The sequence below is a fragment of the Hordeum vulgare genome, chromosome 2H, assembly GCF_904849725.1.
Source record: "Hordeum vulgare subsp. vulgare chromosome 2H, MorexV3_pseudomolecules_assembly, whole genome shotgun sequence".
Lineage (NCBI taxonomy): Eukaryota > Viridiplantae > Streptophyta > Magnoliopsida > Poales > Poaceae > Hordeum > Hordeum vulgare.
Genome location: NC_058519.1, coordinates 142024692 through 142096780, shown reverse-complemented (window position 1 = coordinate 142096780; position 72089 = coordinate 142024692). Strand labels below are relative to the sequence as shown.

The 72089-nt window shown below is 45.3% G+C and overlaps 3 protein-coding genes across 3 annotated transcripts; all 3 read left to right on the top strand.

Moving 5' to 3' along the window:
• Positions 1 to 39974: 39974 nt before the first annotated feature.
• LOC123425579 (glucan endo-1,3-beta-glucosidase 4-like) lies at positions 39975 to 43159 on the top strand. Its single transcript, XM_045109269.1, has 6 exons — positions 39975 to 40264; positions 40450 to 40587; positions 40783 to 40890; positions 41158 to 42414; positions 42717 to 42744; positions 42830 to 43159. Exons 3-6 carry the CDS (start codon positions 40827 to 40829, stop codon positions 42957 to 42959), a joined length of 1479 nt encoding a protein of 492 aa, XP_044965204.1. The 5' UTR covers positions 39975 to 40264; positions 40450 to 40587; positions 40783 to 40826; the 3' UTR covers positions 42960 to 43159.
• A 17552-nt stretch (positions 43160 to 60711) lies between these two features.
• Positions 60712 to 63949, top strand: LOC123425581 (constitutive photomorphogenesis protein 10). Its single transcript, XM_045109272.1, has 5 exons — positions 60712 to 60907; positions 61028 to 61300; positions 61550 to 61623; positions 63445 to 63592; positions 63733 to 63949. Exons 2-5 carry the CDS (start codon positions 61030 to 61032, stop codon positions 63828 to 63830), a joined length of 591 nt encoding a protein of 196 aa, XP_044965207.1. The 5' UTR covers positions 60712 to 60907; positions 61028 to 61029; the 3' UTR covers positions 63831 to 63949.
• Positions 63950 to 64340: 391 nt separating this feature from the next.
• On the top strand, positions 64341 to 66374 carry LOC123425580 (involucrin-like). The gene has a single exon (XM_045109270.1). The coding sequence runs from the start codon at positions 64850 to 64852 to the stop codon at positions 66107 to 66109; it is 1260 nt and encodes a 419-aa protein (XP_044965205.1). The 5' UTR covers positions 64341 to 64849; the 3' UTR covers positions 66110 to 66374.
• The last annotated feature ends 5715 nt before the right edge of the window (positions 66375 to 72089 follow it).

The window sequence follows — 72089 nt, the reverse complement described above, 5'->3', positions numbered from 1 at the left end:
TTGAAAGTATTTTCAAATGGGAGTTAATCTAGTAGAGAAATCAATTGCAAGTTATTAGGGAACTAGAATTGATTTCATGATAACAAATAAAATAAAAATAAAAACTTGTTGAGAACCTACTGTTTAACTAACAGAAACTAAACATAAACTTTCTAAAATATAAAAGAAACTAATTTAAAAATGATTATACAAAAAGAAATAGTCATAATCCTAAAAAAAACTAAAACATAATCTGTTTTGGTAAAAACCCCAAGTAAAAATATTTAAAAAAAATGAAACTTAAACTACTAAAAGATATGATCACTAGGAAATAGCACCAAAAAGAATTAAATTAAAAGCTATTTTTAAACTCCCACAATAAGGAAAACAAGATTAAAACTAAATCTGTTCTAACTCAAATTTTGAAATTTCAAACATAGGAAAATAATATGTTTTCGGGAACTACAAGAAATTTTTGATCTAACGCAAAAAGAATCACCTAATTCGGAGTTATAGACTAATAGATATGAATTTTATAAGTTTGCTCTTTTTCTGAAAAAAACTGTGACGGGATTTTTTAGAAGCTCACCGTGGCTCGAAGGTTGGCCGTGGTTGGGAGGTTGGCCGGCGAGGTGGGGCTGCTCCGGCGAGGGGGAGGGCGATGGGGTGCTGCAGGTTGGTGTAGGGGGCAACGTGGAGTACCAGAGGAGGGCTCGGCATGGAGCCTGGGCGCTTGGGAAACTCGTGTAGAGCTCGGCGAGGCAGGGAAGTGGAGGGTGGTGGCGAGGTGGTTGCGGGCAGGGAGAGGTCGTGGTGAGGGGGAAAATGGAACGAGGAGGATCGGGGCTTTAAATAGAGGGGCTCGGGAGGCGTCGGGATGGAAGGGAGAGGGAGATCGGGAAGGTGAGGGTTCCTTCCTCCATTGATGGAAGGTTCTTGGAACGTGAGGAAGAGACAAAGGAAGAAGAAGATCGTGTGTTGGGCCAAAGTAGAAAACCTCTTAATGGGCCAGCAAGAGTTTCCAAATAAAAGAGATTTCTTTCCTATTTTCAAAAATCGGAAAGTAGATGATTAAAAAGGAAACCAAATAAATTCGGAATAAATAGTTTTTATATACTAAAATGATCAGAAAAATAAAATCTAAATGATGGACATTTTTACACGGCCAAAATAAAAACTTAAAAAAATGTTTTCCAGAAAATCCCCTAAATGTTTTATTTATTTTTGCAATAATTTTCAAATAAACCCTGGGGTTTTATGGTTCAAATACTTTGAATAAATGCCCTTGGTTTGGAGGGTCATGTTCCTCCACTCTTTCTTGCTTGGCAAGATAATAATTCGGGCACTCCGTGAGTGAAGCAGAACACGAATTTGCAAAACAACAATTGAAAGAAATTCAAATGCCACCTTCATTCAAAATCTTTAAAATTTGAAGAAGTCATGGCATCTTCTCTCATTGATTTTAAATGGATGAATTTGAATTCGTCGGAGAAGGGGAAAATCATTTTATTCCCTCTCATTCAAAAGTTTTTTTGAAAAGTTTCAAACACCACTCAAGTTTCAATCACTCAAACAAACAAACAATCATTCTAACAATTATATTAACAATCCAAAATTTGGGATGTTACATTCGGAAAATTGGGTAAGAGCCCCTATAAAATAGATATCAGCACACAAAAACTGTCACTGGGTGCACTGAGTTAGTAGGTTAGTCCAAAGATGTGTAAAATGATATGAAAGTGTAGCAAAACATATAACAGTGGCACCCAAAAGATCAAGGAACAAGCAAAAATTATAGATACGTTTCGGACGTATTAGTACCTACGAACGAAAATGATTAGGCCTGCATAATTGTATGTAATGGCTAGTCCGATCACACACGAGCTCATTTTGCACAACGTGTGTGACCGGAGAGACAATCCCCGATGGTTTTGGGGGATCATTTTGCACAACGTGCGTGACCAAAGAGACTATCCCCGGCGGATTTTGTGTTGTGTGGGAAGGACCCCCCCTATCGCCCACACTCACTAGGTGATGGTTTAAAATGCCATCGCAGGTAGGGGTTAAAAACCGTTATTATAGCACGTCGCTGCACCAGTGTTGGTGCATCCATTGTCGAGGACCCACTTAGTAGCTTTAGGTGGTTCTTCCTGTAGACGAACTAATACCACTTCCGAACTCATATACTTAAGAGTGAAGAATATGACTTATCAAATTCGTTAGTTTGAGGAATATCAATGAAGCAATATATATGCAGTATTGAGGACGATTGAAATGAGTTATTCATTTCATCATGAATATCTTGTGTCCTTTAAATCATTTCCTCCCGTCTCCATCAAATTCTTCAGACGTTCAAGTTCGTCTAGAGACCTGACCTGCATAATAGGTTAGTTCGTTTTCTTCACAACCCACATCTGGAGGGGTGGCAAAGAGTTCATCATTCTACAAGCATCATATGAGAATTTAACCATTGAAGCTAATGCACTTCGTTTCCCGGTAGGGGAGTTAGAGTACTCTAATGAATATGAAGAAAAGTTCTTTGAGGATTTGTGAACATAATGGTTTGAAGAATAATGCACATATTCACGACCCTTTGATTTTCCCTGCGAAACAGAAGCATTAGCACGAGAATGAGTAGAATTTTGACCATATGAGGGATTTGGTCCATGTGAGGACTTTGGTCCATATGAGGAATTTGATCTGGGGTTCCTTTTCTTCATTGGTGATGACATGAGGACATTCACTTAACACTTTCTAGACAGCTCTTGGGAACCCAGATTTTCCTCATAGGGAGACCATTCCTGCAGTTAGTTCCAACATATCTAGCAAATACTTCATCATTCTGATTTTTGAACACTTTATAGTTGTAGTCAAATGACTCATCATAGGAATATGAAGTTTCACAAGTAAAGCCAGATAAGATGGATGGACCTACACGAGGTCCTTTTGCATCACACATGAAGTTTTTGGGTACTTCTCCGTTTTCTAGTAGGATCCATCAAAATTTAACTTCGTTTCGAATGCAATGCCCTCTTTCCTAGGGTTCCTATTCCGAATCTTGTTTTTGAGCATATTGCAAAAGGTTTGATGCCCTTTGAGACTTTTGTACATGCATGTCACATACAATTCCTTCAACCCTGCATTTGTGGCAAGTTCGTTTCTTGGAGTCCTGTGATGAAGATTCTGATCTCTTCACACCATTTCTTGACGATTTTCCAAACCGACTTCTTTTGGAGAACTGCTGGAATTTCCTCACGAGCATTGCTAGCTCATGACCAAGTTCTTTAGGATCACCAAGATTATTGTCAGATTCTTCTTCTTGAAATGAGGAAATTTCCTTTGCCTTCAATGCACGAGACCTTCCATAGCTTGTCCCATAGAGATCTCTTTTCTTGGCTTGTTGGAATTCATGAGTATTGAGCCTCTCAAGAATATCGAAGGGATCTAGTGACTTGTAGTCTCCATGCTCTTGAATCATCAAAGGCAGTGTGTCAAATGAGGAATCAAGAGATCTCATCAGTTTCTTTACCACCTCATGGTTAGTGATGTCTGTGGCACCAAGCGCCTGAAGCTCATTAGAGATATTAGTGAGGCGATCGAAGGTTTGTTCAACATTTTCGTTGTTGCGTCTTTTGAAGCAGTTGAAGAGATTGCATAGAACATCAACCTGAGTCAAGTTGAGTTGAGACTCCTTCGTTGACTTTGGATAACCTGTCTCAGATGAGGTTCACAGATTCCAAAGCACTCACTCTGCCATACCGACCTTTGCTCAAATGACCACATATGTTATTCTTTGCTTGATACTCGAGTTGCTTGAATCTCTTCACAATAGCAGCATTGATAGTGGAAGTGACATAGGGAACACCATTTTCCACAACATACCAAAGATCGTTGTCAATTGCCTCTAGATGCATATGCATCGTGTTCTTCTAGTAGGGGTAGACCATCCCGTCGAAGGTAGGACAACCCACAGAGACCTTGATCATACTTACATGCAACATAATTAAAACTCCAGGTGGTTAAACCAAAATCACACACAACAAGGGAGTACCTTGCTATGATACCAACTGAAAGTGGATTATATCGACTAGAGGGGGTAAATATGCAATTTTTACAAATTCATCACTCGGGAATTACTAGTCGAGGAATTTGCTAAGTGAAAAAATACTAGCATCGGATAAGATACTCAAGTGCATGTGTGACATGGCAGTAGCTAAGTCATCATGATGAATTTGAAGCATACACAAAGTGCAAGTAGCATAAAACAGAGGATAAGCAGGTGAAGAACAAGGTGATTGAAGAATTTTGGTTGAGGAGATTGAGAAAGTCTTCAGTCAAATTCTTCAAACAGTAACGATCAATTTCATCAACACATAAATGAGGAAATGAAAGGGTTGAGGAAATAGAACCACTAGCTCGGTGAAGACAATGATTTGGTCTACCAATTCCAACTATTGTGACAGTCGTACGTCTGGTTTGGAGCAGCTTGGTATTTAAACCAAAGGACACATAGTCCCAGGACACACATTCCCAGGACACACAATTCTTACCATATTCTCCTTGAGCTAAGGTCACACAGGCCTCGCCCAATCACTCGTGGTAAGACTTCAAGGTAGACTTCCAAACCTTCACAAACTCGGTCACCCGGGGATCCACAATTTCCTCTTGAATGCTCTAGACCATGACGCCTAATTGTCTCGAAGATACACAATTTTCAAAGGTAAAAAGTGTCGATTTGACACAAGAATAATCTCTTCAATGATGCTCAATCACCTTAGGTATTGGGTATTGGGTTTTGGGTTTTTCCTCATTGATGATTTCCACTCAAAATCCTGGGGGATGGATTGCTCTCTAATGACACTTATCAATTTCTCTCCCAGAGCACCCAACTATCTAGTGGTTGTGGGGCGGCTATTCATAGCGAGGGTGCAACCCAACATGATATGACATAAATGCCCCTAATGGTATGACCGTTTTAGGGATAAGATCCTTTGGGACAGTTGGCACCAAGCACAACAACGGTCGGAATTCAAACTCACAAAGTCCTCATGGCTATGTGAAAGTGCGTTATATCGACTAGAGGGGGGTGAATAGGAGATTTTTAGAATTTCATCACTGAGGAAATTCCTTTTGAGGAAATTCCTCACTGATGACTAACTTACAGCGGAAACAGTAAAGGATCAGACGTGCAAATGATCACACCAGCAGTATTTCAGAGTGAAGAATGTGAAAACAGATTGCATAGTAAGCAGGCACGCAGAATACAGATGATGATTAACTATTGTGAAGAATTTGGGGTTGAGGAAATTCACAGAAAGTCTTCAACAAATTCTTCAAACAGTCACAGTGAAAGTCATCAACACATAATACAGAGAAAGTAAAGAGTTGAGGAATTAGAACCCGATTCTCAGAGAAGACAGTCGTTGATGACCCAGTTCCAACTGTTGTGACAGTTGTACATCTGGTTTGGAGCGGCTTGGTATTGAAACCAAAGGACACCCAGTCCCGGGACACACAGTCCCTACCGTATTCTCCTTGAGCTAAGGACACACAGTCCTCGCCCAACACTCGTGGTAAGTCTTCAGGGCAGACTTCCAAACCCTCACAAACTCGGTCACCCGGCGATCCACAATTGACTGCTGGATTGCTCTAGACCATGACGCCTAACCGTTTGGAGGATGCACAGTCCTCAAAGGTAAAAGGCTTCAGTCCCACACAGGAACACCTTCTTCAGTGATGCTCAATCACTAGGTTTGGTTTGTGGTTTCGGTGGGTGGTGTATTTCCTCACTGATGAATTACTCTCGAAGGCTCTGAGGAATTTGGGTTGCTCTTATGACAAGTGTCAGTTTCTAACGGAGCAGCCAACGAGCTAGTGGTTGTGGGGGTGGCTATTTATAGCCTGGGAGCATCTCGACATGATTTGACACTAATGCCCTTAAATAATATGACCGTTGGAGTGGATAAGACCAGTGACTTGGCGTGGTTATCAAAACGGTCGGGACCCTCAACTGTGAGAGTCCTCATGTCACTCATATTCCTCATTTGAGGCTTTTGGTAGGATTAGGCTTGGGTTGAGCATCATGAGGAAATCCATTCCATAGTGTTACTTTGACCCCCTTTAACAGTACGGTGTTCCTATTCATCACATGCGAAGAAAGTAAAACAGAAAACGTAAATCTTCACGCTTCAATTTCTTCAGAATGATTTTCTTCTGGAACCACCGGTCTTCTCAATATCAGTGTCTTCATGAGGAATACCAATTTCATCGCAGATTTCTCGCGATTCATTTCTTTAGCTTCAGACCAATTTCTTCAACTGAAGATATACATTTTTAGGGGTCGATATTCTTCAAATATCTCAAACTCCTCAATGACTTATAGATCCTGTGTACACTTATAAACACATTAGATACTTAACCTATAAGTCTTAAAACCACCAAAATCACTAAGGGGCACTAGATGCACTTACAATCTCCCCCTTTTTGGTGGTTGATGACAATTAGGTTAAGTCTTCAACAGGGATCAAAAATATGAAGTGTAAATACTCATTTGAGGAATTTGAAAACAAGATTCAGAGAGACTCCCCCTGAAGATGTGCATACCTTGAGGATTTTGCTTTTATAGCAGATGCACATTGATGATTTATATCATGGAGATCTCCCCCTGAGTCTTGTAAATCATGCATACATATAACATATCATATGAAGAAAATGAAGATGCATGATGGCAAATGGTATCTGACGAATTCCAGCATGCGTGCATTAAAACTTTGAGGAATAAGCATGCGAAGAAAAAGTTCAAAAGCGTCAGAGTACCATCGGGCTTAAGTTACAACTCATTACATAAAAACTTCAGAAGAACCAAGAGTTTGTAACTTAAATATAGTTCATAAGCCCCAAAAATATCCCGCTTGAAGACTAACTCTCGAGTTTCTCCCCCTTTGTCATCAAGTGACAAAAAGGGACAAACTGAGGACTAAAGCCCGTGAAGACTTCATTTCTTGGCGGTTGATGAAGAGCCGTGACGCTTCTTGGGGGTAGTCTTCTTCCTTGGGCCGGTTGCTGTGTCGAGTTGTTCCTCATCAGATTCAGCGGTGCGGAATGAAGAAAAGGAGCTGTCTTCAAGGTCTAGCACTGGAATGGGCCTGAACTTCCTCTTGGGAGGCCACCACCAGTCAAAGTCCTGCTCGAAGTTCATTTCTTCAAGCTCAGTCTGGGTCTTCAGATGTGCAAGTGTAGCCCAGGTGCGATCGAAAACCTCATGCAGATAGTGATGATTAATCTTCACAGAGTTCTGGGTTTCAGTGAGGGTTTTCACAATGGCACCAAACTGGCGTTTGACCCATTTGTGGTTGTGATCCACCTTCTGGTGAAGACTGAGGAGAAGCTCTCTGGTGGTTAGCACTCGAGGAGGAACAGGGCTTGCTGGACGAGTCTGAGTATCGTCCCATGAAGAATATTCTTCTGGCTCTTTGAACTGGCCATCAAGGGGCCTGCTGCCTTCTTCAATCATAGATTTTCCTTTTCCTTCGATGGGCTCGAAAGTCTTCTTGTTTACCCGGATAGGAGGCATATAACCCATGTGGTTTTGGAAATCAGCATGGGAGTTGATGCCTGTCCTTGTCCTGATGAATCTCATGATCCATGGCGCATAAATCTTGTGATCATAGGGGCACATGGCATTGTCAGCCAAAGTCCTCAAGAAGAAATCATGGATATTAATAGGAATACCGTGAATGATGTTGAAGAGGATATTCTTCATGAGGCCTACAACATCTTCTTCATCGTCATGGCCTTTGATTGGCGCAAGCACACTGCAGAGTATTCTGTAGACAGACTGTGGTGTGTACTTGAGCTCATGGACGAGGAATGTGGTTCTTGAGGGTTTTCCTGCAGCCAAAGGCTTCATGAGGACTTCCATCATTCCATTTGGCAGCTCACGCTCACCATAAAGCTTCACTGTCCCATCTGAGGGAATTGGTACGGGCAGTTCTCTGAGGAGTTCAGAAGCCGGAGCTTTGTAGTGAGTATTTTGGGACATCCAGTCGAACACCCAAGTGTTGATGTCATCAGCGTTGCCAGAGATGTGTAGAGTTGCATAGAACTGAAGAATAAGCTCACTATTCCAGTCTCATATGTCGGAGCACATAGGGAGCAAACCTGCATCGTGGAGTACACTGAGGACTGGTTCCAGGCAGGGTATTGCTTCAAGCTCAACATGAGGAATGTGCCTGTGCTGGAATATCTTGTTGTGGCCACAAAGCACTGAGGAATAGTAGTTCAAATGAGTTCTTGTCCAAAACTTCAGATGCCTCATTTGAGGCTTGTCATAAGGATTCTCTCCGATGAAATACATGCGTTCTTCAAAGAAATCTTCTTTCTGAAACTTTGGACGCTTGGAGAATGGTTGGTGCTGAACTGGCTTAAGATTCTGCTGAGGAATGGGAGGGGAGACAACCATGGCAGTCTCTGGGTTGAGCACAATGAATTCATTGTCTTGGGCGGGAACATTTTCTTCAGCATTTTCCTCAGGTTGAGGAATTTCATCAGCTGGTACTTCTTGCTCTGGCTGAGCTTCAGGCTGAGGAATTTCTGCTTCTTTCTCAGCTTGAGGAGTTGGGTCAGCCTGTTCAGAATGAGGAGTCTGCTCAGAATGTGCATTTTCCTCAGCTTGTTTTTCTTCAGCTGGCTTTGTGGCAGAAGCAGTTTCATCAGTTGCTGCAGCTGAAGCTTGAGTAGTCTCTGTCTCAGGAACAAGAGGTTGAGGACTGTCATCAATCTGGATTTCCTCATCAGTGTGTTCCTCAGAGGCGACATCCTTCATTTCCTCATCAGCCCTTGTAGTTGGGTCATCAATGACGACCATCTCATATGAAGGGGCGACATTAAGAGGCACTGGATCGAGAGGAGCAGTTTCTTCAGTTTCCTTGAGGCGCTTTGCCTTTATCTTTTCTACTGCTGAGGAGGCTTTTCTCTTCTTTGCTTCCTTTTCAGCAGCTCTTGTCTTCTTCGCATCTGATGCATACGGTATTATCTTCTTCACCTTTGAAGCTTTTGGTGAAGGTGTTCTTTCTGCATATTCTTCAGCTGGTAGTGAGGAACCAGCTAGAACAGAGTCATCAGCCTGCTTTGATGAAGCATCTGGATCAGGAGCAGTCTTATCAATGGTTGCAATTTTATCAGTTGCAGTCTCGGTGATGATTTCTTCAATGGCCGGTTCATCAGCACGGCGCTCTTGGTGTTCTTCCTCAGCTTGAGGAGTTTCCTCCTCATCAGGAGATGCATCTGCTGGCTGCTCAACCAGGGGCTGAGGAGTTGGTGCTGGTTGTGCGGTTCTCTTGTTGTAGTCATCAACAGCACTAGTGGCTAGCTTGATGAAATTGCGCTTGATGCTTTTGCGATCTGACAGTTTGTCACACTTGTCAGTCAAGACTTGTAGCTCTGCCTGGGTTGACACCAGTGCATCAGGAGTCAGCTTGAGGAGATTCTGCCTGAGGAATTTCTCCTTTTTGGCCTTTGCAACCTTTGCGTGCCTGGCCTGCTGTTCCTTCCACTTGGCTTCATTTATGAAGGTGGTCACCATGTGGCTGATGCCAGGAGGAAGTTTCAAATCATCAATGGGCGTGTTTGGGTCCTCATACCATATATTGATGTAGTCGAGGAGGACCTTGGGGTCCATGGCCAGAGGAATAGCACTGTCTGATGCTTGTGCTACCCGTTCCTACTTGTTCCTGATGATGGCTTGCAGGGTTTCATCATCATAATCATCACTTCCCTCTGATGCAGATGGGACTGCGATGATTTTGCTGGGGCTGGGCAGAGGTGCAGGTTGAGCAGTTGTCAAAGTCTTCACATGTGGTGTTGAAGACTTTGTCTCCGAGCTAGTTGCAGCTGGGAGTGAGGAGCTGGAGCCGGCGGTCGTAGGCTTCACGACATGCTTCTGTACTGGTTTTAGTTGAGGCTTTGGAGGTGGAGCTGAGGATTTTGGTGCAGAGGAGATTGGTGCTGAGGGTTTTGGCGCTGATGGTTTTGGTGTTGAAGGTTTTGGAACTGAGGGTTTTGGAGTTGAGGGTTTTGTGGCAAAAGCCTGAACAGACTTCTCTTAAGGCTTTGGAGCCCTTTGCTTTGTTGGCACAGACTGCTTGTGAGGAATTTCTGAGCCTGAGGTTTCTGCCGCTGAGGAATTAGCAGCACCGGAGGCAGCAGCTGAGGATTCATTGAATTTCCTCATTGCATCTTCAACTTGCTTCTTGAGCTTGGCCAGATGCCTTTCTTTCTCATCTGGGTAGTCATCAATTGTCAAAAGACTTGAGGGATGTGCTACTTGATGATCCTCAAGTGGGGCCCTTCTGCCAGGAGCCTTCAAAGCGAATTTGTTCGCATATTTTTGAGTCACAAACCTATACTCCTTCCATTCCTTCGCCCATCTACGTTCAATCTTCTGCAGCCTAATCTTTCTCTTGGACATTGTCTCAGGTTCTTCATTAGGCGTACAATAGTCCAAGTATATGTCCTCAGGAATATCAGCAGCTCTGTTCTGCTCCAGTTTCTTTCCTCCCTTCTGTTTTCTCTCTTCCTCCATTTTCTTGAGTCGAGGAATTTGCTGATGATTTTGAACTCTTGAGGATTCTGATGAGCCTTGAAGAGTTTCTTCCAGAAACGCTGCAAATGAGTTAATGTGATGAGAACCGAGAGATTCATCAGCTGACATGTGTGTACCTGTGAACAGAGTATAGTTGCGAAGAATTTGGAGAGGTCATATGCGTTCTCAGATTTGAAGAAAATGAAAAGGTTTGACGGTTTGAGGAATATAACCAGTGGTTGAGGAATTTGCCTAAGCATACTGTTCTTGGGTTCTAGAGTTGTACAGATCCGAAAATTCGCACAATTGAGGAATCTCGTGAAAATCTTAGATGCTTAGCTAGTTCATCAATGATTGCGGTGATAGGTAGTGTTTGAGGAATCATGTGCGCATCGTATCTTGAGGAAAAACAGATTTCACATAGAAGAGGTAAAATTTCAGATCTAATCTGCTGTAAAAATGGGATATATTTACCCTGGAAGGTGCGAACGAAGAACACAGAAAGTAGTGTTGGAGAGGCTCTTCGGTCGATTGTCCAATGCACCCTAACTTGGCGGCAGAGGACGTCTACGGCGGCGGCGGACGTAGATGGTCCGACTCCGGCGTGATCCTGGCGACGAAAAGGTCGAGGCAGTGAAGCTCTTCCTCACCGGCGACAAGACTACCAGCGGTGGCGCTAGGGTTCAGTGGAGTGTGCTGTGGCAGGAGAGCGATGAGGCGAAGAAGAGGATACCGAGGGGGATAAGGACATATTTATAGCCCGAAAGTTACTGTTTGGCGCGAAAGTTTCGGACCAAATAGCCCCTGCCTCTACGTCTCCGCAGGACACGTGTAGCTCCCGTACGATGCGGTGGAGATAGTGGAGATCGTGGTTATCCAATCGTGGGAAGTGGGGGTTCAGTTACTGTGCCTTTAAAGAAAACAATTTTTGAAGATTTGAGGATTTTCGTTACAAAATCATCAGCTGACAAGGATGCAGTGAGGATTTTGAACAAAGTTTCAAGTAGAACGCATATGAAGAATTGAATAGACTGGATAAGTATAGCATAGAGGGAAAGTAGGGTCCGATCACATTCACTTAGCAGAAACATCAACTTGAAGAAATAGCAATAAGTGAATGCTGTTGAGGACTAGAAATCTCAGTCTACCTAGGCAAATGAAAGTCATCAAGTGTTTTTGAAGATTTTGTAATAGATCATCACAATGAGGAACAACTGTTTTGAAGAAAAATGCATTGTGAGGAAATTGGTCATTTGAAGAAAATCAACTTGAGGAATTTCACATTGGGCGGTGGCGTTACCCACCATATAAGAATGTTGATTACAGACGCCGCGTACAATTGTCGTAGGGCCCTGAGAATCAATTTCTTCGTTAATTTCTTCACATTCAGAGTGACTTTCTTCATCAGTTGAAGAAAATCGTTTCATCATGTGTTGCACATTTAAGTCATCAACTTTGCATAAGTGTTAGGATGTGTGCATGTTTTTACAAAACATTTGAAGACTCTAAGATATTTAGCTCACACCGCAACTTGCAAAACCTTTTCTCATCCAAGGGCTTAGTGAAGATATCTGGCAGTTGATCATCAGTCTTCACATGGTCGATGAGGATATTGCCCTTGAGGACATGGTCCCGAAGAAAATGATGATGAATCTGGATGTGCTTGGTCTTCGAGTGATGTACTGGGTTGTATGCAATCTTGATAGCACTCTCATTGTGACAGTAGAGAGGCACATTCTTCATGTTGATGCCGTAGTCCTTGAGGGTTTGCTTCATCCATAGCAATTGAGCACAGCAAGAACTAGCAGCAATGTACTCAGCTTCGGCAGTGGAGAGTGATACGCAGTTCTGCTTCTTTGAGGACCAGCAAACTAGTGATCTTCCAAGGAAATGGCATGTGCCAGAAGTTGACTTGCGATCCACACGGTCACCAGCATAGTCTGAATCAGAATACCCTACCAGATGAAGATTGGAGCCCTTGGGATACCATAATCCTAGTGTTGGTGTGTGAGCTAAGTATCGAAGAATATGTTTCACAGCCTTATGGTGTGATTCCTTCGGTTTTGCTTGAAAACATGCACACATGCAAACACTAAGCATTATATCTGGCCTAGATGCACATAGATACAATAAAGAGCCAATCATAGAACGGTATACCTGCTGATCGAAATCTTTACCATTTTCATTAGTGCCCAGGTGGCCGTTGGTAGGCATTGGAGTCTTGGCACCTTTGCATTCGTGCATGTCGAATTTCCTCAGAACATCCTTGAGTTATTTCTCCTGTGATATGAAGATTCCATTGCTTTGTTGACGAATTTGAAGACCTAAGAAGAATTTCAGCTCCCCCATCATGGACATCTGATATTCTTCACTCATCATGTAGGCAAATTCATCACTGTATCTTTTGTCAGTAAAGCCAAATATGATATCATCAACATATATTTGACATACAAACAGCTCATTATCATAGGATTTTGTGAAAAGAGTTGGATCGAGTGAACCAGGTTTGAAGCCTTTCTTCATGAGGAATTCCTTCAATGTATCATACCATGTCCGAGGGGCTTGCTTGAGGCCATACAGAGCCTTTTTGAGTCTGAAGACTTTGTCTGGATTCTTTGGATCCTCAAAACCTGGGGGCTGAGCAACATATACTTCTTCCTCAAGCTTACCATTGAGGAATGCACTTTTCACATCCATTTGATATAAGGTGATGTTATGATGATTAGCATAAGCAAGTAGTATTCGAATAGCTTCAAGTCTAGCAACAGGTGCGAAAGTTTCATCGAAATCTATTCCTTCAACCTGAGTGTAGCCTTGAGCTACAAGTTGTGCCTTGTTCCTCACCACTTGACCGTCCTCATCTTGCTTGTTTCGGAAAATCCACTTGGTGCCGATGATGTTGTGCTTGCGAGGATCTGGTCGTTTGACGAGCTCCCATACGTCATTCAACTTGAATTGAAGAAGTTCGTCTTGCATGGCTTGGATCCACTCCAGTTCCAGAAAAGCCTCAGCTACTTTTGAGGGTTCTGTGATGGATACAAAGGAAAAATGCCCACAAAAGTTAACTAAGTGTGAAGCTTTTGAGCGAGTGAGAGGACCTAGTGCGTTGATGTCATTGAAGATTTTGTAAAGTTCTACTTCGTTTGCAATCCTCGGATGTGCTGGTTGAGGATTTTGTCTGGGCTGAGGAAGTGGTGTTGTTACAATTTCCTTAGGAGCATCTTCTTGGTTTTTATCAGCGATGGGGATCGTTTCTTCACCAATTTCCTTAGTAGGGACAATGTCTTCAGTAGTCTTAAGCTTTATCGCTTCCTCAGGAGACAGCTTATCTGGATCAGAAGGCAATTGCTCTCTTTGCGAGCCATTAGTTTCATCGAACCGCACATGTACAGTCTCAACAACTTTGTTGTGATAGTTGTTGAAGACTCTGTAGGTGTGCGAGTCCTTTCCATAACCGAGCATAAAACCTTCATGTGCCTTAGGTGCAAATTTTGAGCTATGGTGAGGATCTCTAATCCAGCATTTTGCACCGAAGACTTTGAAATAACTTACATTGGGTTTCTTGTCAGTGAGGAGTTCATATGAGGTTTTCTTGAGGAATTTGTGAAGATATACCCTGTTGATGATATGGCATGCACTGTTGATTGCTTCAAGCCAAAAGCGACGAGGAGTCTGATATTCTTCAAGCATAGTTCTTGCCATTTCAACCAGAGTCCTGTTCTTGCTTTCGACGACACCATTCTGCTGAGGAGTATAAGGAGCAGACAATTCGTGAGTAATACCAAGTTCATCAAGATAATCATCAAGACCAGTGTTTTTGAACTCGTTTCCATTATCACTCGTGATGTGTTTGATCTTGATGCCAAAGTTCGTCGAGGCCCTTGAAGAAAATCGTTTGAAGATTTCCTGCACTTCAGTTTTATACACTATGATATGCACCCAAGTATATCTGGAATAATCATCAACTATGACAAAGCCATATAAAGATGTTGCATTGGTTAGTGTGGCATAGTGAGTAGGTCCAAATAAATCCATATGAAGCAATTCGAATGGACGTGTAGTAGTCATGATGGTTTTAGAGGGATGCTTGGATCTGGTCATTTTCCTAGATTCACAAGCACCGCAGAGATGGTCCTTGAGGAATTTGACTGATTCGATGCCGATGACATGCTTCTTCTTTGCAAGCGTGTGCAAATTCCTCATGCCTGCATGACCTAGTCTTCGGTGCCACAGCCATCCTTCTGAGGTTTTTGCTAGTAAGCAAGTGGCTGGTTGAGGACCTGTAGAGAAATCAACAATGTACAAATCCCCTCTTCTTACACCTTCGAAGACTTTGGATCTGTCAGATTCCATGATGACTACACATCTATATCTACCAAAGATAACAATCATATCAAGATCACAAAGCATCGAGACTGACATGAGGTTAAAACCAAGGGATTCAACAAGCATCACTTTGTCCATATGCCTATCCTTGGAAATAGCTACTTTGCCAAGTCCCAATACCTTGCTTTTACCTTTGTCAGCATATGTGATTTGCTTCAGAGGTGATGGAGTTAGTGGCATGTTCATCAGTAGGCTTTTATCACCAGTCATGTGATGTGTGCAGCCACTATCGAGAACCCACTCAGTATTTTTGGGTTTGTCATCCTGCAAATGAATTAGTACAGCTTACCATCTCATATGCTTCAGATTTGAAGAATATGATACTAATTTCATCAGTTCAGCAATTTCATCATAACAGAAATGTAAGGACGTGTGAAATATTTCTATTTCATCAATCATTAGCTTGTGTCCTATCAAGCATTTCCTCAGGTCTCCAGCAAATTCTTCAGATGATGATTTTCATCTGGAGACCTGACCTGCAGAAGTGATTAGTTTGATTTCTTCACCACCCACATCTGAAGGGGTGGCAAAGCGTTCATCATCCTGCGAGCACCATATGAGAAAGGTGGCATTGAAGCTAATGCACTTCTCTTAACAGTTGGGGGGTTAAAGTACTCATATGAATATGCCTTGTAGTTTCCCTTGTAGTACTCATTGAAGCTAATGCACTTCTCTTAACAGTTGGGGGGTTTGAGGATTTATGAACATAATGATTTGAGGAGTAACGCTCATATTCATATCCCTTGTAGTTTCCCTGCATGTTAGACGCATAAGCACGGGTATGAGCATAGTTTAGACCAGTTGAGGATTTTGATCCTCTTGAAGACTTTGGTCCTCCTGAGGAATTTGATCTGGGGTTCAGATTCTTCAGAGGTGGTGTCATGAGGACATTCACCTGAAGATTTTCAAGACAACTTTTGGGAACCCAGATTTTCCTCAGAGGAGGGCCATTCCTCCAGTTAGTTCCAACATATCGAGCAAATACTTCACCAGATTGATTTTTGAACAGTTTATAGTTGGAATCAAATGACTCGTCCTAGGAATAGGATAATTCACATGAGAAGCCAGTTAGATTAGATGGATCAAAAGGAGGCCCAGTAGCAGCAACCCATGAGGTTTTGGGATACTGCTCAGGTTTCCAATAAGATCCATCAGCATTTAATTTCCTCTCAAAGGCAATTCCTTCTTTCCTCGGGTTCCTGTTCAAGATCTGCTTTTTGAGCACATCACAAAGGGTTTGGTGTCCTTTGAGGCTTTTGTACATGCCTGTCACGTACAATTCCTTCAACCCTGCATTTTCATCAGTAACATTTGTGTTTTCCTCAAGTGAGGAAATAGACACAACAGGTGCAGTTGAAGAATTTGTAGCATTTGATGATTCTGGTGAGGAATTAGCAGTTTCACGTTCAATGCATTTAAGACATGGAGGAATAAATTCAACTTGACTAGCGCTGATCTGTTGAGCTAGTAATGAATCATTTTCCATGCGAAGATCATCATGAGACATCCTCAGCTTCTCAAGATCAAGCTTCCTTTGAAGAAATTCGTAGGAAAGCTTCTCATGATCAGTGAGGAGTGTATCATAACGATCCTGAAGATTATCAAATCTAGACTGAAGATTTTTCATGTCATCAGCGAGGATTTGATTAAGATTCATTTCATCATTCAACAGATCATCACTTTTGTCTAGCAGTTTTTGAAGCTTTTCCAGAGCAGTTTGTTGTTTAGTGGCAATGATAGCAAGTTTACTGTAACTGGGTTTCTTATAATCATTATGTTCACAGTCACTTGAATGAGAGGAGGAGGCATTATTTGATACCATTGAACCTTTTGCCATGAAGCAATAGGTTGGAGCGATGTCATCAGCATAGTCATCAGTATGGATGGTGCAATCATTTTCTTCAAGATTGAAGATTGACTTGCTGACGAAAGTGGTTGCTAGTGCAAGACTAGCCTGTCCGGATTCTGAGTCTTCTCCAGAGCCTTCTTCTTCATCACATTCCTCTGATTCTGCCTCGGAGTCCATTTCCTTGACAATAAGTGCCCGAGCCTTTCTGAAGCTAGTCTTCTTGTGTGAAGAGGACTTTGAAGATGAGGATTTTGAAGATTTCTTCTTCTTCTTCGAGTCATCAGAACTGTCATCCTTGTATTTCTTCTTCTTTGATTCCTTTCCCCAGCGGGGACAATCAGCAATGTAATGACCTGATATCTTGCACTTGTGACAGGTCCGTTTCTTGTAGTCCTCAGATGCAGATTCTGATTTCCTCATGTCTCTTCTTGATGATTTACCAAACTGGCCTCGGCGTGTAAATCACTGGAATTTCCTCACAAGCATTGCAAGCTCCTGTCCAAATTCTTCAGGGTCACAACTGCTGTCATCTGTGTCTTCTTCTTCAGATGAGGAAATTGCTCTAGCCTTCGGTGCACGTGGTCTGGAATAGCTTTGTCCACATAGATCTCTCTTTTCTTCTAGCTGGAATTCATGAGTATTTAGCCTTTCAAGGATATCAGCTGGATCTAGCATCTTGTAGTCTGGTCTTTCTTGAATCATCAGAACTAGAGTGTCAAATGAAGAATCCAAGGATCTCAGCAGTTTCTTCACAACTTCGTGATCAGTGATGTCTCGAGCTCCCGGTGCTTGCAGTTCATTTGATATATCAGTGAGGCGATCAAAGGTGTCTTGGAAGCATTCATTGTCATGTCTCTTGAAGCGATTGAAGAGATTGCGAAGAATATCAACACGAGAGTCACGCTGGGTTGATACTCCTTCATTTACCTTGCACAGTCTCTCCCAGATCAGTGTTGCAGAGCCCAAAGCACTTACTCTTCCAAACTGGCCAGGGCTCAGATGGCCACAGATGATGTTCTTCGCTTGAGAATCAAGTTGCTTGAATTTCTTCACATCAGCTGCAGTGACACTGGCAGAAATGCTGGGGACGCCATTTTCCACAATATACCAGAGATCATTGTCAATAGCTTGTAGATGCATTTGCATTTTGTTCTTCCAGAAAGGGAAGTTCTTCCCTTCGTAGGTGGGACATGCAGCAGTCACCTTGAACATGCCTGCAGTCGACATAACTAAAACTCCAGGTGGTTAAACCAAAATCACACAGAACAAGGGAGTACCTTGCTCTGATACCAATTGAAAGTGCGTTATATCGACTAGAGGGGGGTGAATAGGAGATTTTTAGAATTTCATCACTGAGGAAATTCCTATTGAGGAAATTCCTCACTGATGACTAACTTACAGCAGAAACAGTAAAGGATCAGACGTGCAAATGTTCACACCAGCAGTATTTCAGAGTGAAGAATGTGAAAACAGATTGCACAGTAAGCAGGCACGCAGAATACAGATGATGATTAACTATTGTGAAGAATTTGGGGTTGAGGAAATTCAGAGACAGTCTTCAACAAATTCTTCAAACAGTCACAGTGAAAGTCATCAACACATAATACAGAGAAAGTAAAGAGTTGAGGAATTAGAACCCGATTCTCAGAGAAGACAGTCGTTGATGACCCAGTTCCAACTGTTGTGACAGTTGTACATCTGGTTTGGAGCGGCTTGGTATTGAAACCAAAGGACACCCAGTCCCGGGACACACGGTCCCTACCGTTTTCTCCTTGAGCTAAGGACACACAGTCCTCGCCCAACACTCGTGGTAAGTCTTCAGGGCAGACTTCCAAACCCTCACAAACTCGGTCACCCGGCGATCCACAATTGACTGCTGGATTGCTCTAGACCATGACGCCTAACCGTTTGGAGGATGCACAGTCCTCAAAGGTAAAAGGCTTCAGCCCCACACACGAACAACTTCTTCAGTGATGCTCAATCACTAGGTTTGGTTTGTGGTTTCGGTGGGTGGTGTATTTCCTCACTGATGAATTACTCTCGAAGGCTCTGAGGAATTTGGGTTGCTCTTATGACAAGTTTCAGTTTCTAATGGAGCAGCCAACCGGCTAGTGGTTGTGGGGGGTGGCTATTTATAGCCTGGGAGCATCCCGACATGATTTGACACTAATGCCCTTAAATAATATGACCGTTGGAGTGGATAAGACCAGTGACTTGGCGTGGTTATCGAAACGGTCGGGACCCTCAACTGTGAGAGTCCTCATGTCACTCATATTCCTCACTTGAGGCTTTTGGTAGGATTAGGCTTGGGTTGAGCATCATGAGGAAATCCATTCCATAGTGTTACTTTGACCCCCTTTAATAGTACGGTGTTCCTATTCATCACATGCGAAGAAAGTAAAACAGAAAACGTAAATCTTCACGCTTCAATTTCTTCAGAATGATTTTCTTCAGGAACCACCGGTCTTCTCAATATCAGTGTCTTCATGAGGAATATCAATTTCATCGCAGATTCCTCGCGATTCATTTCTTTAGCTTCAGACCAATTTCTTCAACTGAATATATACATTTTTAGGGGTCGATATTCTTCAAATATCTCAAACTCCTCAATGACTTATAGATCCTGTGTACACTTATAAACACATTAGATACTTAACCTATAAGTCTTAAAACCACCAAAATCACTAAGGGGCACTAGATGCACTTACACTATGATATTCCTCACAGTAGGCAATTCGCACTAGCGAAATCCTAACTCCTCAGTCAAGACAATTTCCTTAGAGACCAGAATAACGTCGTCTCTGTCACTAAAAAATTTGACTGAGCTGTAAGAGATTTCCAAAGGCTTCACTCGAAGGATTGGGTATGTGTAGGCTTTGATATGAGCATCACTTGGAAATTTTCCTTAGTATTACCTCGACCCCTTTAACAGGACGATGTTTCCTATGATTGAAAAATAGGAAAAGAAACTTCAAAAACAAAAGTCTTCATGCTTCATAGTCCTCGCATCAATATATTCAAGGTCACGCAAATTTCTTCATTTTCAAAGTCTTCAAAAAAAACATCAAAGTCCTAAATTGAAGACATTCATTTTTAAGGGTCGACATCCGTCTGATAACCAAACTCCTTAGGGACTTCTAGGACCTCTGTACACTCACAAACACATTAGTCACTTAACCTATAAGTCTTCAATACACCAAATTCACTAAGGGGAACTAGATGCACTTATAATGATCTGGTACTGCGACCACGAGAGCCTCCACAATTTTTGTATTACTATACACGTTTATCTAATTGTCTCTGCACTCTAGATTTTCCTACCTACAAACACTTTAAACGTCCATTGGTTCCTTTTGGTCGTAAACTTCAGAAGGAGGGAGATTCAGGTTCTTGATTCACTTTTCCACTCTATGATACACAAAGAAGTAAATAATGTGGTGAGAATTTTAACAACTTTGATTAGAACAAAGGATTTAACATCCTACCTAAGTATTAATCGTAAGAAACTTCTCATACCATGGATTTGCAGATACACGGGATGGAAGCACATCTGAGAGCATCGATGTGAATCAATGGACCACAAAGTACTACATGGGAAGACATTAACATGACCCAATGGACAGTAAAGCTTGTTACCGTGCCAAAAGCCGATGATACGTCACTCAACAATATTAGCTTTTTTGTTTTTCATTGTTAATACGTGAAATGCTGCTAAAAATAGAAAAATGTTGTAGTTCTTGTTGTGCATTGTACATGCTGAAGAACATCGAATTATTTACAGGAGAAGATATGATGCTGCAATATGACCAAGTACGTAGAGTAACATCTAAAGTTCCATCATTTTTAAGCTTACAAAACGATACTAACCTATCCTCACATGCATGACTACATGGAAAAATTCAGAAGAGAGCTACATGTTTTGTTTGTCGATTCACCCTACGACAAATTGAAATACATGAAAAAAGGTTCAAGATGTACCATGCTAGCCTATCGGATGTAGCTACGGATGAAGATGATGAAGATGCAAGCGTTTAGTCTAGTACTGGTTCATTCTTACATGTGGAGTGTACACTTGGATATGAAAGCAATAGAGTAGGGTGTGTGAAAGGATCGATATGGTTGGCTAGAGGGGGGGTGGATAGACAACGACCACTTTTTAATTAATCTTAACAACTTAAGGTAAACACTATACGGGTTCACAAATAATAAGACAATGAGGTGAACCCTATAGAAGCTAACAACGAGAGCTATTAAGACAAGTAAGATATAGTCACAAGCATAAGAAAATACAAAGTAAAGGGTAGAGATAACCACAAGTGGAACCGATGGAGACGAGGATGTGTTACCGAAGTTCCTTCCCTTTGACAGGAAGTACGTCTCCGTTGGAGCGGTGTGGAGGCACAATGCTCCCCAAAAAGCCACTAAGGCCACCGTATTCTCCTCACGCCCTCACACGATGCAAGGTACCGTGATTCCACTATAGGTGCCCTTGAAGGCGGCGACCGAACCTTTACAAACAAGGTTGGGGCAACTCCACACAAAGCTTGGAGGCTCCCAACTAAACCACGAAGCTTCACCACAATGGAATATGGCTTCGAGGTGACCTCAACCGTCTAGGATGCTCAAACACCCAAGAGTAACAAGATCCGCAAGGGATTGGTGGGGGAATCAACTTTTCTCTTGGTGGAAGTGTGGATCTAGGCCTTCTCAACCAATCCCTAAAGAATCAACAAGTTTGATTGGCTAGGGAGAGAGATCGGGCACTTTTGAGCTTGGGGAGCAACAATGGAGCTTAGAGAGGTAAGAGATAGGGTTCCTCAGCTAGAAGAACCCTTTATATAGTGGGGGGGAAAATCAGACCGTTTTCCCACTCTCTGCCCGAGCTCCAGCAGTACTACCGCTGAGCACGAGCGGTACTACCGCTGCCTGGCGGTACTACCGCTGGATGCAGCGGTACTACCGCTGGGCCTCCAGCAGTACTACCGCTGACACCAGCGGTACTACCGCTGGGCCTCCAGCGGTACTACCGCTGGCCCCTTGGTAGTGCAAAAACACTACTACCGCTGAGAAAGTCTTCGCAAAAGGGTCCGTCCACGAACTACCGCTAGGTAGGTGGAACAAAGCACCTGGAGCGGTACTACCGCTGACCAGGGGCGGTACTACCGCCAGCTAGCGGTACTACCGCTAGCAGTCCAGCGGTACTACCGCTGGAACCAGCGGTACTACCGCTGGGGACCATTTTGCACAGAGCTAAAGACAAATAGGCGAGGGCCGCTCCAAAGATAAGGAAAGGGAGAATGTGAAGTGTGCGTGTGTAAATATGGATTCCACCCAAACCTTTCCACTACGGATCCCCTCTTAATAGTACGGCTTTCCTATGACTCAAATAAAGAGAATCGTAGAGAGCGTCGTGCTTCCGTTCCATGAGAGAGGAGACGTGTCGTCTTGTGCCGTTGACGTGTGTTATCTGAAACCTTGACACACACGGTTAGTCCTGTACGGTACTGTCATCAATCACCAAAATTACTTAGGCATAAACTATGCCCCAACAATCTCCCCCTTTTTGGTGGATTGATGACAATACCGGATTTGCACAGAGAATAATATGAGAACAAAAAGATAGAGATATATGACAATACGGGGCATATGACTCACAGCATATGATGGGAATAAATCTCACATAAGAACATGTCTCACAGAAGATAGCAAACAAGAATCAAAGCAAGTTCGAAGCAAACCATACGAAATAAAGCAAAGCAATGCAAAGTTCGAAAATGAAAGCAAATCCTAGACTCTCTCCCCCTTTGGCACAAGACACCAAAAAGGGGCACACCTAATGCCACAGGTAACTACTCCTCGTCTTCAGGATCACCAGACTCGTCTGTCCCCTCCTGGTCGGTCTGCTCCTCCTCTTCCGCCTCATCGCCAGACCACTGGTACCCCTGAGCCTGCATCCTAGCCTCAGGAGTGATGTCATCCTCTGAGCCGATGGAGATGTCCACATCCAAGGTCCTGAGAACACGCTTATGCCTCTGGCGGCTCTGCTTCTGAGCCACGTGTGTTTGGTACTGACCCTTGGCCTGCATACAGAAAAGTGTCTTCATCTTGTCCTGCAGTTTGATAGCCCAAGATGGCATGGCAGACGAGCGGGACTGAGAGGCGGTTCCTCTGTCAGCAGCAGTCTCTGTATCAGTATCCATGTGCTGAGAGGATGTAGATGGGTTGGCCCACTTGTCCTTGACACGAAGCCTGATCGGGTCATGCACAATGTAATCAGACTGAGCATAGAGCAGCTCCTCCGGAAAAGCCTCTTGCCACTTATGGCTAATGTATGCGAACAGGTAAGGCTCGTAGATAGGAACCTTACGCATGATGATGCAGTTCCAGAGCTCTGTGAACATCACATCAGAGATATCCAGCTGAGCAGACTCCTGAGACATAGCCTCCTCACACAACAGCAGCATCTCAGCCAAGGAGCCTTGGACCTCGTCGAAGTTACCACTGCGAGGGAAGAGGGTGTTGCGAAAGATCCGGTGCATGATGTCCAGGTGCTTGGGAAGCACCCCCTTCCTCAGATAAAGTTTCTGCAGTCTGTCCTTTGCGGGGGGCCTATCGGTGGGGGCTGCAGCATGAGGACGCAGCCCAAGAGGAGTGTCAGCACCCTGGAAGTCAATGTGAAGGAATTGCATGAACTCCTGCCAGGTACCGGTCAGCTTCTTGGACCCAGTCATCCACACCATGGAACGCTCTGCATCAGGAGAGAAATGGACTGTGACATAAAACTGAGCAACTGCAGTGGGATCAAAATCCGTCTTGAAGGTGATGATGTCCTTGATGCCCAATTTGTCAACCAGAGAGATGGCATCACCAAAGTAGTCCATGTTCCGCTGAAGATGTGCCAGGTCAATCCACTGAACAGAGACATAGTTCTTCTTGAAATGAGCTATCACATCACGGTAGATCCTGCACTGGTCCTTTACCCATACATGGTCTACATCCTTGATCACTTCCCTCTCTTTGAGATAGGGGTTCTTGGTGCAAAACTGCAGAAAGTCATTGGGGGACATTGTTCGGATATTGACCTTCTTATCCCTGTGAGCGACCTTCTTGAAGGACTTCTTCTTTGGTGGCAGACCTGAGGTGGCAGACCCCTCGGGCGCCTCTTGGTTGCGGTATTGTTTAGACTGTGTGTCCCGTGGGGGGTTCGAACGGCGAGAAGAGTCACCTGTGACATAGAACACATGGCGAAAACAGAGGCGACAAGAAGAGTCAAGGCAATGAATCTTGAAAAACTCAAAACAAGTAAACACGCATTGCTAAGCAAAAAACACAGAAAAAAAATACATAGTGAGTGCTCATGGCGGTAGTACCGCCACCCCTGGCGGTAGTACCGCTGGGGCCTAGCGGTAGTACCGCTACCGCTACCCCTGGCGGTAGTACCGCTGGGGGTCATAGCGGTAGTACCGCTACCCCTGGCGGTAGTAACGCTGGGTGTTTGACTTTCAGATCTGACATGTAAAAATCGTTTCTCGAGGGCATGGGCTGAATATGAACACTAAGACTTACCCCCCAGCCCTACTGTCATGAGGAACACTTAGTAACAAGAAAAAAAAATGCATGCCTAGGCAAGAGAGAGCACATTTTAGATCTAATCCAAAAGTTCAAGTGCTAGATCTAAAACGAGTAAATCCTAGGGCATGGCAACCAACTCAACAAAAAACCATAGAACCTATACTCCCTCAAATATTTCCTTCATGCCATCCAAGAACTAGCCATAGGATCCAGAATATGAATCCAATCCCCAATGCTCCTAACCCTAGAACACGAACAACAACCAAATAGAAGAAGGGAGGAGCTTTACCGGGATTCATGGCTCTTGGAGGAGAAAGAAGAGATGAAGCAACCCTTCCACACCAACGGGGAGAAGGAGCTCCACGAAGTGAGATCCAATCGGGAAGTTTTCGGGCTAGGGGAGGGAGGAGCCGCGAGGAAGAAGAAACAGATGAGAAAAACGGGCTCCCCCTCCCTTTATATAGCCCAAGGGGTACGGGCCAGCGGTAGTACCGCTGGGGTGCAGCGGTAGTACCGCTGACCTGGCGGTAGTACCGCTCGGGTGCAGCGGTAGTACCGTTGGGGTCCTGGCGGTAGTACCGCTCCCCCTTCAAACCCTAGAAATTTTCTAGCCGGTCGTGTTAGATTTTGAATCCTGGCGGTAGTACCACCATACCTGGCGGTAGTACCGCTGGGGTCCTGGCGGTAGTACCGCTACCCCTGGCGGTAGTACCGCTGGGGTCCTGCCGGTAGTACCGCTACCCTGGCGGTAGTACCGTTGTACATGTTTCAACACGGCTAAGGAAAAAGGGTGAACTTGGGCACATGACAAGTGAGTAAAAAGAGATGGCATCCAAGAAAATGTACTGACTTGTCATTGTATATCCTCTCTTTTATACGCAAGAGAGGATGGAGGGGCGGTGGCCGAGGCCACCTATGTTTGAGACAATGGTATGACACTGCGAAGAATTATCCTTGGGTTCATGACCAATGCTCGTCTTTGAAGCACAAGTGCCATTTGACAATGGCTAAGTGAAAGACTAGATTGATTTACGCATAATGGGGGGAGTGAGAGTTCATTTGAGAGAACAACACTCCCCCTATGTCCATGCCTACATCTAGACCAAGATAGAATGCAAAGAGAGGTGCAACATGCCTAGTATCAATCCACATTACTTGAATCAATGATATTTAGCTCATGCCTTAACTCCCGGAACCTTGCTTCATCTAGAGGCTTAGTGAAAATATCTGCAAGTTGCTCTTCAGTGTGGATGAAGTGAACCTCAATATCACCTAGCTTGATATGTTCACGAATGAAGTGATGACGAATATCAATATGTTTGGTTTTGCTATGTTGCACTGGGTTGAGGGAAATCTTGATGGCGCTTTGATTGTCACATAGAAGAGGCACTTTGTCACAAGTGACACCATAATCCTTTAAAGTTTGCCACATCCATAGAAATTGTGCACAACAACTTGCAGCCGCCACATACTCAGCCTCAGTGGATGATAGGGAGACGCAGTTCTGCTTCTTTGAAGACCAACTTACCAAAGAGCGACCAAGGAATTGGCATCCTCCAGACGTTGACTTCCTCTCCACACAATCTCCAGCCCAATCTGAGTCTGAATAGCCAACTAGATTGAAGTTTGCTCCTTTGGGATACCAGAGGCCAAAGTTTGGGGTATGAGCCAAATATCGAAAGATTCGTTTGACAGCCATGTAATGACTTTCTTTTGGTGCGGATTGAAAGCGTGCACATATCCCTACACTCAACATAATATCCGGTCTAGATGCACGGAGGTAAAGGAGGGATCCAATCATGGAGCGGTATACCTTTTGATCCACTGCTTTACCATTGGGATCACTGTCAAGCTTGCATCTGGTTGGCATGGGGAACTTGACCGGTTTGACATCTTCGAGCTCGAACCGTCTGAGCATGTCTTGAGTGTACTTGGCTTGTTTGATGAATGTCCCTTCTAGACCTTGTTTAATCTCGAACCCGAGGAAGAACTTCAACTCTCCCATCATGGACATCTCAAACTTCTCAGTCATTAGTGCAGCAAATTCTTCATTCAATGAAATGTTAGGAGAGCCAAAGATAATATCATCAACATATAGTTGGCATATGAACAAATCCCCTTTAACCCTCTTAGTAAAAAGAGTGGGATCAATCTTCCCAATTTCAAACCCACGATCTTGTAACAACTCAGTAAGGTACTCATACCATGCGCGTGGGGCTTGTTTAAGGCCATAGAGTGCCTTATTGAGTTTGTACACATGATTGGGGAGCTTGGGATGTTCGAATCCTGGGGGTTGTTTGACATATACTAACTCATTCAAAGGACCATTAAGAATGCACTTTTCACATCCATTTGTTGTAATTTGAAGTTATGATGAGAAGCAAATGCAAGTAACATGCGAATAGATTCTAGATGAGCAACAGGGGCAAAGTTTCACCGTAGTCGATACCCTCGACTTGGGAGTAGCCTTGAGCCACCAATCTTGCCTTGTTTCGAATCACATTCTTGAATATCCATTTGGTCCCGATGACATTATGTTCCTCCGTTGGCTGAGGCACTAAATCCCAGACTTGGTTGCGCTCGAAGTTGTTAAGTTCTTCGTGCATGGCCATAAGCCAATCCTCATCATCGAGCGCTTCCTGTACCTGTTGAGGTTCACAATACGAGACAAACGCGTGATGCTCAAAATAATTCCAAAGCTGTTGACGGGTGGATACTCCCCTTTTTAAACTGCCAAGGACATTCTTCATAAGATGTGACTTGACTCTCAGCTTGTTCGCATTCTTGGTTGCTCGACGCTCCAAGAGTTCTTCATTAGATAACGGGGGAGCATCGACTTGTTTCTTTTGTTTGCCCTTGCGTCTTGAGCCGGTTGTTGGAGCTCCAGACGGGAATTGTGAGACAGTCTCCTGATCATCTTGTCCTTCGACTTGAGCAGGTTCACTAGTTTGATCTTGTATTAGTGGTTGCTCTTGATCTTGATCTTGTGCTTCTACTTGTTCTGGATCTCGGGGTTGCACTTGATATTGATCATGAGTAGGTTCGGGGTCTTGGGGTAGTGTTTGAATATCATGGGGCACATCACCATTGTTAGGAAATTGATCTTGACCGAGAGCTTGATCAACTTGTTGAGAGTCTTCTCTTTGTTCATCGGAAGCGTGTGGGGCTTGTGGGGGTGATGGCTCCACTTGAGTAGAGCATTGTCCTTCTCCTTCGGCCACAAGGGGTTCCTCAATGGGGAGTATTTGACCAATCCCCATTCTTCTTATGGCTTCGGGAGGAATTTCATCACCTATATCACAAAGACCACTTTGCTCCACTTGGGAGCCATTATTTTCGTCAAACTCTATGTTACACGTCTCCTCAATTAGTCCGGTGGACTTGTTGAGGACACGGTAAGCATGAGAGTTTGTAGCATAACCAACAAAGATACCCTCATGTGCTCTAGAATCAAATTTAGCTAACCGAGCTCCCTTTTTGAGAATGAAACACTTACAACCGAATACCCGGAAATACTTGAGATTGGGTTTGTTTCCAGTTAGAATCTCATACGGAGTCTTGTTCAAGCCTTTGCGGATGTAGAGCCGATTGGACGCACGACATGCTGTGTTGATGGCTTCTGCCCAGAAGTTGTATGGAGATTTGAATTCTGCCATCATTGTTCTTGCAGCGTCTATCAAGGTCCGGTTCTTCCTTTCTGCCACGCCGTTTTGCTGAGGGGATATGGTGCAGAATATTGGTGCTTTATTCCCTCATCACATAGAAACTCATCTAGGGTGTAGTTCTTGAACTCGGTGCCGTTGTCACTCCTAATCATCAAGATCTTTGCTTCATGTTGACGTTGGGCTTCATTAGCAAAGTTGATGACCGTTTGTTGAGTTTCACTCTTCCTTTTAAAGAAATATACCCAGGTATATCTTGAGTAGTCGTCAACAATCACTAAGCAATATTTTCTGCCTCCAAGACTATCAAATGTTGGAGGACCAAACAGATCCATATGGAGAAGTTCCAATGGCCTCTTAGTGTAGATAAGAGTCGTTGGACGATGAGCAGTTTCATGAATCTTTCCTTCAATGCAAGCACTGCAAACACGATCTTTAGCAAAGCTCACATTTGTTAGTCCACGAACATGGTCCCGTGTCAGAAGACTTTGCAAAGATCTCATATTGACATGAGCTAAACGGCGATGCCAAAGCCAGCCCACGTCAACTTTAGCCATTAAACATGTCGCAGTCTTAGTGGGTCGCTTTGAGAAATTCACCACATAGAGACCATTTTCGACATGTCCAACATAGGCTACTTTAAGAGTCTTGATCCTTAGGAGGACCACAGTGTCAATATTAAAGAATGTGGAAAAACCCATGATTGCAAGTTGACGAACCGAAAGTAAATTGTAGGCAAGTGACTCAACAAGCATGACCTTCTCAATAGATAAATCTTGAGAGACGACCACCTTACCAAATCCCAATACCTTTGACGAGGATGCATCGGCGAATTGGACATGGGTGGGCATAGATGGAGAATGATGCACATCCACCACTAAGTCCTTGCTTCCGGTCATATGATTTGTTGCTCCACTATCGAGCAACCATGACACCCCACCGGAAGCAAACTCCTGCAATAGATCAAGGCTTGGTTTTAGGTACCCATTTTTAATGGGTCCTTTCATGTTAGAGACAAGGGTCTTAGGAACCCAGATAGCCCATTCAATATCTTCATCGTAGGAACCAACAAATGTGGCATAAACATGCCCATCACTAGCACAACATAAAACATAAGAAGAGTTGAGTTTGACGGCTGTGTTAGTAGGAGCGGTTTTGCCCTTCTTGGGGTTCCCATAGTCCACCTTGTTCCTGTTCACCTTCTGAGTCCCCTCACCCTCTTTGACAAAGATGTCCATGAGGGTGAGCGATCGTTTGTTCTTGTTCTTCCTTTTACCTTTTGACTTGGAGGTAAGTCCAAGTCCTTCCTTTCCTACAACACCCTTTTGAGTGCTCAAGAGATCGTTCAGACTCTTCTCACCTTGTCTGCATGCCACAAGGCCCTTCTCAAGTTTCTCCTTTAACTTGGCATTTTCCTCCACAAGATGAACATGCTCACAACAGGGGTTAGTTGCACAAGTATTATCAATTAACACAAAGGGAGGAAAAGTAGAGATCTCCTTGGTAAGCTTTGCTTGGAGTTGATCATGAGACTCTTTTAGAGAGAAATGAACACCTTTCAAGGCTTTGTGAGCCTTGTCAAGTATGTCAAATTCTTCTTTGAGTCTGTCACGGCCAACCTCAAGAGCATACTTTTCAGATTTAAGCATGCGAGTAAGAACAACATCATGATCTAGTTTCTTTTGCATTTTAGCGCAGTCATCATTATATGACTCCTCGAGAGCCAAACGAAGAGTGTGCTCTTCTTCTAGAGCACTAGATAATTCGGCAATTTCATCGGCATAGTCACGACTATGTCCCTGAAGCTCGGAGATGGTCTCCTCATGAGACTCAATGAGGTCAGTGGCCTCACCCAGTTGTTCCAAGAGAGCAACAAAGTGCTTCTTGGGTTCTCCCTTAATAGTGCACAGAAACTTATCAAGATCATGCTCATTAAGTTCTCCAACATCACTATCTTCAACATAATTTAACAATGAAGGAGCAGAAGCAATGTTGGTCTTAATGATGGGAGTTACCTGATTGGTACCTTTTGCCATGAGGCACATGGTGATGTGGTTCTCATTGGGGGCGTTGAAGAGAGACACCTTCTGGGAAGAGGTAGTGGCAATAGCAACAGTCGCCGTTGCCACTGTATCATCATCATCATCATCATCGGAAGGATACTCCTCCAGGGCCACCATCCCTTTTGGGTGAGGTTTCTTCACGAAGTTGTTCTTGATAGGAAATGATTTGGTTTTGTCTTTGCGAATGAGCTTGCCTCCGTTGTCTTCCCTTTTCTCATATGGACATTCTGCCACGAAGTGACTCACGTTGCCACAGTTATAACATGTCCTTACTCGTTGTTTGGGTTTGAATCCACTCGAGTTGTTCTTGTTGAAGGTGGGTCTTGAGTTCCTTTTATTTCCCCAGAATTTCCTTGATGCAAGAGCCATGTGCTCATGATAGGCATACTTTGTATCTTCAGGGCAGCTCTCCTCTTCCTCATCTTCTTCTTCTTCTTCAAGCATTGCTCTTGCTTTCAACGCAAGGTTCGGTGAAGTTGTCTTTGATTGAACACGAGAAACTGCTTTGTCGGCTGTTTCGTTCTTGATTGACATTGCAATGAACTCATCCAACACTTCACTGGAAGACAAGGAGTGGAAGTCTGGCAGCTGACGAATGACAGATGACATGGCTTTATTGAAAGGCATGATGGCTTTGAGAAACTTGCGCTTGACCCATGTATCATCCACATCCTTACTCCCATGGTCCTTTAGTGCCACAGCAATAGCAGTCACCCTCCGATAGAGATCACGAGGGTCCTCTTCTTCCTTCATCACAAACTCATCGGCCTTATCAAGTATCACTTCATAGTTGGATCGTTGAATACTTGAGCTTCCCTTATACAACACCATAATATGCTCCCAACAATCCTTGGCCAATGTGAAGGGACATAAGTGGGGAAGATCTTCACGTGGCACAGCAGATTGGAGAATAAACAACGTAGAGTGATTATATTGATTGTCTGCATCTTCTCTTGGAGTGAGGTTGCTTGGGTCATGGGGATAATATCCTTGCTCGATAATTCTCCACAAGTTTGTTGAGCTGTGATTCAAATGAGACTTAATAGAAAATACCCACTTAGCAAAGTCACCTTTCACAAGTTTAGGAGGAGGACCAACAGGATTAAGACGAGGTGTGAGAACGGGTCCTCCATATGCCATGGGAGGTGGAACAGAAGCATATGTTCCAGTCCCATCCTTTTCGTGAGGTGAAGCAGGTCGCATACCTTTAGCCGCTTCCTTAGAGGAGTTGGCCTCCGAATCGGAAATGGTGGGTTTAACCACTAAAGCCGGTTCGGGTGAACTTTTAAGACCATCAATTAATTCTTTAAGCATGGTTTTGACTTCGCTCGTCAAGGACGTCTTGAGGGCTACCATAGCCATATTCAAGTCGTCCCTTGTGACCGAAGTCAAGTCCATGTCCTCGGGTTGCCCACGGTTAACTTCCTCTCCGCCTTCCATACTCTTCGGGTGGTTAAACCCTTAATAAAGAGACGTGGATCTGATCCCAATTGAAAGGATCGATATGGTTGGCTAGAGGGGGGGTGAATAGACAACGACCACTTTTTAATTAATCTTAACAAGTTAAGGTAAACACTATACGGGTTCACAAATAATAAGACAATGAGGTGAACCCTATAGAAGCTAACAACGAGAGCTATTAAGACAAGTAAGATATAGTCACAAGCATAAGAAAATACAAAGTAAAGGGTAGAGATAACCACAAGTGGAACCGATGGAGACGAGGATGTGTTACCGAAGTTCCTTCCCTTTGACAGGAAGTACGTCTCCGTTGGAGCGGTGTGGAGGCACAATGCTCCCCAAAAAGCCACTAAGGCCACCGTATTCTCCTCATGCCCTCACACGATGCAAGGTACCGTGATTCCACTATAGGTGCCCTTGAAGGCGGCGACCGAACCTTTACAAACAAGGTTGGGGCAACTCCACACAAAGCTTGGAGGCTCCCAACTAAACCACGAAGCTTCACCATAATGGAATATGGCTTCGAGGTGACCTCAACCGTCTAGGATGCTCAAACACCCAAGAGTAACAAGATCCGCAAGGGACTGGTGGGGGAATCAACTTTTCTCTTGGTGGAAGTGTGGATCTAGGCCTTCTCAACCAATCCCTAAAGAATCAACAAGTTTGATTGGCTAGGGAGAGAGATCGGGCACTTTTGAGCTTGGGGAGCAACAATGGAGCTTAGAGAGGTAAGAGATAGGGTTCCTCAGCAAGAAGAACCCTTTATATAGTGGGGGGGGGGAATCAGACCGTTTTCCCACTCTCTGCTCGAGCTCCAGCGGTACTACCGCTGAGCAGGAGCGGTACTACCGCTGCCTGGCGGTACTACCGCTGGATGCAGCGGTACTACCGCTGGGCCTCCAGCGGTACTACCGCTGGGCCTCCAGCGGTACAACCGCTGACACCAACGGTACTACCGCTGGGCCTCCAACGGTACTACCGCTAGCAGTCCAGCGGTACTACCGCTGGGGACCATTTTGCACAGAGCTAAAGACAAATAGGCGAGGGCCGCTCCAAAGATAAGGAAAGGGAGAATGTGAAGTGTGCGTGTGTAAAGATGGATTCCACCCAAACCTTTCCACTACGGATCCCCTCTTAATAGTACGGCTTTCCTATGACTCAAATAAAGAGAATCGTAGAGAGCGCCGTGCTTCCGTTCCATGAGAGAGGAGACGTGTCGTCTTGTGCCGTTGACGTGTGTTATCTGAAACCTTGACACACACGGTTAGTCCTGTACGGTACTGTCATCAATCACCAAAATTACTTAGGCATAAACTATGCCCCAACAGTGTGGTTGGATTTTAGTCCCGACGAAGGTTCCCTAGCCATGTTCTGTGTCCATTATGGATGACTCAAGTTATAAAACTTCAATAATATTGTTGGTTCCAATACTTTTGTTGAAATAAATTTGATCTCTATGGGATCTCATAGAAATCTATATTTTCTTTTTACAACCATATGGTAGTTAGAGTGTCTGGACAAGATGCAAACCAATTAAAGTGCATGACCAACCCTAGAAGAATAATGAATTACGATTTTTTTATTTTCTTAATTTTCGGTCACCAATTGCAAGTGGCATGCTAGATTGAGCCCTAACAAACCTCACAATAGAAGGTAAAATATTGCATGAGTCAACACTCAATCCCAGCTATGCGTGCGTTGAATTGAAGGGATCTCTGGGTCAGTAGGCACCTTCAGGAACACAACGGTTTGGCCATGGTACATCCATCCCGCCTGAGGGAATCACATAACATGTTGTATCATAGCCCTGCAAAACAAAGGAAAAATACTACTTGTACTCACTTTGTCACATGTATCCAGCTAACAAACATTGCACATAACTAAACATGGAAAAATAGAATGCAACATTTGTAAGAATCCAATGCTCGTTCCTCTCTCTCTCTCAGTTTTTGTGTGGAAGAGTCATCTCTCTTGAACAAGGCTAAAACATCATAATAAGAATTTTCACTAATCCTCAAATGGTGGATATCCCATGTGAATCTAATGTTTTTATAAAGCACATACCAAGTATGTCGACCCCAGTCCAACAATTGCACGTGAAGAAGCGAGCATCATAAATATTGAGCAACATAAGCTATGAATTATTTGTAGTGCATACAAAAATTAATACTATCATCTCTCCTGATCTCCAAATCCAACTTCTCACCTATCAGCCAAATTGATAGAATAAACCTTGAATTAAATGTATAAGTGTACATATGCCTCCGTCGAACATTCGTAGATCTTATCATGATGTGGATGAGGTCGCACGAATGGGGCTGGCCATCGAGGTCGACCGGTTTCATCCACTCCCTCATTACCCCGCCAACAGTAAGAACATGATCCAGGTAGATGCCCAACCACCTTGCCTTCGGAGGATACGCATGGCCAAATCAAGTTGCGACTATGGTAGAGAGGTGAGATAGAGGACACAAACAACCATGCGGGGAGTGGGAAAGAGGTAGCGACACCTCATGGCTATAGGCGCCCGCATCGAGGACTGGAAGGTGGGATGACACCGAATCTTTGTCGGGGGCCTCCGTGGGGAGGGAAATCAACGTCTTCTCATTCTCTTCGATGAAGAGGAGGTGGGAGAGCATGAGGGAATTAGGGTGGATGGAGGGAGGGCGCGCGACATGCGGCTTGATCCTGCCGGCAGAATGAAACCCTATCGCCGGCGAGGGTCCTTACCCTAGCGAAGACGCACTGACGAAACAAAGAGAAAAATCTTACCAAAAATAGCCCTGAAATTTGTACCGAGAATGTGACATCCTCAGCTTTTGCTACAATAATGCATGTAATTAAGCGACAGTGATCCCGCGCTAATGATGCCACGTCAGTGTGATTATTATCGTTGCTCTCGCGATTGTTAGTTGAAACCGAATTAAAATTCAAAACTTAAAATTTAAGTTGAACGAGAAAGGTTCTATGTTGTTAAAATAAAAACATCGGGGAGTTATAAAAATTCTCTAACGAATTATAAATGAGAATAGGGCACTTTTGAAATTATTAGTTAATCCCTATATATTTAAAAGAGAAGCTTTAGGTAAAATAAATAAAGGGAATAAAGAAAGTATTAAAAAAGTAAAAGAATATGAAAATAAAATAAAATAAATAATAATGATAATAATAATAAAAGCAAAGAACACCCCGTGGCCCAAGTGGGCCAAAACTGGCCGAGTCGGCCACCCCCATTCGGCCCACCCCGTGGGGTATAAAGCCCCCCACGGGGCAACCCTAATTCCCATCGTCGCCCCACTCCTCCCACTGACCGCCGCCACCCCGCACCCTCACCTCTCCCGCTCACCAACCCCACGGGAGCCCCCCACCTACCGCACCCTCTCTCTCGTCTCCCTCACCACCTACCGAGAGCCTCACCCTCCCGATCCCCACCGACACCCCACCTCCAGCGCCTGGCCCCCCTCCCCTCGATCCCCCACTGCGCTCGCCACCATCCTCCCGCAGCGCCCCTGGGACCGCCTCGCCCGACCTCCCTCCCATCACCTGTCGGCAGCCTCCCATCTGTTAGGGCATATTTCTCCTAAGTGGTTTTAGTGATTGATGACAATTGTTGTGCGGACTAATCTTGTGTCCTGAGCAAGTCGGAATATTCTCCTCTAGGCACAAGATGACTCGACGCCCCTCGGAGGATCTCGAAGACGAATTTTGTTCTACATTTCTCTTCCTAGTTTGAGTCATAGGAAAGTCTTCGTTCCAAGAGGGGGTCCGCGTCGGAAAGGTTTGGGTGGAATCTTCACGCACACACCTCATGCACCCACCCATATTTTAGCCTCAATGGAGCACCATTGTATTTTTCCTGCCTATGTGAAAAGGGGTAAGCGGTAGTACCGCTGGCACAGCGTAGTAAAATTTTACTACCGCTCCAGGAGCGGTACTACCATCCTAGGTGCGGTAGTAAACTTTTACTACCGCTCCAGGAGCGGTACTACTGCCCGAAGAACGGTAGTAGTTTTTTACTACCGCTCCAAGGGCGGTACTACCGCCCTTAGTGCGGTAGTATTATTTTACTACCGCACCGACGGACCTTTTCTCGCATACTTTCCTACGGAGGGGGTGGCGCGGTAGTACCCCCCCCCCCCGGTACTACCGTGGTTGGTAAGGAGCTGAGCGGTAGTACCGCTCCCTGGAGCGGTAGTACCGCTCGTGAATTTATGTGGCAGGTGGGTAACGGTTGGATCTGCCCCACCCAGTATATAAATGCATCTCCTTCTTCCTTGAGCTCACCTTTGACCTCTCTAAGCTCCATTGTTGCTCCACAAGCTCATTTTAGCCCGATCTCTCTCCCTAGCCAATCAATCTTGTTGATTTTCTAGGGATTGCTTGAGAAGGCCTTGATCCACACTTCCACCAAAGGATATTTGATTCCCCCTACTAATCCCTTGCGAATCTTGTTACTCTTTGGTGGTTGATTACCCTAGACGGTTGAAATGATCATCGCGACTGAAATGATGATCGTATTTTGGGCAGGTGGGTAACGGTTGGATCTGCCCCCAGAACAAGTTTGATGATCGTATTTTGGGTATTTCTAACTACACTGACTGAAATGATCATCGCGACAAGTTCAAGAACCTACGATGAAATTTTCTCTTGTTTATAATAAATAAGAAACAAGAAAAAAGAAGGCGCACTTGCACTGAATGGGTAAGAGCAACTCTAGCAGACCCCGCATCCGCCCCGACCCGCAAAATAACCGCCAAAATGCGGGTCGGGGCGGAAAAACTAGCCCGATCAGACCCCGCATCCCGCCCCGGCCCGCAAAAACATTTGGGGGCGCAGCAAATTCCCTACCCAACCTGGAAAAACGCGGATTTCCCCCTCGCGGCTGCGGTGCCCTGCATCACAGAGAAGCAGTTGGCGGGAGGGACATTTCAGCCCGCGCTATTTTCCCCCTCCTTCCGCCACTGCCCCGCCCTTGCTTCCGCCCGCCCACCGCCGGCGATTCCGGCCATATCTGCAGGCGAGTCGCTGCACCGCCCCTCCGGATCCGGCGAGAAGAGCCGTCCCCCGCCGCCGCTGCCGTCGTCACCGCCGGGGATCGACCACCGTCAAGCGCACCCCCTCGTCGCCGCCCGGGATCACCCGCCACCGGTTAGTCCCTTTTTGTGATTTTTGCGAGTTCTGCGAGAAGATGGAGTTGACCCCGTGCGAGAAGTTCTTACTATCCGATTCGTCCGATTCGGATGGCTCGGATGTTGAGACCATGCTTGTGAACTTTCGGCAGCAAACATTAGTCATGGCGCTTGCCGTGAAGGAGCATGAAGACGAGAACCAGAAGAGGAGGCAAGGATCGACTGTCGGGCGTTTGTGCATTCCTCGGAATTGCCATCTTGGGAACGAGATGTTGATGCAAGACTATTTCACGGAGAATCCTACATATCCTCCGCACCTCTTCCGGAGAAGGTACCGAATGCGCCGATCCCTCTTTGTGAAAGTTGTTCAAGCTTGCGAGGCAAATTGCCGGTATTTTACTCAAAGAAGGAATGTCGCGGGCTTAAAGGGATTTAGTGCATATCAAAAAATCTCTGCAGCTATGCGGGTGATTGCATATGGCGTTCCGGCTGACTATGCCGATGAGTATCTTCGCATTAGTGAAGATACCACAATTGAGTTTGTGCGTAGATTTGCGAAAGAGATCATCCGTGTCTTCGGTCCTGAGTATCTTCGGGCACCAAATGAAGATGACACAAAGAAATTGATGGCATCTAATGAGAGGAGAGGTTGGCCTGGCATGATAGGTAGCATTGGTTGTACGCATTGGAATTGGAAAAATTGCCCCAAGGCTTGACAAGGAATGTATTGTGGCAAGTCTCGTGATGCAACAATTGTGCTAGAGGCCGTAGCATTCGAGGGTTTATGGATTTGGCATTGTTTTTTTGGTATGCCGGGCACTCTCTATGATATCAATGTGTTGCAACGGTCTCATTTGTTTGCTAGGCTTGCTAGTGGTGATGCTTCTGCTTGCAACTACACTATCAATGGGCATGAATACACAAAGGGGTACTATATTGCAGATGGTATATACCCTCCCTGGTGCACATTTGTAAAGAGCATCAAAAAACCCAAAACAAAAAAACAATGTGAATTTGCAAAGGTGCAAGAGGCAGCCCGCAAAGACATTGAAAGAGCATTCGGTGTTTTGCAATCTAGGTTTGCCATTGTCCGTGGTCCTGCTCGTTTTTGGGATAAGAAAACCTTGAAGAACATCATGACATGTTGTGTTATCCTGCACAATATGATTCTTGAAGATCAAAGAGGATTGAACTTAGAATTCTTTTACGACAATGTGGGTAGCCGTGTTAAACCAGCTAGAGACTCAAACCGCATTAGAGCTTTTCTTCAGACATACAAGGAGATTGAAAATGTAGACACCCACTTTCAACTTCAGAAAGATCTCATTGAACACCATTGGCAAAGGGCTGGACAATGACTTATTTTTGTATTCATTTGTATTTGTATTCATGACAAGTTTTGTATTGCACTATTTAAGTTTGCTACGGTTATTTGAATAATTATTTGTAATGCGGATGATTATTGTATTATGTTTGATTCGAATAATTCGGTTTGTTTTCGATTGTTGAATTATGTTGTATTTGATATTTGCGGGCTGATGATATGCGGGATGTAGCGGTGCAAAGAGCAGACCCCGCAAAGCCGACCCGTAAAAAATATATTCCGTGAATATACTTTTTTACGGATCCGTTTGGGAGGTCTGCATCTGTACCAGCCCGGGTCAGCCCGTAAAAGCTGTTTTGCGCGAACTGCAAACGCGTTTTGTGGACCGGCGGAATGCGGGGTCTGCTAGAGTTGCTCTAAATCCATTCACAAAAGAAAAAATCACCTCATGTCACTCGTGGCGCCCTCTTCACATTGATGCCTACATCCTACATCTCTTTGTCCCTCTCCCTTGCCTCCGCTCGCGAGCATTGCCGAACGAAGCCCACACGGCATCGGTGGCAACGTGGCCTCTTCCTCCATCTCAGGTGGCATCGGGTACGACCATATCATCAAGGTTGAGATCGGCCTTCACCAGTAACCGTTGCAGAAGAACTAGTCACCATAAAAACCCTAAAAACAGTTTTGACTTCTTTTTTTTTTGAATGTTGACCGCTCTTGCCAAATTCGTTGATCAGGGGGAATAGAGTACATGAGCATGCCCCAAGCGGGGGAGGGAAAAGAAATAAGCCAAAAAAGAGGCAAACAAGAAAACTAAAACTGAGACATGAAACGAAACGAAAGCAATAAAACTGAGACACCAAACTTGCAGCCTGAGTTTTGAGGAAGAAGTTTTAAAGGAAACACTCATCATCTATCCCCAGACCATGTGTGCCAAGGCTGGGCCGCTGGGTAGCACCGCGATGGTGCCCCTTTGTCAGCCTGAGCAAGGATGACCAAGGGAGAGATCGATGGCCCAACTCTGGGTCGCCTAGGGGATCGGTCTGACGGCAACTAGGGTTTCACCAAGCTGTCCCCTTAAAAAGTGACGATGACGTCTATGAAGCATTTGGTTGATACGTGCATTGGCATCGACAAATCGTTCTACCTTGGTTTTTTCAATTCTACTGCTTATTTACCCTGCTAAATAAATTGAAAGCTGAAAATAAAAAACAAAAACACGAGTTTCAGGTTAAAACACCCCACCCGGAGCTGGAATTTAGAGAGCCCAGACACAGCGTTGTCACACGAGTGTGCCCACAGAAGGCTGGCCGTTATCCGCTCCTCTGGAACCTGCACACTGCCCAGTCATTCCACACCGCTTTCTTTTTCTTTTGAATTATATAATCCCACACACACAGCATCGGAAATTGCTTTTGGTGGCCGAGCTTCATGAAGACTTTTAAATTTGAAATTCAAATTTCATAAAAAATCATATATTTACATTTCAAAAAATTATGAAAAAAAATACAGGGATAAGTGAAGGCGTAACACACATGTGTGTAAATTTTCAGAAAAAATACATTGAATTGAGGGCTGTGCAAAAAAGACAAATCTGAGGCTTTTTTACACATGACACTATTCATCATTTCACGTCATGAATTTGTCTTTTTTATGCAGATCGTATTTTAAGGTATTTCATCCTAAATTTTTGCACACATACGCATAACATCCTTCTTTACTTTCAGATATTTTAAAAACAAAAAGTTTGAATTTTGAATTATTCAAAAAATTTGTCCTCCATGAAGGCCGAGCTCCAAACGTCCGCACTCCACACAGCACACCATTACCACGCCCCGGAGGTTAAAAAAGGGCTCTCTTTTTTTCCTCCCCCACCCTTCCTTTTTCCTTTTCTAAATCCCTCGTGCATCGCCTCCCAAGTTGGATCTACCACACGCAGCTCTTCAGTCAAACCCACATCGCCACTCTCAAGTATTACGAGCAGAGTAAAGTTAAACTCCCAAGACACAGAAGCCAGAGAGCCAACCAAGAACGGAGACAGCTTTCTCTCCACAGCAGGATACGCGCAGGCGCAGCTGCTCGCATTCTCTGTGTGTCAGTGCAGAGCTCCCCGTGGGCTAACGGTGTCACCCGCCTCTTGCTTGGTAGCACTCCTCCGGCCGGAGGAGGGCAAGTGCTGCTTCCTTCGCGCCGTGTCCGCGGCGAGGAGGAGGAGGAAGAAGCAGGGAGGGCTCCGGGGGGACCAGCGGGATATCAGGTGGTTCGTTTGCTCCCCTTGCTCGCCGCTGTCCTCTTCTCGCGACTGCGATGTCGCCGCATTTGCTGCGCTTCTTGGAGCCTTGTACCCGTTTGCCTTCTCTGATTTTCCGCCCCCAAATCCGCCGTCTCACTCGCTGCTCTTCTCCCCTCCGGCTCGGGTCGGGGGCTCTTTCTTTGCCGCAGGGACGGAGCAGGAGCAATCGAGATCAAAATCACCGATTTGTTTGCTTCCGGGCACCCTAACACTGGCCCAGCCCGTCCGTCCATGGTCCGATGGTTCTTCCTTTTCAGCGCGCAAGATCGATCTGAGTTCATACCAAGGTGCGAACATCTTTCCAGTACACATGTGTGAATGCATTGTTACCATTCCGCGCCATCTTTCCATAAGAGCATTCCGCATCATCAATTTCTCCCCAAGATTCATTTTGCATTTCAGGAGTTTTGTGCTTACTGGTTTCCGTTCTTGTAGAATGATTTTGATGCCTTGAATTAATGTGCGTGGTCTTAACATTTCAGCTTGGATCCGGAGTTTGCAAGAAGCCCCTAGTAGATCATAAATAATGTCGCAGAGGGGACTAGAGGCCGTGGCGACGCTGTTCATGCTCATGCTTTTCAATGCTTCAGGTACTTACTAGCACATGGATGCTGTATTAAATTACACGGTGTTCTGCACATGATTAGCGTATCTCGTTGTAATGATGCATCTGGCATTTTGATTCCCCACTGTGCCAGTGGCTAGTTTGATGAAAACATACTTTGTTTGTTTCCTAGTGACTGAAGAAAAAAAAATGATAAAAAAACTGAAGAGAATTTGCTTGATGTGTACAATCATCTGCTTTTGTATCTAATTTTCGTTGCATAAATTTGTTGCTGTTTTCTGTTCAATTGCAGGAGCATTTGTTGGTATCAACATTGGCACTGGGGTGTCAGACCTGCCATCAGCATCAGACATAGTCTCCACCCTTAAAGCAAAGAAGATCCAGCATGTTCGCTTGGTAGATTCAGACCATCAGATGCTGGTCGCCCTCGCGAACACCGGAATCGAAGTGATGGTCGGGGTGCCAAATGATCAGCTGCTCCGCGTGGGCCAGTCTCGTCCGACAGCTGCTGATTGGGTCAACAAGAATGTTGCTGCCTACGTTCCGGCAACGAACATCACGTATATCGCCTTGGGCGATGAGGTTCTTACCACTATCCCGAATGCAGCTCTTGTTCTGGTACCTGCATTGCAGTTCCTCCAGTCAGCACTGTTGGCTGCAAACCTCAATACCCAGGTGAAACTATCAAGTCCCCACTCCATGGACATGATCTCCAAGGCATTTCCTCCCTCCACCGCCACTTTCAACTCGACGTGGAGCTCGATAATGCTCCCGTATCTTCAGTTTCTGAAGAGTACAGGATCTTCCTTCATGCTGAATGCTCAACCATACTATGGCTATGTGAAAGGGCAAGGTGTGTTCCCTTTGGAGTATGCCCTGTTCCGGTCACTCAATCCCAACAGTCAGGTTGCGGATCCCAACACCAATTTGTTCTACACCAACATGTTTGACGCTATGGTTGATGCCGCGTACAGCTCTATGAAAGCGATGAATTTCACCGGTATTCCTGTTATGGTCACAGCTTCTGGTTGGCCATGGCGTGGTGGACGAAATGAGCCGGCTGCTGATGTTGACAATGCTTTGGCCTACAATACAAATCTCATACGCCATGTGCTAAATAATTCTGGTACCCCTAGCCAGCCAAATAACCAAGTAAGCACATACCTGTTTGAGTTGTTCAACGAGGATCGTCGGGCTGGACCTGTTTCGGAGCAAAATTGGGGCATTATGTTTACCAATGCAAGCGCGGTGTACTCCCTGACATTTGAAGATGTGGCCACAAATAACACTGACTCGCCGGCTTTGCGCGGGATGTTTTGTGTGGCAAATTCAAATGCCCCCCATAGTGCATTGAAGCAAAGTTTGGATTGGGTATGTGGCCCTGGCTCCGCAAACTGCAGTGCCATTCAACCTGGGCAGCAATGCTATAAACCAGATGATATTGTAGCTGTTGCTTCGTATGCTTTCAACGATTATTATCATAGAACACAAGCGAGTGGCGGTACATGCAACTTTAATGGCACAGCAACCATATCATCTACGGATCCTAGTAAGCTGAATTGTCTCTTGAGTATCCATTTCATGGTTTAGGCTATGTGTGTAGGCATATATTCCTATTTTTGCTGATTGTGCCTTTTTATTTACTCTTTTGTACTTCAGTACTTGAACTCCATACTTGAACCTTAATGAATATATGGATGTGTGCATCGTAATGATGCATAGGCCAGGGGTGATCCTCCTTTTCTATAAAAAAAAATCGTAGCTTATTTTTCTGTTTTATTAATGAACCTCTTACCACTTTATTTTGTGACATGAGCCTAAACAAAATTCCCCATGAATTTAAACTTGCAGGCCATGGTTCATGTGTTTTCGCGGGAAGGTGAGTTGCATTTCCTCGGTTTTCTCGTAAGTGCAAACTTGTTTTGTTGCTCTATACTGACGATGAGGTTCGGTTCTACTTGCAGCACCGGTGCCAATGGCAGCAGCAGTGATGCGGCTGCTGGTCCTGTGAGCCAAGACAGTTTTGCGTCACAATATAAGTCTTGCTGGTTGACTTGCGTACTCGCCGTGCTGCTGCCCGTTGTACTCATGTAAAACATTGTGACTGTATGTTGTATTTCGTATGAGAAGCATTGAATTTCTCGCGCCTCTTGTCATCATTTAGAATAGGGAGCCATATTGGTCTCAGTGTATTGAGGTAGATGACATGTATCTCTGAAAAGCAATTGTTCTAAGAATGAATGGACAAGGTGCACTTATTTTGAATGTCAAGTTGGAAAACTTTAATCCTGGAAGGGCTACTTTCTTCAAACATTGAAAGATCTAAATTATGTGTTGCATAGTGTATATCTTTATTTTTGAAATGTATAGTCCAAAGTGACTGCAGCCTCGTGCACTCCGTCGCCTCAGATCGAGGTCGGAGCTCGACAACTCCTCTCCTCGCGCCGTCCCCGTGGGCGGCCGGGGGAAGCCCAGATCTGCCGCCCCTTGCCCCTCCTTCCTCCTTCGTCACACCTCGCCGCCGCCGGCGCAGGTCGCTGGGCAAAAGCCTTCTCGGCCTAGGCGGTGGTGGGGCCTTCTACTCGTCTTGTCCGAGGATGCCGGCGCGAGACGCTTTCTTCTAGTGGCGGTGAGGCGCGGTGGCGCGACGGCACGGGCTGGCGGCGGTGGTTGTTGGGTGTACGTGGCGTCATCCTCTCCTAGGCCGGCGGCGGGGTTGGCGTCATCCTCTCCTAGGCCGGCGGCGGGGTTGGTGTAGGGTTCTCTGGTAGCGCGGCTGGGGATTGCGGGCGGCCCTGCTGCTCGCGCGGCGCGACTGCTGGTTGGTCAGGCATCGGTGGCCTAGAGTCTATTTCCAGTCGCCGGTGGAGATGGCGACGATCCGTTAACAAGACTTGAGGTTCTCCGAACAGATCTGGGGTGAAAACCTTGTACTCGGCTAGATGCCAAGGACGTCGATGGAAGCACTCTACTATGTCGTTCTTTTCTTGAAAACAACCGTGAAGAAGTTTCAGACCTCTATCTGTTACCTTCTGGGGGAACCCTAGATCGGTAGATCGGATGACGTCAGCGCTCTTTGCGTCGTTTCCTCCTTGGGGGCGTCAGTCTTGGAGGTGTGCATGGGCTTGAGGGACCAGAGGACAACATCTTTGGTGGAGCGGTGTTGCATCTGATGCATCGACAACTGTGAATCTCAGCGGTGGAGCGCAGTGGAGTCTTGGCGTTCGATGCGTGTAGACGGACTCGCACAGGAGGATGGCGTTGTCTGGCGCCGTGGTGGCGCGGATTGCAGACCTGGCAAGGTCATGGCGTCAGTATCTGCTCTAAGGATGGATCGGTGGAAGACGACGACAACCTGTGAGAATGCGCCGGACTGGTGTGTGCTCCAGACCAGATATATGGCTTGGATGGCCCCTCCGGTTTTAGATGTTAGGTTTAAGTGTGAGGTCTGATTGGTATTAAGTTCGGACTATCGGCATCCGTTCATTAATTGGATAGAAGTAGCGATAAATGTTGCTAATGAAAGGATCGATATGGTTGGCTAGAGGGGGGGTGAATAGACAACGACTACTTTTTAATTAATCTTAGCAAGTTAAGGTAAACAACACACGGGTTCACAAATAATACGACAATGAGGTGAACCCTAAAGAAGCTAACAACGAGAGCAAATACAAAGTAAAGGATAGAGATAACCACAAGTGGAACCGATGGAGACGAGGATGTGTTACCGAAGTTCCTTCCCTTTGACAGGAAGTCCGTCTCTGTTGGAGCGGTGTGGAGGCACAATGCTCCCCAAAAAGCCACTAAGGCCACCGTATTCTCCTCACGCCCTCGCACGATGCAAGGTACCGTGATTCCACTATAGGTGCCCTTGAAGGCGGCGACCGACCTTTACAAACAAGGTTGGGGCAACTCCACACAAAGCTTGGAGGCTCCCAACTAGACCACGAAGCTTCACCACAATGGAATATGGCTTCGAGGTGACCTCAACCGTCTAGGATGCTCAAACACCCAAGAGTAACAAGATCCGCAAGGGATTGGTGGGGGAATCAACTTTTCTCTTGGTGGAAGTGTGGATCTAGGCCTTCTCAACCAATCCCTAAAGAATCAACAAGTTTGATTGGCTAGGGAGAGAGATCGGGCACTTTTGAGCTTAGGGAGCAACAATGGAGCTTGAGAGGGTAAGATATAAGGTTCCACAGCTAGAAGAACCCTTTATATAGTGGGGGGGAAATCAGACCGTTTTCGCACTCTCTGCCCAAGCTCCAGCGGTACTACCGCTGTCTGCAGCGGTACTACCGCTGGCACTCCAGCGGTACTACCGCTGACCAGGGGCGGTACCGCCACCTAGCGGTACTACCGCTGGAACTCCAGCGGTACTACCGTTGGGCCCCTGGTAGTGCAAAAGCACTACCACCGCCAAGAAAGTCTTCGCAAAAAGGTCCGTCCACGAACTACCGCTAGGCAGGCGGTACTAAGCTCCTGGAGCGGTACTACCGCTGGCTGCAGCGGTACTACCGCTAGCCTTCCAGCGGTACTACCGCTGGGGACCAATTTGCAAGGAGGAAAGAAACCCAGTGGCGGGGTCCGCTTCAAAGATGAAGGTAAGGGAGAATATGTGAAGTGTGCGCGTGCAAAGATATATTCCACCCAAACCTTTCCACTACGGATCCCCTCTTAATAGTACGGCTTTCCTATGACTCAAATAAAGAGAATCGTAGAGAGCGTCGTGCTTCCGTTCCATGAATGAGGAGACGAGTCGCCTTGTGCCGTTGACGTGTGTTATCTGAAACCTTAACACACACGGTTAGTCCTTTACGGTACTGTCATCAATCACCAAAATTACTTAGGCATAAACTATGCCCCAACAATCTCCCCCTTTTTGGTGGATTGATGACAATACCGGATTTGCACAGAGAATAATATGAGAACAAAAAGATAGAGATATATGACAATACGGGGCATATGACTCACAACATATGATGGAAATAAATCTCACATAAGTTCATGTCTCACAAACGATAGCAAACTAGAAGCAAACCAAGTTCGAAGCAAACCACGAAAGAAAGGAAAGCAAAGCAAAGTTCGACTATGAAAGCAAATCCAGCTCCTAGACTCTCTCCCCCTTTGGCATAAGAAACCAAAAAGGGGCACACCTAACGCCACAGGTAGTTACTCCTCATCCTCAGCATTGCCAGACTCGTCGGTACCCTCCTGATCATCCTGCTCCTCCTCTTCCTCCTCATCGCCAGACCACTGGTAACCTTGAGCCTGCATCCAAGTAGCCTCTGGAGTGATATCGTCCTCTGATCCGCTGGAGATGTCCACATCAAGAGTCCTGAGAACGCGCTTGTGCCTCTGGTGGCTCTCCTTCTGAGCCACGTGCGTCTGGTACTGACCCTTAGCCTGCATACAAAATAGAGTCTTCATCTTATCCTGCAGTTTGATGGCCCAAGATGGCATGGCAGAAGGGCGGGACTGAGAGGCGGTTCCTCTGTCAGCAACAGTCTCTGTGTCAGTATCCATGTGCTGAGAGGAAGTTGATGGGTTGACCCATTTCTCCTTGACGCGAAGCTTGATCGGGTCGTGCACAATGTAGTCAGACTGAGCGTAGAGCACCTCCTCTGGAAAAGTTTCTTGCCACTTCTGACAAATATAAGCGAACAGATAGGGCCCGTAGATGGGAACCTTACGCATGATGATGCAGTTCCAGAGCTCCGTGAACATCACATCAGAAATATCAAGAGGGGCAGACTCCTTAGTCATAGCCTCCTCACAAAGCAGCAGCATCTCAGCCAAAGAGCCATGAACCTCGTCAAAGTTACCAATGCGAGGGAAGAGGGTGTTGCGAAGGATCCGATGCATGATGTCCAGATGTTTGGGGAGCACACCCTTCCTCACATAGAGTTTCTGCAATCTGTCCTTTGCGGGGGGCCTATCGGTGGGGGCTGCAGCATGAGGACGCAACCCAAGTGGAGTGTCAGCTCCCTAGAAGTCAACCTTGAGGAGTTGCATGAATTCACGGCAGGAACCGGTCATCTTCTGAGACCCTGTCATCCACACCATAGAGCGCTCTTCATCAGGAGAGAAGTGGACCGTGACATAGAACTGAGCAACAGCAGTGGGGTCAAAATCTGTCTTGAAAGTGATGATGTCCTTGATGCCCAGTTTGTCAATCAGAGAGAGGGCATCACCAAAATAGTCCAGGTTCCGCTGAAGATGAGCTAGGTCAATCCACTGAACGGGGACATAGTTCTTCTTGAACATAGTTCTTCTTGAACTGTGCGACAATATCACGGTAGATCATGCACTGATCCTTTGCCCAAACATGGTCAACATTCTTGATCACAGCCTTCTCTTTGAGATAATGGTTCTGAGTGCGAAACTGTAGAAAGTCCTTGGGGGGCATTGTTCGGACATTGATCCCCTTATCCTTGTGCGCGGTCTTCTTGAAGGACTGCTTTTTGGATTGCAGACCTGAGGTGGCAGACCCCTCGGGAGCTTCTTGGTTGCGAAACTGCTTTGACTGCGTGTCCCGTGGGGGGTTCGAACGGCGAGAACTACCTGTGACACAAAACACACAGCGAAAAGAACCGACAAAAAGAGTCAAGGCAATGAACTAGAAAAAGCAGAAAAAAATAAACACTCATTGCCAAGCACATGAAAAGAATGCACGGTGAATCCTCCTGGCGGTAGTACCGCTACCCCTGGCGGTAGTACCGCTGGGGGTCCTCGCGGTAGTACCGCTACCCCTGGCGGTAGTACCGCTGGGGGTCCTCGCGGTAGTACCGCTACCCCTGGCGGTAGTACCGCTGGGGTTTGACTTTCAGATCTGACAGATAAAAATAGACCTCATGCATAGGGCTACACGATTTTTACGAGGGGCATGGCCTGTATATGAACACTAAGAACTCCACCCCAGCCCTACTCACATGAGGATCACAGGAATCACCGAAATAAGTACATGCCTAGGCAAGAGAGAGCAAGTTTTAGATCTAATCCAAACATAGTTCAAGTGCTAGATCTAAAACAAGTAAATCCTAGGACATGGCAAAATAATCAGCAACGATTCATAGGACCTACACTCCCCTCAAATATCTCCTTCATGCCATCCAAGAACAAGGCACAAGATCAAAGACATGGATCCAATCCCCCAATGCTCCTAACCCTAGAACAAGAACATCAACCAAATAGAAGAACGGAAGGAGCTTTACCGGGATTCATGGCCCTTGGAGGAGGAAGGAGAGGTGGAGCAACCCTTCCAATCCAACGGAGAGAAGGAGCTCCACGAAACGAGATCAAAACAGGGGGATTTCGGGCTAGGGGAGGGAGGAGCCGCGAGAAAGAAGAAAGAGCCTGAGAAAAACGGCCCCCCCCTCCTTTATATAGCCCAAGAGGTACGGGCCAGCGGTAGTACCGCTGGGGTCCTGGCGGTAGTACCGCTCTCCCTTGAGACAGCCCTAAAAATTTCCTAGCCGGTCGTGTTAGATGGGAATCCTGGCGGTAGTACCGCCATACCTAGCGGTAGTACCGCTGGGGTCCTGGCGGTAGTACCGCTACCACTGGCAGTAGTACCGCTGCAAATGTCACAACGCGGCCTAGGATAAGAGAAGAACTTGGGCAAATGACAAGTAAGTAAAAACGAGATAACACCTAGAAAAAAGTACTGACTTCTCATTGTATATCCTTTCTTCTATACAAAAGAAAGGTGGGAGGGGCGATGGCCGAGGCCACCTATGTTTGAGACAATGGTATGACACCGCAAAGAATTATCCTTGGGTTCATGACCAATGCTCGTCTTTGAAGCACAAGTGTCATTTGACAATGGCTAAAGTGAAAGACTAGATTGATTTATGCATAATGAGGGGAGGGATATTTCATTGAGAGAACAACACTCCCCCTATGTCCATGCCTACATCTAGACCAAAATGGAATGCGAAGTGAGGTGCAACATGCCTAGTTTCAATCCACATTACTTGAATAAATGATATTTAGCTCATGCCTTAACTCCCGGAACCTTGCTTCATCTAGAGGCTTAGTGAAAATATCTGCAAGTTGCTCTTCAGTGTGGATGAAGTGAACCTCAATATCACCTAGCTTGATATGTTCACGAATGAAGTGATGACGAATATCAATATGTTTGGTTTTGCTATGTTGCACTGGGTTGAGGGAAATCTTGATAGCGCTTTGATTGTCACATAGAAGAGGCACTTTGTCACAAGTGACGCCGTAATCCTTTAAAGTTTGCCTCATCCATAGCAATTGTGCACAACAACTTGCAGCTGCCACATACTCAGCTTCGGCGGATGATAAGGAGACGCAATTCTGCTTCTTAGACGACCAAGTTACCAATGAGCGACCAAGGAATTGGCATCCTCCAGACGTTGACTTCCTCTCCACACAATCTCCTGCCCAGTCTGAGTCAGAATAGCCAACTAGATTGAAGTTTGCTCCTTTGGGATACCAGAGGCCAAAGTTTGGGGGTATGAGCCAAATATCAAAAGATTCGCTTAACAGCCATGTAATGGCTTTCTTTTGGTGCAGATTGAAACCGTGCACATATCCCTACACTCAACATAATATCCGGTCTAGATGCACAAAGGTAAAGGAGGGATCCAATCATGGAGCGATATACCTTTTGATCCACTGCTTTACCATTGGGATCACTGTCAAGCTTGCATCTTGTTGGCATGGGGAACTTGACCGGTTTGACATCTTCGAGCTCGAACCGTTTGAGCATGTCTTGAGTGTACTTGGCTTGTTTGATGAATGTCCTTTCTAGACCTTGTGCAATCTCGAACCCGAGGAAGAACTTCAACTCTCCCATCATGGACATCTCAAACTTCTCAGTCATTAGTGCAGCAAATTCTTCATTGAAGGAAATGTTAGGAGAGCCAAAGATAATATCATCAACATATAGTTGGCATATGAACAAATCCCCTTTAACCCTCTTAGTAAAAAGAGTGGGATCTATCTTCCTAATTTCAAACCCACGATCTTGTAACAACTCAGTAAGATACTCATACCACGCGTGTGGGGGCTTGTTTAAGGCCATAGACTGCCTTATTGAGTTTGTACACATGATTGGGGAGCTTGGGATGTTCGAATCCCGGGGGTTGTTTGACATAGACCAACTCATTCAAAGGACCATTAAGAAAGGCACTTTTCACATCCATTTGTTGTAACTTGAAGTTATGATGAGAAGCAAATGCAAGCAACATGCGAATAGATTCTAGACGAGCAACAGGGGCAAAGGTTCACCGTAGTCGATACCCTCGACTTGGGAGTATCCTTGAGCCACCAATATTTCCTTGTTTCGAATCACAATTCCATTGGCATCTTGCTTGTTCTTGAATATCCATTTGGTTCCGATGACATTATGTTCCTCCGTTGGCCTAGGCACTAAATCCCAGACTTGGTTGCGCTCAAAGTTGTTAAGTTCTTCGTGCATGGCCATAAGCCAATCCTCATCATCGAGCGCTTCCTGTACCTGTTGAGGTTCACAATACGAAACAAACGCGTGATGCTCACAATAATTCCAAATCTGTTGTCGGGTGGATACTCCCCTTTTTATACTGCCAAGTACATTCTTCATAAGATGTGACTTGACTCTCAGCTTGTTCGCAATCTTGGCTGCTCGACGCTCCAAGAGTTCTTAATTAGATAACGGGGGAGCATCAACTTGTTTCCTTTGCTTGCCCTTGCGTCTTGAGCCGGCTGTTGGTGCTCCAGAAGGGAATTGTGAGACAGTCTCCTGATCATCTTGTCCTTCGACTTGAGCAGGTTCACTAGTTTGTTCTTGTATTTGTGGTTACTCTTGATCTTGATCTTGTGTTTCTTCTTGGTCTAGATCTCGGGGTTGCACTTGATCTTGATCATGAGCCGGTTCGGTGTCTTGGGGTAGTGCTTGAATATCCCGAGACACATCATCATTGTTGGGAAATTTATCTTGACCTTGAGCTTGTTTATTTTGTTGAGAGTCTTCTCTTTGTTCATCGGAAGCATGTGGGGCTTGTGAAGGTGATGGCTCCACTTGAGTAGAGCATTGTCCTTCTCCTTCGGCCACAAGGGGTTCCTCAATGGGGAGTATTTGACCAATCCCCATTCTTCTTATGGCTTCGGGAGGAATTTCATCACCTACATCACAAAGACCACTTTGCTCCACTTGGGAGCCATTATTTTCATCAAACTCTACGTTACACGTCTCCTCAATTAGTCCGGTGGACTTGTTGAGGACACGGTAAGCATGAGAGTTTGTAGCATAACCAACAAAGATACCCTCATGTGCTCTAGAATCAAATTTAGCTAACCGTGCTCCTTTCTTGAGAATGAAACACTTACAACCGAATACCCGGAAGTACTTGAGATTGGGTTTGTTTCCAGTTAGAATCTCATACGGAGTCTTGTTCAAGCCTTTGCGGATGTAGAGCCGATTGGATGCATGACATGCTGTGTTGATGGCCTCTGCCCAGAAGTTATATGGAGATTTGAATTCTCCCATCATTGTCCTTGCAGCGTCTATCAAGGTCCGGTTCTTCCTTTCTGCCACGCCGTTTTTCTGAGGGGTATATCGTGCAGAATATTGGTGTTTTATTCCCTCATCACCTAGAAACTCATCTAAGGTGTAGTTCTTGAACTCGGTGCCGTTGTCACTCCTAATCATCAAGATCTTTGCTTCATGTTGACGTTGCGCTTCATTAGCAAAGTTGATGACCGTTTGTTGAGTTTCACTCTTCTTTTTAAAGAAATATACCCAGGTATATCTTGAGTAGTCGTCAAAAATCACTAAGCAATACTTTCTGCCTCCAAGACTATCAAATGATGGAGGACCAAACAGATCCATATGGAGAAGTTCCAATGGCCTCTTAGTGTAGATAATAGTCGTTGGACGATGAGCAGTTTCATGAATCTTTCCTTCAATGCAGGCACTACAAACATGATCTTTAGCAAAGCTCACATTTGTTAGTCCACGAACATGGTCCCCTGTCAGAAGGCTTTGCAAAGATCTCATATTGACATGAGCTAAACGGCGATGCCAAAGCCAGCCCACGTCAACTTTAGCCATTAAACATATCGCAGTCTTAGTGGGTCGCTTTGAGAAGTTCACCACGTAAAGACCATTTTCGACATGTCCAACATAGGCTACTTTAAGAGTCTTGCTTCTCAGGAGGACCACAGTGTCAATATTAAAGAATGTGGAAAAACCCATAATTGCGAGTTTACGAACCGAAAGTAAATTGTAGGCAAGTGACTCAACAAGCATGACCTTCTCAATAGATAAATCTTGAGAGACGACCACCTTACCAAATCCCAATACCTTTGAAGAGGATGCATCGGCGAATTGGACATGGGTGGGCATAGATGGAGAATGATGCACATCCACCACTAAGTCCTTGCTTCCGGTCATATGATTTGTTGCTCCACTATCGAGCAACCATGACACCCCACCGGAAGCAAACTCCTGCAATAGATCAAGGCTTGGTTTTAGGTACCCATTTTTTAATGGGTCCTTTTGTTGGAAATATGCCCTAGAGGCAATAATAAATTAGTTATTATTATATTTCTTAGTTCATGATAATCGTTTATTATCCATGCTATAATTGTATTGATTGGAAACACAATACTTGTGTGGATACATAGACAAAACATTGTCCCTAGTAAGCCTCTAGTTGACTAGCTCGTTGATCAAAGATGGTCAAGGTTTCCTAGCCATAGGCAAGTGTTGTCAGTTGATAACGGGATCACATCATTAGGAGAATCATGTGATGGACTAGACCCAAACTAATAGACGTAGCATGTTGATCGTGTCATTTTATTGCTACTGTTTTCTGCGTGTCAAGTATTTGTTCCTATGACCATGAGATCATATAACTTACTAACACCGGAGGAATACTTTGTGTGTATCAAACGTCGCAACGTAACTGGGTGACTATAAAGATGCTCTACAGGTATCTCCGAAGGTGTTCGTTAAGTTAGTATGGATCGAGACTGGGATTTGTCACTCCGTGTGACGGAGAGGTATCTCGGGGCCCACTCGGTAATACAACATCACACACAAGCCTTGCAAGCAATGTGACTTAGTGTAAGTTGCGGGATCTTGTATTACGGAACAAGTAAAGAGACTTGTCGGTAAACGAGATTGAAATAGGTATACGGATACTGACGATCGAATCTCGGGCAAGTAACATACCGAAGGACAAAGGGAATGACATACGGGATTATATGAATCCTTGGCACTGAGGTTCAAACGATAAGATCTTCGTAGAATATGTAGGATCCAATATGGGCATCCAGGTCCCGCTATTGGATATTGACCGAGGAGTCTCTCGGGTCATGTCTACATAGTTCTCGAACCCGCAGGGTCTGCACACTTAAGGTTCGACGTTGTTTTATGTGTATTTGAGTTATATGGTTGGTTACCGAATGTTGTTCGGAGTCCCGGATGAGATCACGGACGTCACGAGGGTTTCCGGAATGGTCCGGAAACGAAGATTGATATATAGGATGACCTCATTTGATTACCGGAAGGTTTTCGGAGTTACCGGGAATGTACCGGGAATGACGAATGGGTTCCGGGAGTTCACCGGGGGGGGCAACCCACCCCGGGGAAGCCATAGGCCTTGGGGGAGACACACCAGCCCTTAGTGGGCTGGTGGGACAGCCCACAAGTGCCCTATGCGGCAAGGAGAAGAAAATCAAGAGAGAAAAAAAAAAAAGGAGGTGGGAAGGAAGGGGGACTCCCTCCCACCAAACCTAGTCCAACTCGGTTTGGGGGGGGAGAGTCCTCCCCCTTGGACTCGGCCGACCCCCTTGGGGCTCCTTGAGCCCCAAGGCAAGGCCCCCTCCCTCCCACCTATATATACGGAGGTTTTAGGGCTGATTTGAGACGACTTTTCCACGGCAGCCCGACCACATACCTCCACGGTTTTTCCTCTAGATCGCGTTTCTGCGGAGCTCGGGCGGAGCCCTGCTGAGACAAGGTCATCACCAACCTCCGGAGCGCCATCACGCTGCCGGAGAACTCTTCTACCTCTCCGTCTCTCTTGCTGGATCAAGAAGGCCGAGATCATCGTCAAGTTGTACGTGTGCTGAACGCGGAGGTGCCGTCCGTTCGGTACTAGATCGTGGGACTGATCGCGGGATTGTTCGCGGGGGTATCGAGGGACGTGTGGACGTTCCACTACATCAACCGCGTTCTCTAACGCTTCTGCTGTACGATCTACAAGGGTACGTAGATCACTCATCCCCTCTCGTAGATGGACATCACCATGATAGGTCTTCGTGCGCGTAGGAAAATTTTTGTTTCCCATGCGACGTTCCCCAACACCTTTCATGTTAGAGACAAGGGTCTTAGGAACCCAGATAGCCCATTCAATATCCTCATCATAGGAACCAACAAATCTGGCATAAACATGCCCATCATTAGCACAACATAAGTCATAAGAAGAATTGAATTTGCCGGCTGTGTTAGTAGGAATGGTTTTGCCCTTCTTGAGGTTTCCATAGTCCACCTTGTTCCTGTTCACCTTCTGAGTCCCCTCACCCTCTTTGACAAAGATGTCCATGAGGGTGGGAGATCGTTTGTTCCTGTTCCTTCTTTTACCTTTTGACTTGGAGGTAAGTCCAAGTCCCTCCTTTCCTACAACACCCTTTTGAGTGCTCAAGAGGTCGTTCAGACTCTTCTCACCTTGTATGCATGCCACAAGGCCCTTCTCAAGTTTCTCCTTTAACTTGGCATTTTCCTCCACAAGATGTACATGCTCACAACAGGGGTTAGTTGCACAAGCATTATCAATTAACACAAAGGGAGGGCACGTAGAGATCTCCTTGGTAAGTTTTGCTTGGAGTTGATCATGAGACTCTTTCAGAGAGAAATGAGCACCTTTCAAGACCTTGTGGGCCTTGTCAAGTGTGTCAAACTCCTCTTTGAGTCTGTCATGGCCAACCCCAAGAGCATACTGTTCAGACTTAAGCATACGAATAAGAACAACATCATGATCTAGTTTCTTTTGCATTTTAGCGCAGTCATCGTTATATGAATCCTCAAGAGCCAAACGAAGAGTGCGCTCCTCTTCTAGAGCACTAGATAATTCGGCAATTTCATCGGCATAGTCACGACTGTGTCCCTGAAGCTCGGAGATGGTCTCCTCATGAGACTCAATGAGGTCAGTGGCCTCACCCAGTTGTTCCAAGAGAGCAACAAAGTGCTTCTTGGATTCTCCCTTAATAGTGCACAGAAACTTGTCAAGATCATGCTCATTAAGTTCCCCAACATCACTATCTTCAACACAATTTAACAATGAAGGAGGAGAAGCAATGTTGTCTTGATGATGGGAGTTACCTGATTGATACCTTTTGCCATGAGGCACTTGGTGATGTGGTTCTCGTTGGGGGCGTTGAAGAGAGACACCTTCTGGGGAGAGGTAGTGGCAATAGCAACAGTTGCCGTTGCCATTGTATCATCATCATCATCATCATCTAAAGGATACTCTTCAAGGGCCACCATCCCTTTTGGGTGAGGTTTCTTCACAAAGTTGTTCTTGATTGGAAATGATTTGGTTTTGTCTTTGCGAATGAGCTTGCCTCCGTTGTCTTCCCTTTTCTCATAGGGACATTCGGCCACGAAGTGACTCCGTTACCACAGTTATAGCATGTCCTTACTCGTTGTTTGGGTTTGAATCCACTAGAGTTGTTCTTGGTGAAGGTGGGTCTTCAGTTCCTCTTGTTGTCCCAGAATTGCCTTGATGCAAGAGCCATGTGCTCATGATAGGCATACTTTGTGTCCTCAGGGCAGCCCTCCTCTTCCTCATCATCTTCTTCTTCTTCAAGCATTGCTTTTGCTTTCAACGCAAGGTTGGGTGAAGTTGTCTTTGATCGAACATGAGCAAGTGCATTGTCGGCTGTTTCGTTCATGATTGACATTGCAATGAATTCATCCAACACCTCACGTGAAGACAAGGAGTGAAAGTCTGGCCGCTGACGAATGACTGATGACATAGCTTTGTTGAAAGGCATGATGGCTTTAAGGAACTTGCGTTTGACCCATGTGTCATCCACATCCTTGCTCCCATGATCCTTGAGTGCCACAGCAATAGCAGTCACCCTCCGATATAGATCACGAGGGTCCTCGTCTTCCTTCATCACAAACTCATCGGCCTTATCAAGTATCACTTCATAGTTGGATCGTTGAATGCTTGAGCTTCCCTTGTACAACACCATAATATGCTCCCAACAATCCTTGGCCAAAGTGAAGGCACGCAAGTGAGGAAGATCTTTAGGTGGCACTGCAGACTGGAGAATAAACAAAGCAGAGTGATTGTCTGCATCTTCTCTTGGAGTGAGGTTGCTTGGATCATGGGGATAATATCCTTGCTCAATGATTCTCCACAAGTTTGTTGAGCTGTGATTCAAATGAGACTTAATAGAAAATACCCAGTTAGCAAAGTCACCTTTCACAAGCTTAGGAGGAGGACCAACAGGATTAAGACGTGGTGCGGGAACGGATCCTCCATAGACCATGGGGGGTGGAACTGAGGCATATGTTCCAGTCCCATCCTTTTCGTGAGATGAGGGAGGTTGCGTACCTTTAGCCGCTTCCTTAGAGGAGTTGGCCTCCGAATCGGAAATGGTGGGTTTAACCACTATAGCCGGTTCGGTGTGAACTTTTAAATCCCTCAATTAACTCTTTAAGCATGGTCTTGACCTCGTTCGTCAAGGACGTCTTGAGAGCGGCCATAGCCGTATTCAAGTCGTCCCTTGTGACCGAAGTCAAGTCCATGGCCTCGGGTTGCCCATGGTTAATTCCCTCTTCGCCTTCCATACTCTTCGGGTGGTTAAACCCTTAATAAAGAGACGTGGCCCTGATACCAATTGAAAGGATCGATATGGTTGGCTAGAGGGGGGGGGGGTGAATAGACAACGGCCACTTTTTAATTAATCTTAGCAAGTTAAGGTAAACAACATACGGGTTCACAAATAATACGACAATGAGGTGAACCCTAAAGAAGCTAACAACGAGAGCTATTAAGACAAGTAAGATATAGTCACAAGCATAAGCAAATACAAAGTAAAGGATAGAGATAACCACAAGTGGAACCGATGGAGACGAGGATGTGTTACCGAAGTTCCTTCCCTTTGACAGGAAGTACGTCTCCGTTGGAGCGGTGTGGAGGCACAATGCTCCCCAAAAAGCCACTAAGGCCACCGTATTCTCCTCACGCCCTCGCACGATGCAAGGTACCGTGATTCCACTATAGGTGCCCTTGAAGGAGGCGACCGAACCTTTACAAACAAGGTTGGGGCAACTCCACACAAAGCTTGGAGGCTCCCAACTAGACCATGAAGCTTCACCACAATGGAATATGGCTTCGAGGTGACCTCAACCGTCTAGGATGCTCAAACACCCAAGAGTAACAAGATCCGCAAGGGATTGGTGGGGGAATCAACTTTTCTCTTGGTGGAAGTGTGGATTCCTTCTCAACCAATCCCTAAAGAATCAACAAGTTTGATTGGCTAGGGAGAGAGATCGGGCACTTTTGAGCTTAGGGAGCAACAATGGAGCTTGAGAGGGTAAGAGATAAGGTTCCACAGCTAGAAGAACCCTTTATATAGTGGGGGAAAAAATCAGACCGTTTTCCCACTCTCTGCCCGAGCTCCAGCGGTACTACCGCTGACCAGGGGCGGTACTACCGCTGGGCCCCTGGTAGTGCAAAAGCACTACCGCCGTCAAGAAAGTCTTCACAAAAAGCTCCGTCCATGAACTACCGCTAGGCAGGCGGTACTAAGCTCCTGGAGCGGTACTACCGCTGACCAGGGGCGGTACTACCGCTAGCCAGCGGTACTACCGCTAGCCTTCCAGCGGTACTACCGCTAGGGCCAGCGGTACTACCGATGGGGACCAATTTGCAAGGAGGAAAGAAACCCAGTGGCGGGGGCCGCTCCAAAGATGAAGGTAAGGGAGAATATGTGAAGTGTGCGCGTGCAAAGATAGATTCCACCCAAACCTTTCCACTACGGATCCCCTCTTAATAGTACGAATTTCCTATGACTCAAATAAAGAGAATCGTAGAGAGCGCCGTGCTTCCGTTCCATGAATGAGGAGACGAGTCGTCTTGTGCCGTTGACATGTGTTATCTGAAACCTTAACACACACGGTTAGTCCTTTACGGTACTGTCATCAATCACCAAAATTACTTAGGCGTAAACTATGCCCCAACAGCTAAGATGGTGACTTCAGATTTACTGATATACTACTTTACAAGGTTATTATGAATAATTAATAAAGTGGTTCCATGCATCGTCGAGAAGCAGAGGCCGAGGGTCCTCCACCTTTTAAAATAATAATAAAAACATCCTAAGTGCCTTCAACGAGAGAGTATGCTCCTATGAACCAAAATGGTTCATTCGTTCAATATTTAGTTTTCAGGTGTACCAGTTTTTTTTACTGACACTAGTTTTTTTTGCATGCTAATATGTGTAACATTTATATAATAAAGATCAAAGTACAAATCACGTAAAGGACGACATGACAAAACTGAAAAGACAGCGGAACGTTTCTGAGTTTTACACCAACATCCATCACCTGCCTCCGGCATCACCACAACAGACACCAAAGGAATAAATGACAAAACACCTTCTCACTCGAACTCGACGCGGCCTCATCGTTGATATGCAGCTTTGCGGACCTCTAAGATGACGCACCCAAGGTGAAGCCATTGCTGTTGAACGAATCAGAATGGGGCATCATCCCGGACACGCCATCGAACTTCAGATCTCGCACCCCACCACAACTAAGAAGCCGAAAGAGAAAACCATACGTGCCATCAATCAACCGCAAATCCAACACGCGTTCCATTTTCTAGATGTCGTCGATGCAGACCACAATCTACATCTACTCCTGCACTACCTTCCAAGCTCCGTGTTGACGTTGGAGCACACGTCATCACAACGACAGTACCCAAGGACATAAGCCCACCACAAGGATGGCGTCGCCGCCACGACATCCCCGCTTGAAGAGAATGGTTCTCAAATTCACCACCGACTATAGAGACGATCACCTTGTCGGAGAAGAATATGGAGCTTCTTTATTTAGCATCGACATCACCGTCGCCGAAGTCAAGATGTCAAATGATCAAAAAATCTAAGGTATTAGAGCCCTAAAACCTAAAGCTAAAATGATTCACATGCGTGGGATCCGGCAACCCCTCTCACCGCCGACGACCAAGAGGTCATCGACGAAGGGGGAGCCACCGAAAGACGGCGATGGGAGAGTTGGTTCTCTTGGCGGCAGTGGCTAGGGTTCCATCGCTAGACAAAGAGGAACACATCTTCTGAAGCCTTTCCTTTCTTCCCCCTTTTCCGTGAGAGCTCAGGATCTTACCCAGCGTATTACTGCCTAAACTTTTTTAGTGCAATTACTGCCTGAATTGAAACATAAAAAATCCAATACAGAAAGCCGGGCTTAAATGCACTTTATTCCCTTCGTTCCTAAATATAAGTCTTTTTAAAGGTTTCACTAAAGGAGTATATACGGATATAGACACACTCTAAAGTGTAGATTCATTCATTTTGCTCCGTATATGGTCCCCTAATGGAATCTTTAAAAATACTTATACTACCTTCGTTCATAAATATAAGTCTTTTTAGATTTTCCACTACACATTACATACGTATGTATATAGACATAATTTAAAGTGTAGATTCATTCATTTTGCTCCGTATGTAATCCGTAATGAATCCTCTAAAAAGACTTATATTTAGAAAAGGATGGAGTATTTAGGAACGGAGGGAGTAGTTTTTAGGCTTAAATGCAAAGAGTTTTATCAAGTCCTTTTCCATAATGGTCTAGTTTGCCGAGATCACTAATTAGTGAGTACTCGTTTTAAAGATCACTCCCATCCTCCAGGTCATGACAAATGGCACACTGCATGTGCCACTTGTCGTAACCTCAGAGTTTTCCTTTTTTTCGTAGATTCGTTTTTTCAAAACGTTTTATCTCCTAAACCATGCGTCCAAATCTCGAACCGTTTTCATCGTTAGACTTCTTGCGTCGAGATCTTCAAAACTAGATCCCATGTTAATAGGTTTTGTCGAACTTTTTTTTAAAGAAAAAGCGGACCAAAAAAACCGTGCCTTCCGCGATATAAAAAAAACACGTTTTTTTTCGCGTTTTTCCCTTTGTGCGTGCCTCTCACGAAGGCAAAATCATGCCTTCCACGGAAGCAAAATCGTGCCTCTCGTGAAAAAAATGTGTTTTTTTCCTTTCCGATGTGCCTCTCACAAAGACAAAACCATGTCTCCCGCGGAAGCAAACCCGTGCCTCTCATAAAAAAGAAAACAGAAAACACGTTTTTCCCCTTTTCAGGAGGTATGACCGTGCCTCTCGCGAAGGCAAAATTGTGCCTCTAAAAAACAAAAAATACGTTTTTTCTGTTTTCGAAAGCACAGTCGTGCCTCTCGCGGAGGCAGAACCGTGCTTCGTTTTTTCGTGATTTTTTTTCTTATTTTTTTATCAAAAAGCTTAGAACGATCAGTGAAAAACTGAAACACAATATAAATAAATAAATAAAACAATCTAAAAAGCTGAAAACGCGTAAGGAAAAAAAAATTAAAAATAAAATTTTAAAAAACGCTCAGAACGTAACACGTGGCGGCGTCTAAAAACACGTAAGTGACGATGTGTTGGAGTGATCGCTGAAAGGTTTCGGAAGGAGGGCTCGCTAATCCCCTAGTTTGCTTTTTTTGAGTGGACCATAATGGGCTAGCAGGCTGAGCCACAAAGAAAGCATTGAAGCCCACTACGGCAGCCGCCAAAGGAACCAGGGAAGAATCCCCAATTCCCCGTTGACCCATTCTTCCCCGGCAACCTAGCTCGGAGACGACGGCCGGCGGCCGGCGCGGGCGTGCAGCGTCGTGCGAGCAGCGTGCCAGCGGCAGCGCGTCGCTGTGGCGTGCTGCAGCCGCGCGGCAGGCACAGATCAGGAGGGACGGCGCGGAAGCTGAAGCTAAGCGTATACTGAGGTCCGAACAGCACCAGGATTAAGGTCTGTTCGGACTCTCCAGAGCTTGTGATTCGTGAACTATGAACTGATGACGATGCAGTTGTCTCAGCGACAGTTCTTCAGATTTCACCTTATTCGGTTTTGCTCTGCCACTGGCCGCAGCAATGTCCTCTTCGTCCTCTTTCCCCGGCTCCCGCTTCCCCTTCGCCGCCGGTGGCGCCGGTGCTGGAGCCTCCGGCGGAGGTGCGGGCGGAGGCGGAGGAGGCGGCAGCGGGAGCAGCGTGCGGCCCTGGGGATCGAGCGGAGGGACGTCGGTCTCGTCGTCGGGGAAGCGGATACAGAAGGAGCTGCTGGACCTCAACGCCTCCGACTGCTCCGCCGGTCCCAAGGGCGACAACCTCTACCACTGGCTCTCCACCATCATTGGACCCCAAGGTATAAGATTATGTAATCCTTTCCACTTCCTCCTCGCCACTAGCCCATTCAAGACAGGAGAGAAGCTCTTAGGAACTTTAGTTTATATGTACTACACCTACTTGTTTAAATTGTGCCATCCATGGTATTAAATAATAAAGTATGCACCCATGATTTGGTCAACTTAATATCAAAAGGCACCCATAATTTGGTCTAACTTAATATCAAAAGGCACCTGTAATTTGGTTTAATGCATTGTTTTTCTTGTAGGGTCACCATATGAAGGAGGGATATTTTTCCTTGATATTGTTTTCCCACTTGATTATCCATTCAAACCTCCTATGGTAAGAACTAATAAGTAACCTTCTTTTCTTTTGCTACTATTTTCTTATGTGATGTGTAGGTTAGCCGAGTTAGGAGTGCAGCAATATCCCCCTGGTTCTAAAAAAAAATTCCTTAGACGTGGCAAACCTAAGTTCTGTAGAAGGAACATATTTTTTTTTAAGAGAATGTGATATTCGCATATTCAAAAAATCGAGTACGGCCTCAAAATAGTTCGTAAAGAGTGCTAATATGCTTATTATGTAATTGGAATCTGATTTGTTTTCATTAAGACCAGTCTCCATAAATAACATCATGAAAACCATGTAAACAGACTAGTATCATGCATATGATACTAGTGTATGATACTACATCGGTAATGCATATTAGTATCATATGTTAGTATCATAAAATAGTTCATTTATTGCCATGCATGACACATAGTAGCACATCATTTAATATGATACGGTATCATGATATGATACTCAACCCTCTCTTTCTTCATTGAATTCTATGCCACCTCATCAAAATTGCCTAGTTGGCATGCATGAATACTACCTATGATACTCCCATTACGACCATATAGTGTATGACCAAAAGGATGAAATTTAATATGCATTAGTAAATTATATAAGAAGGAAATGCATCATAAAACTCTGTTGTCCCCAAACTTCCACAGTCTACTTCCACAACTCAATAAAGAAGGCCTAGAAAGAGGAAGCTGTATTGAGCTGTCCGTCAAAGAATCTAGATTCATCCAGAAACAACACCTCAATAGGAAATTTTGGGAAGCATGGAGGAACGGATTTGAACACTCTAAAGAACACAAATTAAAAGTAAAGTATTATGTAAAAGCGAGTTTCCTTCGCTGCTAACTAATGTTGCTTTTGTTTCTTCTGAAGTGACGTATGTTTGCCGATGTCTTAAGTGTAATAAGACATTATGCATCTTTCTGTCATAATGTCAGTCATGTGTAAAGAAAACATGTCTGAGGTTTTCATTTTACAGTTGCTATCAGGAAAAGTAACTGCGTGTGGTTGCTAAGATGTTGTTTTCTTAGGCGTCCACCTGACCTATGTTGTGGTAAGCTTTTAGCTAATGCTTTGCTGAGAAAAGATTTTTCGGAAAAGGATTTTGTCCACCGGAAGCCTTATTACTGGTTGATTGAGATCACCTTTATCCTTTGTTGACATATTGTTTGTATCGGCATATCTTGGCTTAGAGCACAAGATTGTGATAATTTTGTAAATTAGAAAGCCTGATACACATATCTGTCTATTTACTGGCCGTATCGATTCATCAGTATCCATCCGCTAGCCATAGTCCACACCATACTGTGGAGGCCCACCTACTACCTTTGACAGATGGCTTGGTGGTAGGTTGAGATGGGAGGGGTCAGAAACAGACAACCTCCATTTCGAGATCTCAGCAATGGAATAATGCTAACACTACTTTCACCTACCCCACAGCTGTACAGTGTGCTACATTTACCATGACAAGCATATGGCACCATGCATAAACTAAATGTAGGTCACCACAACAATTATAGTCCAAACAATAAGCCAGGAGCATGCGAATTTTCTCAAGGTTTTGTAAAAGAAAAGATCTGTCTGCTATACTGTGTATACCAGCATATATGCTGTACGGCTCTGATGTTATAATGTTACAACTAATGATTGTCATGATTTTATATTTGACGTTTATATTTTATAAGTATTCTTACGCTATTTATGTTTTACTCTAATGTATTAGATTTCATTATTGGAACCCAGTAGTATAGTTTAGCACCGGGGTGCCTTAAAACTTTCGGTGATAAACTGACTATTGTGCTGTGACTCTTCGAGGTGACCTTCAAAACAAGGATTTACCACTGCAATGTTGATTCTATTGGGGCAGTGAGTTTGGAAATTTTGAAGGATGGCTGGAGTCCAGCTTTAACCATTTCAAAGGTGCTACTGGCGATCAAAGGCATCATCACAAATCCGGATCCATGTATGTTCCAACACTGCCAGTATCATTCTCTGAACTTAGAAAAGGGAGTATTTTAAATTTTTAATACTACTGTATAGTGTCTACATAGTTGTTGCTTCTCTACTGGAAAGCCTAACATTATGGTGTTTTTGTTTGTGCAGACAACCCACTTGTGGAGAGCATTGCACGTTTGTACCTGACTGATAGAGCTAAGCATGATGAAATAGCTGCTGAATGGACATTGAGGTTTGCAAGATAAGGAGTCCTTTGTGTAATTAAATAAGAAAAAATGACTCTGTAAAGGAATAAACTTGTATGTATCCTGAGACATATAACGTTGGAAAATGACCAATACATTAATCTGAGTTGTGACATAAACATGCGATTTACACTCGAGCATTATTTTGATGTTTAGATGCAGAATTAGCGTTTATGGTTTACTTCATGAAGCGACCCCTCGCAATTCTTCAGGGTCGCTTCTCTGATTTCGTGAGCTAGATACTGAAATCCTATTTATTGGAACTTGGCGTCACAGGTCATGCCATTAGATCATACTCCCTCCGTTCCTAAATATAAGTCTCCACTATGGACTACATACGGATGTATATAGACATACTTTAGAGTGTAGATTCACTCATTTTGCTCTGTATGTTGTCCGTAGTGGAATCTCTAAAAAGACTTATATTTAGGAACGGAGGGAGTATATGTATTTTTGCCCACTTGATTTGTTTTTGAAGGGAAAAGTTCGTGATAGTACTGAAGTTTCAGTGATAAAAAAACTGTCACATATCACAGTCAAACTACGAAAAGGCCTACGAGTCAAATCTTTCACTTCAAACCAAATTTTCGCTGGCTATCATTCCTAGGTTGTTGGGCATGGCTTCAATCATACATGAATGATGTTTATTTCTAAAACTCTGCCCACCTTTTATCATTCCCCTGTATAGTGGTTCAGTGTACACTGTCATCCAACATAGTACGGTCGCAGTGCACTGAAAGCTGGACAAAGATTTCAAATGTTTGAGGCAGAATATTGGCCCCTTGCTCACAAATGCTAACTTCAATCTCACTTCATGGAGGAATGAAAGGCTACTAGGACAGGTACAGATCTTCCAAATGAACAAATCAGACTAAGCCTTTGAAAGGGACATTCCACCAGTTCACCTGTTCCCAGAACAGACTGCACACCTCAGCATATCAGTTCGACCTATAACTCCTCCATCCCACATAAGGAGCAAGCAATTCTTTCTGGTGATCTTCTCCTCTAGACCACAAACAATGGCCACCGAGTGTGAGCTGAATAAATCTCGCCGCTTCGATCGTGGCATGTCGAGGCGAACACGAAGACCCACGAGCCTTGTTGCTTGTTATGAAGATCGGTATGTGCCGCCCTTGGCACGCCAGCTGCTCCACGAGGCCAAGCTGAAGAGATTGCTCCAGTGTGAAGGTACAGAGCTGCAGGCACCTCAGCAATGTGAGGGGGCAGAGCAGCGGATGGAGATTCCACAAGCACCACAGGTGTGTGAAGGTGCTGAGGTGGATGTACCAGAGCAATATCAAGATGAGCAAGAGAAGAAACCACAGCAATATGAAGATGAAGAGCAGGAGAAGGAAGCACTACTGCACCAAGATGAGGAGCAGAACATAGCAAAGCAATATGAAGATGAGGAGGAGACAGGGCAGCAGCAGCAACAGCAAGATGATGATGTGCCAGAGCAATGTCCAGACGAGGATCAAAAGACACCAGAGCAATACCAAGATAAGGAGTTGGAGGAGAAGGTGGAGCAAAGGTCACCAGAGCAATACCAAGATGAGGAGTTGGAGGAGGAGGAGGAGGAGCAAATCATACCAGAGCAATACCAAGATGAGGAGTTGGAGGAGGAGGAGGAGCAAATCATACCAGAGCAATACCAAGATGAGGAGGAGGAAGATGATGAGCAAAACATACCGGAGCAGTATCTTGGTGAAGAGCAAAAGATAGCACAAGAATACCAAGATGAGAAGGCACCAGAGGAATGCCATGAGGAGGAGCAAACGCCGCCAGAGAAATGCCAAGATGAGGAAGAGAAGACAGGTAAACAATGCCAAGATGAAGATGAGAAGACATCAGAGCAATATCAAGACAAAGATGAGAAGACATCAGAGCAACATCAAGATGAAGAACAGAAGGCACAGCAGGACGGCCAAGACACGAAGCAGAAGACCCTGGCCCAGCGCCTAAGCGTAAAAAAGCCGATCATGCCGCCACCTGTCGGCAACGTGCCACGGCTTTCCCTTCTGGAGCTGATACGGGAGAAGCAGCTTGGCACTGGAGAAGGCAAAGCTGGCAGGGACTTGAGCTACGGTGAGAATGCCATTGCTGACCATAGAGCAGCAGCAGCAGCAGCTGGCTGCACGACATTGGCCATGGTGATAAGGCGATCCGATGGAGGAAAGAAGAAGTCGCCAGGAATCGTCCGCCGGTGTGTGAAGGCCTTGAACCAGATGATCAAGGCCAAGCATGGGTCCAAGAAGAGCGTGCCTTTCAAGGAGGTATGAAGTATGAACACAGACAGGTACACAGTTTCCTAGTACTATACCCTGGACATCTCGGAATAATGCACGGTTGCGCAAAAACTAGAATTTTGGGCATGATGCAAGATGATAGAACTCCACAGCAAACCCCGTGCGCTGTCTACCTAGAACAGATCTATTATAAGAGATGTTGCTTTATGGCATCTGATCAGTCATGTACTTGCCCAAACGATGTACCGTATGAAACATCAGCGAGCCTATCTAGATATATCTTGCGAACTTTTTACTACTGTATGGAATCATGGACACCAAGGGGGTTGCTCGCTTCTACCGACACTTTCTCCCGGGTCGGCAAAGGTGTGCTGGTGCGCACTCCCTTTCGTTTCTTTTCTGGGTCACATGGCTTTTTCATTTGTTTTGGTGTATGATGAATGTTGAGATTGCAAGTTAGTGGAGGAAAAGGTGAGGAGAAAGGGGGGAAATCTGTGAGGCGGCCTGTTTGATGACGCAACGTGTGTGCAACATCACATAGCTCTGCTCTTTTTGTGATCTATCACAAGATTTGATATCGTCTGCCATTACCGGAGCAGGTGTTATTTTCAAAAGAACATGGCTGTTACCACACCGACAGAAATGTAGGGCCGATGTGCACAGAATCTAGAGGATCCCTTGGTTTTGCAGACTTGTGGAACTTTGAAAGAAAAAAATGCTGCACAGAGCGATCCTATCAATAGTGCGGACTCGTTATGATTCAATCATAGGGAAGAAACGGGAACGCACGGGCTCAACGGACTGATGGTTGGAGCGCGTCAACCGCATCTGCGGCCGTCTAATCTGATTTTGATTTTGATTTTGATTTTGATCGCACGGCTCGGGAGCATCCGCTAACCATAGCTCAGGGTTGCAAACTTGGCCCCTGTGGCAATGCTTTCGACCGCAACAAGGGGCTGGTTGCAAACCCACCGGGCACCCCGTTTGGAAGATCGACCTCCCCTGCCTAGCCTCAATCTACGCTCAGTCAGCCGCCGCCACGCCCACCGGCGAGATTCGTGTCGCCCCTCCAGTCTCTCTCCTATGCCCGTCTCCCGTCCTCTTCCTTTGCGCTCGTTTCCCTAGCCCGAGCACGCCGTTCGTGCTCCATGGTAGCCGACGCGTCTGGCTCCGGTCGCCTGTGCCCCTGCCTCTCTTGCAGCCTCGTCCAACGGGCACCTCCGCCTCATGTGGCTCGCATGTGACGGAAGAGCCGGATATGCTTCTGCAATAGGGTCCTATTGTATTGTAGTGGCAGCGGACACGACGGCGAGATGGAGATGCTGAGTGAATTGCGAAAAACCACCATATTAAAGTGTGCTCTTTAGAAAAGACTCTTTTACAAAAACTTTGTAGATAGCACTGATTTTTGTCCTAATCATCTGCAAAAAAACACCAAACCTTCTGTTCAGTCCAGTTAACCTTCGTTATGACAGGTGGGACCTGTTTTCTGACAACCTGCGTAACGGCTTGAGCTCACGCCGTCTCCTTTCCACGTCCCACGCAAATGGCGCTGGTGCACGTGCGCCTCCATCCTCCTCTCCTCCGACGCCTGCGCCTCGGTCGTCCGCCGCTACGAGCCGGCCGCCGTCCACCTCTCGGACGACTCCGCCGCCCTCCTCGCCGACCTCAATGCCACGCGGTCCGCTCTCGAGTCCAGCCGCGTCGAGCTCGCCGGCCTCTACGCTCACCTCGGCACCGTCACCGCGCTCCTCCAGACCCTCCTTGCCGAAGCGCGCGGCGGCGATGATCAGCAGAAAAAGGATGCACCCGCATTCGGCACTAGGTGGTGGGCGCGCGAGCTCGCCGGCGAGCTCAAGATGGCTGTCGGGAACGCCACCGCCGGCGAGGCGGCTCTGGGCCACGCGTGCGGCCGCTTCCAGGACGAGCTCGAGCGGTACATGGACTATAAGCCTTGCGGTGAGTGCCTGTCCGACGCGACGCTCGAGCACCTGCTCATGCGCGGGGGCTGCGAGCCGCTGCCCCGGCGACGCTGCCGGCTGCGGTACCGGTAGGGTACATGGAGCCGGCTCCGCTGCCGAAGAGCCTGTGGTCAATGCCGGCAGACGCTAGCGTCGTCTGGGACGCGTACCACCCGTGCAAGAACTACTCGTGCATGGTGAGCCGTGGCTTGGGCTTCGACCTCCGCGAACGCCGCGAGAAGGCCCTGTGGACGCGCGACGACGTCGCGCTCGCCTACTCCGTCGACACGGCGCTTGTGGCCAAGCCCAAGGGTACGGTGCGCATCAGGCTCGACATCGGCGGCGGGGGAGGCACGTTCACGACCGAGATGCGCGAGCGCGGGGTGACCGTAGTGACCCGTTTTCTAATTTGATGCGGGTTTAACCGCGCCGCCGCGTCTGTTGTCACTGTAGCGCCGTGAGACGGCGTGAGCTCGAGCCGTTACGCCAGGGCGTCAGAAAACGGGCCCCACCTGTCATAATGGAGGTTAACTGGGCCGAAATGAAGCTTTGGTGTTTTTCGCAAATGATTAGCACAAAAATCAGTGCTATCTGCAAAGATTTTGTAAAAGAGTCTTTTCTGTAAAACCACGCTTCAACGTGATGGGTTTTTGCAATTCACTTAAATCATGCTATAATTGCAACGAGGCTTTTGTTGCAATAATGATCGGTTGGGCAGCGCGTAGCACATCCCAAGAAGTCAATGATACGGCTTCGCTATGACTTAATCATAAAAAAAAATGCTCTTCTTTTCCTCTTTTTCATTTGGTTGTGGGGGTCTATCCATAAGCCCCCAAATCACTTGTCATTAAATCAAAACTCACATGTAGGAACTAATTTTTTGTTACATTGAGGGAGCCCTGAACTCGTGTGAGACCCTTCTCCACACAACAAATATTTTTGTCCCCCATATATGCTCGTCTTATTTACCACTAAGGTACACATGCATTGCATGCATGAGCTTATAGATAACCAAAGCACAGATAAATAGCGACATGTACAATATGACTAATCTCTTTAAGATTGGAAGCCTCACAATCAATCGAGGTCTTTAATTGGACTTTGGTCATCCGATTTTGACCGGATCAACAATTTCTCATACCATTTCATTTAATTTTTTTATAGAATACACTATGCTTTCTAATTTTTAAATCTTCATAATTAATTGAGGCTTTAATTTAGACTTTGGTCAATAATTTCTCAAAGAGCTCTCCTATTTATTTATTTTTAACTTTTTATGCTCCGTAAGTTTAAAGCTTTTCATTTAATTGAGGTATTCAATTTTGGATTTGATTTACGATTTTAATCGGGCCAACGGTTTTCTAAATCAATCAACAACAACTGGCATATACAAACATATCAACTCCTCGCAGACTCCTATCACCCATACAAAAGCGTCACCATGTGATATATAGCACCAATATAGTATATGCAGGCAATGATGAAAAAATATCCCCACATAAACATGGGTTGATTAGCGGATAACACAAAATCATATCGCGAAAGACCCACCAAATGACTGCATTATAAAAAACGTAAAACACACTCCATCGTCTCCCACACCGGCCAAACTAAATACTACATGAGTTTCAAAATATAAAGGTTATTAGTTCTTTGGAAAGTCAAAGTTCTGTAAGTTTGACCAAGTTCACAGCCAAAAATATCAACATCCACAATATTAAACCCGTGCATTGCAACGGGAAAAAGTAAGGTTGATGTTCCATCAAAACGCCACTTCCTAAATTTTGAGCCCATTTGGGTTTGGTTTAGTATGACTTTAAATTCAAACAATTTTGTATTAAATTAAACTCGTTTAAATTTAGAGTCGATAAAATCCCCCAAATCACTTCATTTTTCCTCGTATTTTTGAGATCCCATAAAATATATATTTTTGATCTATATTCCTTCTTCCCTCTCTTTTCTTTTCTTCAAGTTTAATGGGCACCTCCGCCTCGTGTGGCTCGCATGTGACGGAAGAGCAGATATGCTTATGCAACAAGGTCCTATTGTAATGGCAACGGACACGACCACGAGATGAAGATCCTTTTAAAAACAAAGATCATGCTGCAATTGCAACAAGGCTCTTGTTGCAGTAATGATCGTTCGGCATCACGTAGAAGAAATCAATGGTACGGTTTCACTATGACTTAATCATGAAAAAATGCTCTTCTTTTCCTCGTTTTCTCTTGGTGGTGGGGGTCTATCCATATAGGCGCGTGATACGGATCAACAGGAAATTAGCCGGGTTGGCAGTCGTACGATCAGATGCTTCCAACCGCACGATTAGACGTTCTCATGGTTGCAGCTCCGTTGCAGCACTGCGCAACATCGACTGGACCCGACGACGCTCCATTGCAGCGCCGACGACGCTTCATTGCAACCCTATCGAAGCTTCACCGGCTCCGGCAACGCTTCATTGCAACTCCGGCGATGTTTCACTTCAGCGCACAGCCGGGGCGACGAGTTTCATCGCAGCAGCCAACGACCGTCGGTGATGCTTCACTTCAGCTCCTTGACAACCGCCGACGAAAAGCTTTGGTTTAGCACCACCCGCCGCGCGACGGTCTCCGGTGAAAGCTTCACAACAGTGCCCCATCGCGCGCCGGAGCTTCATGGCCAGACCGCTGCCCCATCGAAGCTCCATAGCAACTCCCTGTCGCCCATCGGCGAAAACTCCACTGCAGCACCGCAACGCTGCCCCCCGTATGCTCCAGGGACGGCGGATGCATCAAGGCGGCAACCGGAAGTAGCACCTGCCGATTCCTAGCTGCTATGGTGATGCTCTCCATGGATCCTCTCCTTTGGCTGTCAGGATGAAGGAGATTGGAAAGGAGAAGAAAAGAAACAGGTGGATGAGACAGCTTCGCCGGTGGAGAGATAAGGCAGGGGAAGCGGTGGACACCAGGGGACGTGGCAGATGGAGGAGGTTTACAAGATAAAGAAATCAGCCGGTTGATCCTAATCGTTTTCCATCCATATAACTATGAAGACTATTAGACCCCAAATCACTTGTCATTAAATCAAAACCCACATGTAGGAACTAACTTTTTGTTTCATTGAGGGGGCCCTGAACTTGTATGAGACCCTTCCCAACACAACAAATTGTTTTGTCCCCCATATATGCTCGCCTTATTTACCACTAAGGTACACATGTATTGCATGTAGGATCTTATAGATAACCAAAGCAGACATATACACTATGACTAATCTTCCTAGGATTGGAAGCCTCACAATCAATCGAGGTCTCCAATTGGACTTTGATCATCCGATTTTGACCGGGTCAACAATTTCTCAAACCCTTTCATTTAATTTTTTATATAATACACTATACTTTCTAATTTTTAAATCTTCATAATAATTGGGGCTTCAATTTAGACTTTGGCCACCCAATTTTGACCGGGTCAACAATTTCTCAAAGAGCTCTCCTATTTAATTATTTAAATTCTTTATGCTCCGTAAGTTTAAAGCTTTCCCTTCGATTGAGGTATTCAATTTTAGATCTGGTTTACGATTTTGATGGGGTCAACGATTTTCCAAATCAATCAACAACAACTGGCATATACAAACATATCAACCCCTCGCAGACTCCTATCACAGTATCACCCATACAAAAGCGTCACCATATGATACTATAGCATGAATATAGTATATGCAACCAACGATAAAAAAATATCCCCACATAAACATGGGTCGATACCCACCAAATAACTACATTATAGAAAACGTAAAACTCACGCCATCGTCTCCCACACCGGTCGAACTAAATACTCCACCAGTTTCAAAATATAAGGGTTATTAGTTTTTTGGAAAGTCAAAGTTCTTTAAGTTTGACCAAGTTGAGAGCCAAAAATATCAACATGCACAATATTAGACAAAAAATATGAAAATTCATTTCATGATGAATCTAATAACACCGATTTTATATTATGAATTTTGATGTATTTCTCTATAAATTTGATCAAACTTAAAAAGGTTTGACTTTTTAAAAAAGTAATACAACATATATTTTGAAA

Bases quoted from the DNA above. Each gene is read 5' to 3' on its own strand.
- LOC123425579 (XM_045109269.1), top strand. From the start codon at position 40,827: ATGTCGCAGAGGGGACTAGAGGCCGTGGCGACGCTGTTCATGCTCATG. The intron at 40,891-41,157 runs GTACTTACTAGC...GTTCAATTGCAG, and splicing joins CATGCTTTTCAATGCTTCAG to GAGCATTTGTTGGTATCAAC. The intron at 42,745-42,829 runs GTGAGTTGCATT...TTCTACTTGCAG, and splicing joins TCATGTGTTTTCGCGGGAAG to CACCGGTGCCAATGGCAGCA.
- LOC123425581 (XM_045109272.1), top strand. From the start codon at position 61,030: ATGTCCTCTTCGTCCTCTTTCCCCGGCTCCCGCTTCCCCTTCGCCGCC. The intron at 61,624-63,444 runs GTAAGAACTAAT...TGACTCTTCGAG, and splicing joins ATCCATTCAAACCTCCTATG to GTGACCTTCAAAACAAGGAT. The intron at 63,593-63,732 runs GTATGTTCCAAC...TTGTTTGTGCAG, and splicing joins CATCACAAATCCGGATCCAT to ACAACCCACTTGTGGAGAGC.
- LOC123425580 (XM_045109270.1), top strand. From the start codon at position 64,850: ATGGCCACCGAGTGTGAGCTGAATAAATCTCGCCGCTTCGATCGTGGC.